We start from the raw sequence: 72,089 nt of genomic DNA on the forward strand, positions 1-72,089 counted from the left end.
AAGACACATTGTAAATATCTGGTAGATCCTGTCCTTTTACGTCCATCCTTAAATAATGAGAAACTATAAGGGTTATAAGGTATTATTTTAGCTTCTATGGATGCTATATTTATGACACTTAAGTCAATGGCTGAAGATGTAGTGAAAAAATAAACTAGCAAATATGTCATTAATTTTAAACACTTTCTTTTCCATCCATCCCACTAATGGCCCCATGCATTTTCATGCCAGCTCAGATTTCCTTCTTCTACTTCAGTTAATATTAAAATGCATCACCCAAAAGAAAGCACTCAACTTTATTTTTTAAATATATAATTATGGAAATATTGATAAATATAAAGTTCTGTAGTGAATGTGTCTAAAGGGAACTGTTAGGAAGTAATGGGTAAACTGATATGATTCTTCCTTAGGAACTCTAATGCATGTTGAAATTTAAGGATATCTTGGGAAATGAAATGTAAACATGACTCCCACATAGTCGTATAAAAATGTCAAAGGCCGCAAATAATATTGTACCACCTAAAATATAATGTTTATTTCACACTGAAACCTCATATTGCTTTTCTTCTCCTTTGGAGATGAACATATCTAAAAATGATATAGAAGCTTAGCTATAAACTGGAGATAATACATATGGACAAGGTTATAATTATCCTAAACCAACACTCATTTAAGTTAAGATTATTCAGATGAGAAAGGCATGATGGGTTTTTTTTACATTTTTGTTCATGATTACAGTTTATGTAAAAATAATAATTACCTACTTAGCACCTAGCTAAGGATTTTGAAAAACAAATTTCATATCAATTTAACTCCTCAACCAGGTTGATTTTTTTGTTTGTTTTTCAGTCACTCAGTCCTGCCCAACTCTTTTTGACCCCCATGGACTCTAGCACTCAGGCTTCTTTCTCCTTCACTATCTCCTGGAGTTTGTTCAAACTCATGTCAGTTGAGTCAATGATGTCATCCAACCATTTCATCCTCTGTTGCCCCTACTCCCCTTCAGTCTTTCCCAGGAACAGCGTCTTTTCCAATGAGTCAGTATTTCACATCAGGTGGCCAAAGTATTGGAGTTTTAGCTTTAGCATCAGTAATTCTATTGAATATTCAGGACTGATTCCCTTTAGGATTGACTGGTTTGATCACCTTGCAGTCCAAGAGACTCTCAAGTATCTTCCCCAACATACAATTCAAAGCATCAATTCTTTGGGGCTCAGCCTTCTTTATGATCCAACTATCACATCTGTACATGCCTACTGGAAAAAACATAGCTTTGACTTGACAGACCTTTGTTGGCAAAGTGATGTCTCTGCTTTACAATATACTGTCTAGATTGTCATAACTTTCCATCCAAGGAGCAAGCATCTTCTAATTTTGTGGCTGTAGTCACCATCCACTGGGGTGACATTTTGGACCCCAAGAAAATTTTTGACTTTATGCCTTAAATTTTCCTGTACCAATTCACTGGCCTCTCACCTGTTCATAATCTGAATAGGAATCCCTAAGCTTAGTACATAAGGTATGGAGTCTTTACTTTTAGTTTTGCTTTACCAGCCTAGTTGTGAACATTGGTAACAGTTATAATATACCATGGGTATCAACATCAGTTCCAAGTTCATCCCAATAAACAAAATAATAAGATAAGAGTTTTTATACATCCATGGCTCTAAATTATAAAGTGATCTACTTTCTACAAAGAATTTCACCAACCTGATATTTCCCTCACATGTAACATTTTCTTCACATTGGATAAATAAAAAAAAAAAAACAGTTTATGAGTCTTATGTAAAAGCAAATGTAAATAAAATACATCCTATTCAGGTTTTGATATTAATGCAAAATACAGGGCAATTAAGAGTAACTAACAGGTAGTCCCATCAAACAAACAGGAAATATGATTTTCTACCATTCTGTTTCTCTGACTTGAGATCAATCTCTGATAGTGGAGAGACATCATTTGTGAAGAACACTTCAGAAATGAAACCTCAGTGTGTTTATATAAAGAGAAATAATGAGTATGGAAAGCCAGTAGTTTCACTCTGAATAAAAAACCGTTTAGAAAATTTGCTGATGTTTCAAGTTTGTGAAAATGTACCTAATTATTATTTTAAACCTTGTTAAGATACATTTTATGACTGTTATTTTTAGTATGCATGCATTTAATAAAATTCTATCAATTAAAATAAAATCAATTAGAACAACAGAATAATGAAAAAATAAGGGGCTGGAAAGGATGGTAATTCTGTGGGTATAGGTAGAAGGATGTTGAGTGGTAGGAAAAAATACATGATTTTTATTTATTAAATTGAATTTAATTTAGTTTAAAATTAATTAAAATGAAATTAAAACAAAAGAAAGTTTTTTTGCATAAACATGATTTTTAATAAAATGTGGATATTTCGTACATGATACTGTATGAATAGGGTGCTGATGACACTAATCAGCGTTCCTATATTTTCTATTTGAAGCCAAATATCATCTGAAACATCATCTGCCTAGTACCACCCCCTACAATCACCATTATCATTTATTGAGCACCTACTATGTTCTTGCTAGTACATACAGAAGTGCTTTTTGTGTCTTGCATGCATTGTTTCATTTAATTCTTAGAACAATATGAAATCAATATAAAAATGAAGAGCATATTATTTGTACTTTAAGGAAATTAGAATTTAGTGAGATTAATAAAAATACCCAGGGTTATTTCCCTAGGCAGGTCACAGAGAATGGATATAAACTCAGGTGTGTCTCTGAAGCCTGTTCTCTGAGCCACTGTGCTTTGGTTTCTTCTCATAAACTTTACTTGTGACTATAATTTCATAATTGTTACTCTGAGTCGTGAGTCCATGAAGCAGGAAGATAAGATTAGGGTCCCTGTTTATGATAAGCAGATCAAGAGAATGAAGGTCAGAGAACTCAAGCAGCAACCCCAGCATTATGCAATATGAAGACATTGGAAAAACCGCTCTAACTGATTTCTATGAATCTCAGGTATAGAGCAGGGACTTCCCTGGTGGCTCAGATGGTAAAGCATCTACCTGCAATGCAAGAGACCAGGGTTTGATCTCTGGGTTGCGAAGATCCCATGCAGAAGGAAATGGCAACCCACTCCAGTACTCTTTCCCAGAAAATCCCATGGACGGAGGATGTCCTGGTAGGCTAAAGTCCATGGGGTTGCAAAGAGTAGGACACGACTTCACTTTCATTTTCAGGTACAGAGCTTTTCCCACTTGCTCCACCACTCCAGTCTCTTCTTGTACAGCATGCATCTCTCAAGATAAAAGCATCATTTCAGCAGTTTCTCATTTCCATCTACCATCCATCTCTCATTTAAAGACAAAACTCCATTTGCCAATAGTTTTCATTAAATACTATGAGAAATGCAATGATGAAAAGACACATTCCTTGTGCTGAAGTCAGACACATGAAGAATGAAGATAATAAAAATAATAAAATAAAAACTAGTAACTGCCATGTTGAGGGAGCACAAGACATGGCTGTAGAAACACAGAGAAAGGGACAATTAGGTCTCCAGATTGCAAGAGATGACATCTTTTATTCTCATAAACTACTTAACTTTTCTTTAGGGAGAAAGGAAGAAGAAGGAAATTTAAGCAAAGACAGATGAGTATGGTGTGACACTCTCCTGGATATGGTACATGTATAAAATAATAATTCATATAATTTTCCAGGAAAGAGTATAGGCATTTGGAGGAATCAAGAAAAAATATGAAACCCAGATATACATTGTATCAGGGAACCTGAATGATCGGCTTCTTGTTGTTGCTTCATTGAACAGAGGCCATAAAAAAAAAAAAAATTCTCTTGGATGAGAAAATATTCCAGAGTGTTCCAGAATTACAGTGGGATTAATTTTTATCTAAATTCAGGAATTTTGTGGAAATGAAAGGCAGCTAGTGCATAGTAAATTTTTCACTTTTTAGAATTTCAAAGAACTTGTGCCGGGTGCACTTGGTGAGCATAACCCATGAAGTATATGAAATATTTGTGTTAACAAAAATACTTATACACAATAAATAATTTTACCACAGTGATACAAATGTGTTGTATATTTTCATCTGACATTCAATCTATTAAAGCAAATGAACAAATAGGAGAAGTGAAAAAGAGAATGAAGGGACAGAAGTGAGAGAAAAATGTGAACTCAACAGAAGAGAAAGTATAAGATACAAAATAACAACAACAAAAAAAAATTATAATTATCTGTGACCTGGCCCCCTAAGACAGAACTGAAAAACTTCCCATGAAACATAATGTTTGCTTACCAACTGTGGTTGAAAATATGAGTGTCTTAAAAGAAAATGAAAATAGGCATTTTTCATTGCACACGCAAGAAATGTCAATAAAATTACAAATGGTGATGTGCCATTTAAGAGAAATTTCACATTTAAAAAAAGTGTTTCACTTAATACAATTAGACATTTTAAAAGTCTTATCAGCTACTACTATTACACTCTTTTCTACTGCAGAGATTACCTGTTATCATGGAAGTGTATGCGTGAGTGTACACAACGCACATGGGCGTGCATGAATGCAGAGTTTATTGCAGCTAGTTAGCAGTACTATTTAATTCAGAAGCATCACACACCGCTTAATAATTTACAGACAATGTGGAAGACGTTATCATATATTATTTATGATAGCAAATGCTCAGAGACATAACAGTACAGAATATATTTCTCAAGCTACATTTACTGCCTTTTGGGTCACTCCAGAGAGAAAAGTTTCTGAGCTGCTACTTAGGAAAGTCAGTATTCAAACATTGCTGAAAAAACATCACAGATTAATTGCACTCTCTGGAATGTAGTAAACAACAAAATTAATGCAGGAGGGTGAGAGGGCAGCCCGTGGCCTTCCTAGCACTATCCCAGAGTCATTCATGCCTGGAAATTGTCTTTAAACAGATTGAGCCTGAGGTATTAAAAAAGACATATTTCTAGATATCAAGAAACTATCCATCCCATGTCAGAAATATCTCTTCTATCTAGTTCACTAAAGCCTGTTAACCAGTTTTTGTTTGATTGTTTGTTTGTTTAATGAGCATACTGGATGCGGTGCTTACCATAGAGATGTCACTTCCCACCTCAGGACTGAGACACTCATTCTTCCAGTTTCAGGAAATGTTGGCTTGGTAAAATTTCAACTGAGTCTCTCTCTGGAAATTGCACTCTTCAGAAGAGTACTGACTTGCTTAAGGTTATACCTCTTTGATAAGGAACAGCCTACATTCAGTGATGAGTCAATGCAAAGATATAAAGACTTAGCTTCTAGGCTTTAAGTAAGCAACACTGTAAGTTTACCCCAACTCCAGAATTCTTCACAGGACCAGGCAAAGGCTTTGTGGTGACTACATGTCCCTCTGCCTAGTCTTGATTCCCTTACTCTTCTGCTGTTGATCCCAGAGGTACTCCTGAGATAGCTTTTGCCCACAAATCTCAGCTTCAGAATCTTTCTTGGGAAACCTGACCTCAGATGGTGCAAATAATTCCTGAGGAAGATTGATGTTAAGTTGGAAATTTGTAAGAGAATTAGCTACCAGCCAGGTGACAATGAGAATTTCATCATTGGTAGAATGTGGAACATTGTTAGTGCCTTGCATGTACTAGCATCTCAGTTGTTGAGATCTTAGCCTTGGAAAACCAAGACGGGATATCTCTCATGTGTTTAAGGAATTATGTGTAAGAATTAATCATTAGGATAGTGGAACTGAATGGTTCTTACTAGGGGCTATTGATGTATTAAATAAAGAAAATAAATTCAAGGTAGAGGTTGATTAATCACCAGTTGAAGGCTAAGAGTGAAAGCTAGAAGGTCTCCTTGGTAGTATATATACTAAAGTTTTCTTTTTTTTTTTTCCAACAGCTGAGAAACAAGAACAACAACAACAAAATGCTTGGGATCAAGCTTAGGATTTAAGTATAATAGAAGTAAAACTTAGATGAGATTGAACTCTTAAACTTAGAATATCTTTCTTACTAAGATCAGGTTCCTAATTAGGAAGGAGTGGGACACAGGAGTATATGATAGGGTTATCTGGATAAATTCACCCCAACATGTTAAATACTCAAATACTTCTGAAGACTTAGGGCTCATACGAGAGATTCACTATCCCCTGTTAAATGCAGGACCATGTAAAATCTCCATAATTGTAAGGCTGAGAAACCTTGCCATAAGTAGAAGGAAAATAGAATAAAAATAAATCAAAGATGACTCATGAAGAGATTGAGGGTAGTCATTCCCAAACAAGCCATAAATCCTGGATTAATTTCCAGATTAAGTCCAGTTTTCCATATCCAGAACACTCTGACTATAGGAAACATTGGGTGTTCCGGGGGAAAGCCATTGCAATGCAATAGGTAGGTAATATATATTTTGTGATGATTCTCCCAGTTATTTCTCAAATGTGTCTAAGGCTGTTTACTTAGCTAACTGTGTACTGGAAAAGGGGAATACACATCATTATGAAGATTACTGGACAGAGAAATAAAGCTGAACACTTTTATCCAGGGACCAAAAGAGTCATGACACTAATAGAAGCATATGAGAGGCCAGATAATAAATGAATTTTTGGCACAGTTGGGGTCTCACTGTGTCTGGTATTTCCACAGAATCAGTGAGTAATTATGCACCATGTTCCCACAGGTCTATTTGAAAAGAGCATATGAAGACGTTCAGTTCAGTTCACTTCAGTCGCTCAGTCGTGTCTGACTCTTTGCGACCCCATGAACCGCAGCATGCCAGGCCTCCCTGTCCATCATTATCTCCCGGAGTTCACTCAGACTCACGTCCATCGAGTCCGTGATGCCATCCAGCCATCTCATCCTCTGTCGTCCCCTTCTCCTCCTGCCCCCAATCCCTCCCAGCATCAGAGTTTTTCCAATGAGTCAACTCTTCACATGAGGTGGCCAAAGTACTGGAGCTTCAAAGCAGAACTCAAAAATTGGCTACATGGCCTGAGTGAGAGGTATTTATAAAGCGGAAGCATCTATAGCTACCTCTCTTCAAAGCCGTTCAAACAGTAAATCAGAAACAACATCCTATCCAAGAGAGAAAGGTAGAAATTATTTTCAAATTTAAAAGATAGATGGAGATTTTATCTAAGATGAAAGGCAATGGCACCCCACTCCAGTACTCTTGCCTGGAAAATCCCATGGACGGAGGAGCCTGATAGGCTGCAGTCCATGGGGTTGCTAAGAGTCGGACACGACTGAAGAGCAACTTCACTTTCACTTTTCACTTTCATGCATTGGAGAAGGCAATAGCAACCCACTCCCGTGTTCTTGCCTGGAGAATCCCAGGGATGGGGGAGCCTGGTAGGAGGCCATCTATGGGGTTGCACACAATCGGAAGTGACTCTGAAGTGATACACGCGACTGAAGTGATACAGCAGCAGCAGCAGCAGCAGCACGATACAAAGACAAAATGAGAAAATATATATATGAAACAATAATTTTCAAGTCAAGAGATATCAGGAAACAAATGGGCCATGTTCCGTTTGTACAGTGAACAAACAAGGAGATCCCTAACCTTGTCTAGATTCTCTGCTTTTAGAGTTTTCAGGTACAGGAAAAGAACATGGAACCCAGTAACAATGAAAATGGAAATGCAAATCCAGATAGAATCAGGAGGATAGCCTTGGATGAACAGTGCAAGAGAAAATAAATAGCAGCATAGAAAGAGAAATCTGGAGATCTGTAGAGATATCACTCGAGAGATACACAGAAGATTCCTCAATATTCAACAGAGTAGTGGTTACAAGAATGTGAGAAAAGTATCTGAAACCCAAGTAAAGAGCCTCCCGAAAGGATAAAGGACACAGTGTCAAATGCTAACATAGAATGGAGAAAATGGCCTACTCCCATTATCCAGAACTGTAAGCCTCATGATCCATGGTGCACCAAATAGACTATTCAGAAGGCTTAGCCTCAGTGGTCACACAACTCCGGCATCACCTAATATAAATTAAAAGTTAGACCCAAAAGAATTAATCATTTTTTAAATATCTTAGCAACACTTTAAAACAAACCTCAAGAATATTTATAGAAGCTAATCAAGAAGATATAGCAGTTATTAATACATATACATCTAGTATAGGAGCACCAAAACATACAAAGATATAAAATACATAATAAACCTAAAGGAAGAAATGGACTGCAACACAACAACTGGAGGGGACTTTAACTCTCCAGTTATGTCAATGGATAGATCATGCAGACAGAAAGTCAAGAAGGATACAAGCTTTAAATTAAACATTAGACCAGATGGATTTTATAGATTTGTACAAAACATTCCAGCCAAATGCAGCAGAACACATATTCTTCTCTAGGACACATGGAACTTTTTCAAGTATGCACCATATGTTAGGACACAAAACAAGTCTCAATAAATTTAAAAAGATTAAAATTATATCAAGTATCTTTTTCTATCACAATGATATAAAACTAGAAATCAACTACAAGAAGAAAGCTGGACAAAGATATGTGGAGATTGAATGGCACACTACTGAACAACTATTGGGCCAATGAAGAAATAAAAAGAATTAAAAACGTACACAAAGCCAAATGAAAATTAAAAAAATGATATGCCAAAGATACCAGATACAGAAAAATCAGTACTAAGAAGTTGATAGCAGTATAAGAAACAAACAAACAAAAAATCCTAAATAAATAACTTTTCACCTAAAGGAATTAGAAAAAGAAGAGCAAACAGAATCAAAAGTCAGCAGAAAATATTAATAATAATACAGATTAGAGTAGAAATAAATTAAATTAAGAATAAAAAGATAATAGACCAATGAAACTAAGAGCTGATTCTTTGAAAAGATAAACAAAATTGAAAACCATTTAGGGAGACTCACTAAGAAAAAAGAAGACTCTGATAAAAACAAAAGAGAAGAAACAAAAATAGGTATCACAGAAATACAAAGGATTAGAAGAGAATATTATGCTGTATACTAATGAATTGGGCAGCCTAGAAGAAATGTATAAACTCCAATGCAACTTTCCAAGACTAAATCATTATAAAACATTCTGAGTAGATTGATCACTAGTAAAGCAATTGACTCATTGGAAAAGACATTGATGCTGGGAAAGACAGGGCAGAAGGAGAAGGGACAACAGAGGATGAGATGGTTGGATGGCATTATCAACTTAATGGACATGAGTTTGAGCAAACTCTGAGAGATAGTGAATGACAGGGAAGCCTGGTGTGTTGCAGTTCATGGGGTTACAAAGAGTAGGACAAGACTGAAAGACCAAACAGTAACAAAGAGATTGATGAACCTCCAAAATAAATAAATAAAATTCTAGGACCAACTGGCTTCATTGATGAATTCTACCAAACATTCAAAGAAGAGATAATGCCCATTCTTCTCAAATCCTTCCAAACATTTGAAGAGAAGGGAATACTTCCTAACTCATTTTACAAAGCTAGTGTTACCCTAATCTGCAAACCAGAAAAAGACAATGCAAATATTAAAGACAAGAATGTTAAACAGACAAGAATGTTACAGGCTAATATTTCTGATGAAGACACACAAAAATCTTTGACAAAATATTAACAAATTTTTCTTTTGTTATTGAATATAGTGATACATTAAAGCATCATATACCATGAGTAAATGGGATTTATTCCAGAGATACAAGGATAGTTCAACAACTGCCAATCAATGTAATACACCAAATTAACAAAATGAAGGATAAAATCCACATGATTTTCTCAATATACACACAAAAAATTGATAAGAATCACCAATCATTTGTGATAAAAACTCTCTATAAAATAGATATGGAAGGAAGATTATCTTAAAAAAACAAAAGCCACATATGATGAATCTACTGATAACATAGTCAGTAATCAAAAACTGAAAGTTAGCCCTCTAAAAATCAGGAAAAAGACACTCTGCCCATTCTTGCCACTCTTATTCAATCTAGTATTGGAATACCTAGCCAGAATAGTTAGGCTATAAAAAGAAATGAAAATCATCCAAATTGGAAAAGAAGAAGAAAAACTGAAAATATTTGCAGATGAAAAGTTATTTTTTTATTTAGAAAACTCTAAAGATGCCATCAAAAACTATTAGAAATAATAAATGAAAGTAAAGCCAGAGGGTACAAAAACAACATAGAAAATTATGTCATGTTTCTATCATATCTGCTAACAATGAGACTGTGGAAAGAGAAAAAAAAAATCACACTTATAATTTCAACAAAAGGAATAAAATGCTTAGGAATGAATTTAACCAAGGAGGTGAAAGGCCTATACATTGAAAACTATAAGACACTGTTGAAACAAATTGGAGTGGACACAGATGGAAAGATTTAATTTTGTGCTCATGGTTTGAAAGAATTAACTATGTTAAAATGTCCATGCTACCTAAACCAGTTTACAAATTCAATGTCATCTCTGTCAAAATCCTGAGGAGATTTGTCAAAGAAATAGACAAAAAAAAAATAATAATAAAATAAAATCTATAAGGATGAATAAAAGACCATGATAGCCAAATCAATCCTGAGGGGGGGGGGGGGGTGGGTGGGGAGGAACAAAGCTGAAGATTATTATAATCCCTGAAATTCACCTCTTTGTCTACCCTAGAACTAACAATCGTTAACCAGACTAAGTCTTGGAGGTGATTCTCATCAAAGAACATGAAATTCTGCCTGAAATTATCCATATCTGTTGTTTTATCCAGGTTTGGACACATCTATATGAGAAAACAATTCACAAAATTGGGAAAATAGAGGAAGAAATAAATATCAATGATCTGTGTTTGGAGTCAGTTAAGTAACCAGTTTTGTATCAGTGTATATGGACTTTTCTCAATGCCAGAAGACTATAGCAATCTACATATGAGAAGCAGCCTGATAAGAAGAACTATGAGATCTTGGGGATATAATATACAAATTCTATTGTTGAGTTTTAAAAAGTAAGAATTTAACAATTTGATTTTCGTATTAGAAAAAAAGAAATACAGGGACTCATTGAAAGTGATACTCTTAGCAAAGGTTGGACAAAGTGAAAAACCATTTTTTTAATCCAGTTTACTCTCATCCTTACTTAGCAGAAGCATATTACAACAAGGCTCCCAACTTTCATTCATGCTGCGCATACCTGCATGTTGTCGCTTCAGTCATATTTGACTGTTTATTGTACCACCCCTTTAATACATTTTCTGTTTTCAATTGTTTTAAAATTTCGCCTTATATACATTTCTTAAATTATTCCCTCTCCTTGGAAGACATTCACTATCATCCCATTCCAATCCCATAATGATTGCTTGTTTCTCAGAGTTTCTTTTAGTGGAATTTAAGCAATTTATTTTTCTCCAAATGTGACCTTTAACTACATGTATCTCCATTTCTCTGGAGAGCTCACTGATATCAGGAAAAAATATGTTGTGCTACTATTACCTATTTAGTCTTCCCTATCTTAATCTGCTTCCTTACACTGGCTCACTTCTATATCCCTGAGCATATGAGATTTCTCTGTTTATTTTGAATTTTCTATTTATTCTATTCATTTCATTGACAGCTAAACTTTTTGAAAGGTGATCAAATCTGACTATTTTTATTTTCCTTATTCCCTTTCCCAAATCCTCTTGGTAAAAATTCCCCCAAACTGAAATTTTAAATGCAAATAAGTTTAAGTTTTTGGTCCAATGATATTGTTTCCTGGCTTTCTATGAATTCTCCCCATTTTGATTGTTTATTTTGCAGTTTACTTTCCTCAGCCCATAACCATTGAGATTCTTCTTCCTCCTGCTCTGCCTAAAATGAGTGAATTCCTGAATATAAATTATGGACAAGCATTTTGAATGTTTTATCACTGCATCATAACCCAGATTTCCTGACTGATACAGTAGCTATGAATATTTCATTATTACAAAGATTATAGGAGTTAACATCTATTACAGAAATCATGAGAGTATATCTAATAATTTAATGAAATAAAAAACATAAATTTTTAAACAAACTCCACTTGATTAAAAAGGGCATTGGCATATACAGAATGTAAAATTGCTTTAAGCAAATATTGCTCAATTATTGGAAAAATAGTTACCGTCAATTCTTTGCTATTGAGATATTTTAATATCAATGGGCTTGTGAGAATTTGAGACCCATAAATAATAATAAAATGATAATACTTTCATCTGCTATTTGGTGGCTGAGAAAATATTCAATGCGAATGTCCAATCTCCAGTGATATCCTCTCCATTTTACTGACAAATGAGGATGAAATTGCCTCCATGCAAAAATAAGAGGAATTTTACCCTGAAAGCAAAAATCTTAGAGAAAATAAGAAAGATGTCATTACACTTTAAAATCTTCAGGCATAAGGTAAATCATTTTCATCTTTAGGATTTTGTATAATCTAAGGGAATAATCAGTGTGATCACTCACCCAGAGGCAGACATCCTGGAATGTGAAGTCAAGTGGGCCTTAGGAAGCATCTCTATGAACAAAGCTAGTGGAAGTGATGGAATTCCACTTGAGCTATTTCAAATCATAAAAGATGATGCTGTGAAAGTGCTGCACTCAATGTGCCAGCAAGTTTGGAAAACTCAGCAGTGGCCACAGGACTGGAAAAGGTCAGTTTTCATTCCAATCCCAAAGAAAGGCAAGGCCTAAGAATGCTCAAACTAGTGCACAATTGCACTCATCTCACATGCTAGTAAAGTAATTCTCCAAGCCAGGCTTCACCAATACAAGAACTGTGAACTTCCAGATGTTCAAGCTGGTTTTAGAAAAGGCCAAGGAGCCAGAGATCAAATTGACAACATCTGCTGTGCCGGGAGCCAGCACAGGAGATCCCACCCATGACAAGGTCATGCAGAGAGACCTGATGAGGCAAGGCGAGTCAGGTCTCAAGGGGTCCTCTGCCTGAGCATCTACCCCGAAACCAAATTCTGTCTGTTTACTGTTTGTTATACTATACTCTTCTGACATTACAGGGGGCTATCCCCAGCCAGCTTTCTCTGGAAAAAGTTAACTTAGAGCTCCAACTGGTCTCCTGCATATGAAAGGAGTGTCTCAGCTCAAATCCCTCTGATGGCTCTTTAACTTGCCTGACATGTTCCCCTGGACTTTGACAACTACTATGCATGTGATTGTTTACAGCCCCCAACCACAAGAGGCATGAAGCTTAAAACATCTTAAAGATATAGAGCCTTTTATAGCTACGACTTAGTTTGGTGAACGGATTCATTGTTGAGTTAATCTTTGCTGCAAGGCCGCAATATCCTTTATCTTTTAGGCACCTGGGAGGATATTAATCAATGTAATAGGGATGCAGAAATAGGAATATAGTAGTTTTGATGTTAGCAATACTAGATTTTTGAGTTAATGAATTTTCTCTTTGTTATAAATAACTGTACTCCTCTTTCTTTATAAATTGTTGTGTCCTTGCTATGTAAGAATGTAACCTTAATTAGTGCTTTCTAAGAGTGGCACCAGACGTTAGTAAGAACAACACTTTTAAGGCAAATAAGTTTTCTGGTTGACGGACCCTTATCAGAAAAGGGCCATAAAATGCTAGCAGGCCTCCTGGCCAGAAGATGATGTAAATCACCTAAGACCTGTGTATACAGCTAAGTATGCAAAGAGAAAGCCTGGTCTCAATAAGGGTCAGGGCTGCTGACCCTGCATGACTTTGTATTATCCATTGATATTTATGTACAACTCAAAGTATAAAAGCTTTTCCTGGAAAATAAAGGACAGACCAGTTTCTCGGGCCAATTCCTGGAAAGACTGGTTCCCCTGTGTCTTCTTTTCTTTCTTACTCTATTTTCTGGCTGATTCCCACTGGGGTATAGAGGCTAGCCATGTCGGCTTATTTGCCCGGGCTTCTAAGACCCAAGCGAGAGGGAGCCCAAGGCGGGGCACCCTCTGCTATTCAAGCGGGCACCTGTGTCCCTACGTAGATGGTTCAAGTCCCTTCTCTCAGGGCTTTATTGGCTTTCTATGTAAACTAAGGAATACAGCCTCTTTCTCTCCTCTATTCTCTTAACTGCAAACTCTTTCCTTATCTCTCTCTAAATCTATATATTTCTTTCGCCATGCTGTCCCCGCTTTGAATTACCCTGGATCCACCAGGGCTGGACCCTGGCACAGGCTGGATCATGGAAAAAGCAAGAGAATTCCACAAAACCATCTATTTCTGCTTTATTGACTATGGCAAAGCCTTTAACAGTGTGAATCACAATAAACTGGAAAATTCTTAAAGAGATGGGAATACCAGACGACCTGACCTACCTCTTGAGAAATCTGTATGCAGGTCAGGAAGCAACAGTTAGAACTGGACATGGAACAACAGACTGGTTCCTAATCAGGAAAGGAGTACGTCAAGGCTGGATATTGTCATCCTGCTTATTTAACTCATATGCAGAGTACATCATGAGAAACGCTGGGCTGGAAGAAACACAAGCTGGAATCAAGATTGCCAGGAGAAATATCAATAACCTTAGACATGCAGATGACACCACCCTTATGCAGAAAGTGAAAACATAAAGAGCCTCTTGATGAAAGTGAAAGAGGAGAGTGAAAAAGTTGGCTTAAAGCTCAGCATTCAGAAAACGAAGATCATGGCATCTGGTCCCATCACTTCATGGGAAATAGATGGGGAAACAGTGAAAACAGTGGCAGACTTTCTTTTCGGGGGGCTCCAAAATCACTGCAGATGGTGACTGCAGCCATAAAATTAAAGGACACATATTCCTTGGAAGAAAATTTATGACCAACCTAAACAGCATATTTGAAAGCAGAGACATTACTTTTACCAAAAAAGTTCCATCTAGTCAAGGCTATGGTTTTTCCAGAAGTCATGTATGGGTGTGAGAGTTGGACTGTAAAGAAAGCTGAGTGCTGAAGAATTGATGGTTTTGAACTGTGGTGTTGGAGAAGACTCTTGAGAGTTCCTTGGACTGCAAGAGGATCCAATCAGTCCATCCTAAAGGAAATCAGTCCTGAGTGTTCGTTGGATAGACCAATGTTGAAGCTGAAACTCCAGTATTTTGGCCACCTGATGCGAAGAGTTGACTCATTTGAAAAGCCCCTGATGCTGGGAAAGATTGAGGGCAGGAGGAACAGGGGACGACAGAGAATGTGATGGTTGGATGGCTGGATGGCATCACCAATTCAATGGACATGAGTTTGAGTAAACTCTGGGAGCTGGTGATGGACAGGGAGCCCTGGTATGCTGTGGTCCATGGGGTTGCAAAGAGTTGGAATCGACTGAGAGACTGAAATGAACTGAAGGGAATAATCAAAAGCATGGTAGCTTCATGGGATAGATTTATTGTTAACACCTTAGAGAAAGTTATAAAGCATATTTATATGAACTAGCTAGGATTTTTTAAATTTTAAATTATTTATTGATTCTAAATTATTTATTGATGCATTATGATCCTGAGGTTAAGATTTAAGACTCTGAAATCAGATATCCTAGGTTTTACTTTCAGTTCCATTATTTCTCTGTAACACTGAGCAAGTATCTTGCCCTAAACTCAATTTTCTAATTTGCAAAATTAGACTTCATTTTAAATTTCATAGTTATTATAAAATAATACACGTATCAGTTCAGTTCAGTTTAGTTCATTTCAGTTGCTCAGTCGTGTCCGACTCTTTGCGAGCCCATGAATCACAGCATGCCAGGCATCCCTGTCCATCATCAACTCCCGGAGTTCACTCAGATTCATGTCCATCGAGTCAGTGATGCCATCCAGCCATCTCATCCTCGGCCGTCCCCTTCTCCTCCTGCCCCTCATCCCTCCCGGCATCAAAGTCTTTTCCAATGAGTCAACTCTTCGCATGAGGTGGCCAAAGTAGTGGAGTTTCAGCTTTAGCATCATTCCTTCCAAAGAAATCTCAGGGTTGATCTCCTTCAGAATGAAATTGTTGGATCTCCTTGCAGTCCAAGGGACTCTCAAGAATCTTCTCCAACACCACAGTTCAAATGCATCAATTCTTCAGTGCTCAGCCTTCTTCACAGTCCAACTCTCACATCCATACATGACCACTGGAAAAACCATAGCCTTGATTAGACAGACCTTAGTCGGCAAAGTAATGTCTCTGGTTTTGAATATGCTATCTAGGTTGGTCATAACTTTTCTTCCAAGGAGTAAGCGTCTTTTAATTTCATGGCTGCAGTCACCATCTGCAGTGATTTTGGAGCCCAGAAAAATAAAGTCTGACACTGTTTTCATTGTTTCCCCATCTATTTGCCATGAAGTGATGGGACCAGATGCCATGATCTTCATTTTTTTAATGTTGAGCTTTAAGCCAACTTTTTCACTCTCCTCTTTCACTTTCATTAAGAGGCTTTTTAGTTCCTCTTCACTTTCTGCCATAAGGGTGGTGGCATCTGCATATCTGAGGTTATTGATATTTCTCCTGGCAATCTTGATTCCAGCTTGTGTTTCTTCCAACCCAGCGTTTCTCATGAAGTTAAATAAGCAGGGTGACAATATACAGCCTTAATGCACTCCTTTTCCTATTTGGAACCAGTCTGTTGTTCCATGTCCAGTTCTAACTGTTGCTTCCTGACCTGCATACAGATTTCTCAAGCAACAGGTCAGGTGGTATGATATTCCCATCTCTCTCAGAATCTTCCACAGTTTATTGTGATCCACACAGTTAAAGGCTTTGGTATAGTCAATAAAGCAGAAATAGATGTTTTCCTGGAACTCTCTTCCTTTTTCCATGATCCAGAAGATGTTGGGAATTTGATTTCTGGTTCCTCTGCCTTTTCTAAAACCAGCTTGAACATCAGGAAGTTCACGGTTCATGTATTGCTGAAGTCTGGCTTGGAGAATTTTGAGCATTACTTTACTAGCATGTGAGATGAGTGCAATTGTGCAGTAGTTTGAGCATTCTTTGGCATTGCCTTTCTTTGGGTTTGGAATAAAAACTGACCTTTTCCAATCCTGTGGCCACTGCTGAGTTTTCCAAATTTGCTGGCATATTGAGTGCATCACTTTCACAGCATCATCTTTCAGGATTTGAAATAGCTCAACTGGAATTCCATCACCTTCACTAGCTTTGTTTGTAGTGATGCTTTCTAAGGCCCACTTGACTTCACATCCCAGGATGTCTGGCTCTAGATGAGTGATCACCCATCGTGATTATCCGGGTTGTGAAGATCTTTTACAGAACAGTATATATGCTGAAAGTATACAGTGTTTATGTCCATATATGCTTCTTGAAGAATATAATTTATTAATTGTAATGAAGTCTATGTTGTGAATCTTTTTCCTTTCAGCTTATGTTTTTTTGTGTCCTATTTCATGAAGATATCCTCTTACATGATCTTCTACAAGCTTTAGTCTTCAATATTTCACATTAATGACTAAGAGACATCTGGGAATTTTGTGTGTGGTGGGATTTGTTTGTTTCTGTGTGTGTGTGTGTGTGTGTGACTGTGTATGCTATAAAATGGTCAAGATTGCTACTTTTCTATAAGATAGTTCAATCAGCTAGCACTAAATGAAAGCTTCTCAGGAGGTTCCATGGTAAAGAATCTTCCTGCTCATGCAGGAGATGTAGGAGACATGGATTGGCAGGATTGTAGGATTCCTACAATTGTAGGATTCCGTGGATTGGCAGGATCCCCTAGAAGAGGAAATGGCAACCCACTCCAGTACTCTTGCCTGGAAAAGCCCATAGACAGAGGAGCCTGGAGGGCAACAGTCTATGGTTTCACAAAGAATTAGACACGACTGAGCATGAAAGCACATTAAATGAAAACATAGTTCCTCTACTATATTTCGGTGGCACTTTTCTCATAAATCAAGTGTGGATCATAAACGTATCATAAATATGTGTGTGGGTCTGTAGACTCTATTGTTTCATTTGAATTTAGTCTTTCCTCACACTAAAACCATATGCTTAATTAATAGCTTTAAAATAAGCCTTTATAGTTAGCAGTACAAATCCTTCAACTTTGTTCTCCTTTAAGATTGCTTACATTATTCTTGGCCCTTTGAATTTCAACCAGTCTGTCAAATCCTGCAAAAACACCTATCTGGATTTTGATTGGGGTTGAAATAAATCTATAGATCAATTTGGGGAGGATTTTACAATATTAAAGCTTCCAATCCATGAATATGGGGTCTCTTTCATTTATCTTAGATCATTTTTGTTCTCTTTGACCTAGTTATTTGATTTCACTGTGATATGTCCAAGTTTTTATTTGTATTTATTCTGCTTTTGATTTATTGCACAATTAGAATTTTAAAATGTCCTGTCCCACAGGTGGTGGTAAAGTTTGCATGAACATGTGAAATGACTGGAACACAAAAAAAGGAATAATTTTCTCTTATTAACCATAATTGGTTTATTTCCTCTCCCTTGGCTTTCCCATAGAAACATAAAGTTCTTAAAAGTAGAATCTGTCAATGGATTTGTCCTTGGGGATTAAGAAAAGTGGTAAGTAAATCTACCTTTAACTCTGCTATAACATTCTGCCTCCCCCAGAGGCAGAAAAGAAGCTGGAGATGAGATGCTATCTACCAAAAGAGAAGAAACCAAGTTGATTACATGTGCACTGGGATGAAACACAAAGAGATATTGGGAACCTATGTATAACTGAAAAAGGGACTAGATGTGGCATCTTAACAATGTCTAGGTGGTATTCTGTTGGACACTTGTCTGCTTCTAGTTCTAGAAATTCTTTACTATGGGGAGTCTATGAGATCTAAAAAAGTACTTAAACTGATGCATTCCATGATAACTGAAGTAGATTGGTCAAACTATAGCTCTATTTTTTTTTTTCATATTAACTTATCTATAATGAAGAAGAAAATGGTGGCCCACTCCAGTATTTTTGCCTGGAGAATTCCATGGACAGAGGAGCCTAGTAGGCTACAACCCATGAGGTCACAAAGAGTCAGATACAACTGAGTGACTAACACTGTATATTCTAAATCTTAGCCTTAAATATTTTAGTTAGCAAATGTTAAATATTCAGGATTAAACTGGGGTATTCCATTTAAAAATGCAAGTAACTGTCAGATCCTGTGAACTGTACATAATTCTAAAGCATTTCTGTCATATTTTTATATTATCAAATCAAAGTTTTGACTTTGGTATGCAATATTTGTGAAATAAAAAACTTGCATTTTTATGTTAATATACAGCTGGAAGAAAGTACATAGCAGTTATGTGATGACTAAAAGACCCAAAAGCATAATAGTGATATTTTGAACAATTTAATCCATTAAAAACTCAGTTAAGTGAATAAAGAATACTTTTAACATATGGTTGTAGTAAAAACAGGACTAGTAAACATTTTAGTATAAAGTGATATTTTTGAGCAGTTTTACTTTTTAAACTGATATTTTCAGAAAATGGAATGAAAGACTTCTTCATTATCAGAATTATAATTTTTGACAGCATTTCATCAACCCCTATTATATAGCTTTTCAAGTTTTCTCTAGCCTTGCTTCCTCTGACCTTTAAGCACATATTATCTCTTACTTTCTGAGTAAGTCATGTTTGTCCCTATCCTTCAGATCCAGAGGTCTCTGTTTCCTTTTCTTTCTCTGAAAATTGCTCCCTCGTTGCTTCTTTCCTCCTCAAGACCTGTTTATCTCTTGAAAGTCACTCCTTCTTTGTACTGGTGCATATTTATTAACTACTGTATTGCACATGCAACTTAATCTACATCTGGCTTTTGACTCATCAGTCCTTTATCAGGATTTATGGTTTGTCAAGATATTGCAAAGTAATGTGCAATAGATTTTCTCCCTCCTTCCCTCTTCAAATTGATTCTTTCTATTCTAATCAACTGCTTACATTCACTTCGTCTCTGCCTTATAAATTGCCCTATCTTTTGGATATCTTTAACTGACAACCATCACACTTGTCAGCTCATTTCACTTTTATGATTTTTACCTTGTTGGTCCTCTTCTTACATTTATAATCATTTTTTCTTTTCTTGATGATTCTTCTCTGGGGATTTTTTTTTTTTTTTAGCTTTGATCTCCAACCTGTGCATACCATTTCCATGTTTCCTTATATACAGATAGCACCATTTTTATAAATTAATAATTATTTCTAAGTCTATATATAATGGAAGAATTATCTCTGTTAGTAATGGTTGCCATTTCCTTCTCCAATGCATGAAAGTGAAAAGTGAAAGGGAAGTCACTCAGTCATGTCCAACTCTTAGCAACTCCATGGACTGCAGCCTACCAGGCTCCTCCATCCATGGAATTTTCCAGGCAAGAGTACTGGAGTGGGGTGCCATTGCCTTCTCCAGTATGTAATTACAATTTTAGACGTTTTCACAGGAATCATTTTCAAGTATCTTAAGCAAAAATCAGATGTGCCTGCCTGCTAAGTCACTTCAGTTCAGTCCAACTCTTTGTGACCCAATACACTGTAGACCACCAGGCTCCTCTGTCCATGGGATTCTCCAAGCAAGAATACTGGAGTGGTCGCCATGCCCTCCTCCATGGGATTTTCCTGACGCAGAGATCTAACCCATGTCTCCTGTGGCTCCTGAATGACAGGTGGATTTTTTACCTGTTTTGTATGTTTTGTTTTTCTTTGTTTCTATGATTCTCATGGTACCAGGTATAGAGGGTTATTTCTCGTATTTACAAATGAAAAGAAGAATGTTTAGTTGTAAACCGTACCCAGGAGTTATATGGCTGAAAAAGTTCTGCAAAAAGCAGCAAGGGCTGTGCTTTTAAAAAGAACTGGGGAAAACATATATATATATAGTGGCCATTATTTTGGGCTAACTTTATTTTTTTTTCCTATCTTTTTACATTTTTTCTTTTTTCTTTTTTTTAAATTTATTGTACTTTACAATACTGTATTGGTTTTGCCATACATTGACATGAATCCACCACGGGTGTATGCAAGCTCCCAATCCTGAATCCCCCTCCCACATCCCACCCCATATCATCTCTCTGGATCATCCCCATGCACCAGCCCCAAGCATCCTGTATCCTGCATCAAACATAGACTGGCACTTCATTTCTTACATGATAGTATACATGTTTCAGTGCCATTCTCCCAAATCATTCCACCCTCTCCCTCTCCCTCAGAGTCCAAAAGTCCGTTCTGTACATCTGTGTCTCTTTTGTTGTCTCACATACAGGGTTATCATTACCATCTTTCTAAATTCCATATATTTATGTTAATATACTGTATTGGTGTTTTTCTTTCTGGCTTACTTCACTCTGTATAATTGGCTCCAGTTTCATCCATCTCATTAGAACTGATTCACATGTATTTTTTTTAATGGTTGAGTAATACTCCATTGTGTATATGTACCACAGCTTTCTTATCCATTCATCTGCTGATGGACATCTAGGTTGCTTCCATGCCCTGACTATTATAAAGAGTGCTGCGATGAACATTGGGGTACATGTGTCTCTTTCAGTTCTGGTTTCCTAGGTGTGTATGCCCAGCAGTGGGATTGCTGGGTCATAAGGCAGTTCTATTTGCAATTTTTTAGGGAATCTCCACGCTGTTCTCCATAGTGGCTGTACTAGTTTGCATTCCCACCAACAGTGTAAGAGGGTTCCCTTTTCTCCACACCCTCTCCAGCATTTATTGCTTGCAGACTTTTGGATCGCAGCCATTCTGACTGATGTGAAATGGAACCGCATTGTGGTTTTGATTTGCATTTCTCTGATAATGAGTGATGTTGAGCATCTTTTCATGTGTTTGTTAGCCATCCATATGTCTTCTTTGGATAAATGTCTATTTAGTTCTTTGGCCCATTTTTTGGTTGGGTCGTTTATTTTTCTGGAATTGAGCTGCATATGTTGCTTGTATATTTTTGAGATTTGTTGTATGTCAGTTGCTTCATTTGCTATTATTTTCTCCCATTCTGAAGGCTTTCTTTTCACCTTGCTTATAGTTTCCTTTGTTGTGCAGAAGCTTTTAATTTTAATTAGATCCCATTTGTTTATTTTTGCTTTTAATTCCAGTATTCTGGGAGGTGGATCATAGAGGATCCTGCTGTGATTTATGTCAGAGAGTGTTTTGCCTATGTTCTCCTCTAGGAGTTTTATAGTTTCCGGTCTTATGTTTAGATCTTTAATCCATTTTGAGTTTATTTTTGTGTGTGGTGTTAGAAAGTGATCTAGTTTCATTCTTTTACAAATGGTTGACCAGTTTTCCCAGCACCACTTGTTAAAGAGATTGTCTTTACTCCATTGCATATTCTTGCCTCCTTTGTCAAAGATAAGGTGTCCATAGGTGTGTGGATTTATCTCTGGACTTTCTATTTTGTTCCATTGATCTATATTTCTGTCTTTGTGCCAGTGCCATACTATCTTGATGACTGTGGCTTTGTAGTAGAGCCTGAAGTCAGGCAAGTTGATTCCTCCAGTTCCATTCTTCTTTCTCAAGATTGCTTTGGCTATTCGAGGTTTTTTGTATTTCCATACAAATCTTGAAATTATTTGTTCTAGTTCTGTGAAAAATACCGCTGGTAGCTTGATAGGGATTGCATTGAATCTGTAGATTGCTTTGGGTAGTATACTCATTTTCACTATATTGATTCTTCTGATCCATGAACATGGTATATTTCTCCATCTATTAGTGTCCTCTTTGATTTCTTTCATCAGTGTTTTATAGTTTTCTATATATAGGTCTTTAGTTTCTTTAGGTAGATATATTACTAAGTATTTTATTCTTTTTGTTGCAATGGTGAATGGAATTGTTTCCTTAATTTCTTTTTCTACTTTCTCATTATTAGTGTATAGGAATGCAAGGGATTTCTGTGTGTTGATTTTATATCCTGAAACTTTACTATATTCATTGATTAGCTCTAGTAATTTTCTGGTGGAGTCTTTAGGGTTTTCTATGTAGAGGATCATATCATCTGCAAACAGTAAGAGTTTTACTTCTTCTTTTCCAATTTGGATTCCTTTTATTTCTTTTTCTGCTCTGATTGCTGTGGCCAAAACTTCCAGAACTATGTTGAATAGTAGCAGTGAAAGTGGGCACCCTTGTCTTGTTCCTGACTTTAGGGGAAATGCTTTCAATTTTTCACCATTGAGGACAATGTTTGCTGTGGGTTTGTCATATATAGCTTTTATTATATTGAGGTATGTTCCTTCTATTCCTGCTTTCTGGAGAGTTTTTATCATAAATGGATGTTGAATTTTGTCAAAGGCCTTCTCTGCATCTATTGAGATAATCATATGGCTTTTATTTTTCAATTTGTTAATGTGGTGAATTACATTGATTGATTTGCAGATATTGAAGAATCCTTGCATCCCTGGGATAAAGCCCACTTGGTCATGGTGTATGATCTTTTTAATGTGTTGTTGGATTCTGATTGCTAGAATTTTGTTGAGGATTTTTGCATCTATGTTCATCAGTGATATTGTCCTGTAGTTTTCTTTTTTTGTGGCATCCTTGTCAGGTTTTGTTATTAGGGTGATGGTGGCCTCATAGAATGAATTTGAAAGTTTACCTTCCTCTGCAATTTTCTGGAAGGGTTTGAGTAGGATAGGTGTTAGCTCTTCTCTAAATTTTTGGTAGAATTCAGCTGTGAAGCTGTCTGGACCTGGGCTTTTGTTTGCTGTAAGATTTCTGATTACAGTTTCAATAATTTGGGCTAACTTTAAAAAGTGTGTCAAAATAAATGGAATGTGGGCACTGAAATAAAACCAAAACTTTTAAAGCAGACTACTAAGTATGCTCTAAATATGAATTAAAATTGTGTTTCATGCTTCCTCCCTTCTTTATATAGCTTCTTTCCACAGACATCTTCACCCGCTGAAGTGTCCCATTTTTCAATATGTCCTATAAATATATTCTATATTAATTTTCCTTAAGTAATTATCTGATCACTTCTAAAGGCAAAAAGAAAATTCCACTTTGCCTCATCTCCAGTTCTACCTTCTACCGTTGTTAAAATCCTTGCATTTATTTATTTTCTTCAATATTCTCTATAAGCATCAATAAAAATATTGTGTTCATAGTATTTATTAATAGATCACATATTATTTGCTAGTTAACTTTTCTTAATTAGAAATTATACATGTTTCAATGCCATTCTCCCAGATTATCCCACCCTTGCCCTCTTCCACAGAGTCCAAAAGACTGTTCTATACATCTGTGTCTCTTTTACTGTCTCGCATATAGGGTTATCGTTACCATCTTTCTAAATTTTGTATATATGTGTTAGTAATAAATTTATATTAAAAACAAAGCAAATTACAATTGAGTCCAAAGCAAAGAAAAAAAAGTTATAATACTTACAATTATAAAGTAATAAAATTAGGATAAATGGAAAGTTAAAAAAAAGAAAAATATCTACCTATATCTATATAAAATAATATTTTTTTACAAAAAGAAAACCTGCTATATATTCAGTTTATGTTAAGGAAAATTTATTTTAAATTTTGAATTGTATTAATATACAATCAGATTCTGTTCTTGTATTGGGAAAATAGACATCACAGTAAATTAATGTGCATTTGATTTCAATTTCCAATCTTTGTCAGATATTATATTAATATTCAATAAATGATATTTGTAAACATTCTTCTTTTTGCAATTATTGTGATGCATTTTTATGTATTTTATGCTGGCATAAAATAAGAAATTTTCCTCTTTTGGTGGGTAAATAAAATTGAATTTATTAGTATCTCAATAGTTGAAAGTAACACCTATGAATCAATATGTCCCTGTTGCATATGAAGGATTCTTGTGTTTAGAAAATTCAAATTCTTCAAGGATATTTAATAGGTTTGAGTTTCTATCTCTTTTTAAGGCATAATTGATGATGTCATGTCACTTACTTTAAATCCCATTTCTTTATTTAAAAACTTTGACGTATTTTCTTCTGCTTATTTGTTATTTATAAAATAATATTTTTAAAATCAAATCACTAAAATCTCATCTATTTGTTCTTTTCTCTCTTTTTGTTTGGACCATCTCTTCATCGTAACTTCATTTTGGTTACAGAATAAAAAGAAACCAGGTTAACTTTCTTTAAATAGATGAAAAGTAGTTCTAAAGACATTACTGGAACAAGTCATCAAATTGTTCCTTCCTATTTAAGTCAGTCACTGCCAGAGAATGTTAAATAGATATATTGAAGGCAGGAAAGATTTTTCTTCCTAATATTGATAGTAGTGATTCTCATGCCCACAATTGAATTCAAGTTTGATGTTAATTTAAGATCACATTTAAGAAATAATAGTTGAAAGTAACTCACTTGTGAATCAATATGGGCCTGTTGCCTATGCAGGATTCCTATGTTGTTAATGTCTCTTTTGGACTTCATTCTTTAATTTGTTTTTATATTTATTTTATTTTTCTTGAAAATAATGTTTGAGTGGTAACCAAAAATGATCTCTGCTTGGATTAATGCAAAGATTAAAAAGAAGAAGAAGAAGAAAGAAAAATACAAGGTAAAGATTTGAAAATTATGTAAAGTTACTTTCATAGACAATATGGAGACTTATGAAAATGATTTTCTAAAGAAAGAAACTACATAGCAAAAACTTAAGCAGAAGTAAAAGCTTCTTATGAACGTGAAAACCTGTCACAGAGACACACGGATGCTGACACTGCCAACAGGGGTCCGATTAACCCCAGTGCTAGCCCTTCTGACATTTGCTCAAGTTGTGTTCTTTTTATTTTCCAAATAAAGTACCCTCTGAATATAACCATTCTTGAGGTTGTGACTGTTTGATTCTGAACTCATTAGGAAAGACTAACTCTATGAAAACTGAGTAGGTCTACACGTTTCAGACAAAATGAGAGAAACTCGAATTTACTATTATTACTATAGCAAATGTTTGAACAATTTACTGGGAAATATGAGGTATATGGTGCTTCCCCATGGTTCAACGGGTAAAGAATCCATCTGCAATGCAGGAGACATAGGAGACATGGGTTTGATCACTTGATCAAGGAAGATCACCTGGAGGTGGAAATGGCAAGCTGCTCCAGATTTCTTGCCTGGGAAATTCCATGAACAAAGGAGCCTGGCAGACTACAGTCCATGGCATCACAAAGAATTGAACAGGACTGAGCGATTAAGCACTCAAAAAAAAAAAAAAAAAAAAGAGGTATATGAATTAAACAAACTAAGTATTTTATTTAAATTTAATGGGGCAGTGGCCCTGAGGAGCCACCCCATGCCCGAGGCCAGAGGCTGTGGCCAGGAAGAGCCACCCCGTGCCCGAGGCCAGGGGCGGTGCCCGAGGCCAGGGATGGTGGCTGGGAGGAGCACCACACGTTGAAGGTCAGGAAGGGCAGTGGTAAGGAGATACCCCTTAAAAAAAAAAAAAAAAAAAAAAAAGGGAGATACCCCTTGTCGAAGGTAAGGAGCAGCGGCTGTGCTTTGCTGGACCAGCCGTGAAGAGATACCCTACGCCCAAGGTAAGAGAAACCCAAGTAAGATGGTAAGTGTTGCAAGAGGGCATCAGAGGACAACACACTGAAACCATACTCACAGAAAACTAGGCAATCTAATCACACTAGGTCCATAGCCTTGCCAACTAAATGAAACCAAGCCATGCCTGCGGGGCAACCCAAGATGGGCGGGTCATGGTGAAGAGGTCTGACAGAATGTGGTCCACTGGAGAAGGAAATGGCAAACCACTTCAATATTCTTGCCTTGAGAACCCCATGAACAGTATGAACAGGCAAAATGATAGGATACTGAAAGAGGAACTCCCAAGGTCAGTAGGTGCCCAAAATGCTACTGGATATCAATGGAGAAATAACTCCAGAAAGAATGAAGGGATGGAGCCAAAGCAAAAACAATACCCAGCTGTGGATGTGACTGGTGATAGAAGCAAGATCCGATGCTGTAAACAGCAATATTGCATAGGAACCTGGAATGTCAGGTCCATGAATCAAGGCAAATTGGAAGTGGTCAAACAAGAGATGGCAAGAGTGAATGTCAACATTCTAGGAACTAAAATGGACTTGAATGGGTGAATATAACTCAGATGACCATTATATCTACTACTGCGGGCAGGTATCCCTCAGAAGAAATGGAGTAGCCATCATGGTCAACAAAAGAGTCCAAAATGCAGTACTTGGATGCAATCTCAAAAATGACAGAATGATCTCTGTTCGCCTCCAAGGCAAAGCATTCAATATCACAGTTATCCAAATCTGTGCCCCAACCAGTAACACTGAAGAAGCTGAAGTTGAACGGTTTTATGAAGATCTACAAAACATTTTAGAACTAACACCCCAAAAAGATGTCCTTTTCATTATAGGGGAATGGAATGCAAAAGTAGGAAGTCAAGAAACACCTGGAGTAACAGGCAAATTTCGCCTTGGAATGTGGAATGAAGCAGGACAAAGATTAATAGAGTTTTGCCAAGAAAATGCACTGGCCATAGCACACACCCTCTTCCAACAACACAAGAGAAGACTCTACACATGGACATCACCAGATGGTCAACACCAAAATCAGATTGATCATATTCTTTGCAGCCAAAGAGGGAGAATCTCTATACAGTCAACAAAAACAAGACCAGGAGCTGACTGTGGCTCAGATCATGAACTCCTTATTGCCAAATTCAGACTTAAATGGAAGAAAGTAGGGAAAACCACTGACTATTCAGGTATGACCTAAATCATATCCCTTATGATTATACAGTGGAAGTGAGAAATAGATTTAAGGGCCTAGATCTGATAGATAAAGTGCCTGATGAACTATGGAATGAAGTTCGTGACATTGTACAGGAGACAGGGATCAAGACCATCCCCATGGAAAAAAATGCAAAAAAGTAAAATGGCTGTCAGGGGAACCTTACAAATAGCTGTGAAAAGAAGAGAGGTGAAAAGCAAAGGAGAAAAGGAAAAACATAAACATCTGAATGCAGAGTTCCAGAGAATAGCAAGAAGAGATAAGAAAGCCTTCTTCCACAATCAATGCAAAGAAATAGAGGAAAACAACAGAATGGGAAAGACTAGAGATGTCTTCAAGAAAATTAGAGATACCAAGGGAACATTTCATGCAAAGATGGGCTTGATAAAGGACAGAAATGGTCTGGACCTAACAGAAGCAGAAGATATTAAGAAGAAGTGGCGAGAATACACAGAAGAACTGTACAAAAAAGATCTTCATGACTCAGATAATCATGATGGTGTGATCACCTATCTAGAGCCAGACATCTTGGAATGTGAAGTCAAGTGGACCTTGGAAAGCATTGCTACGTACAAAGCTAGAGGAGGTGATGGAATTCCAAGTAAGCTGTTTCAAATCCTGAAAGATGATGCTGTGAAAGTGATGCACTCAATATGCCAGAAAATTTGGAAAACTCAGCAGTGGCCACAGGTCTGGAAAAGGTCAGTTTTCATTCCAATCCCAAAGAAAGGCAATGCCAAAGAATGCTCAAACTACCACACAATTGCACTCATCTCACATGCTAGTAAAGTAATGCTCAAAATTCTCCAAGCCAGGCTTCAGCAATACATGAACTGTAAACTTCCTGATGTTCAAGCTGGTTTTAGAAAAGGCAGAGGAACCAGAGATCAAATTGCCAACATCTGCTGGATCATGGAAAAAGCAAGAGAGTTCCAGAAAAACATCTATTTCTGCTTTATTGACTATGCCAAAGCCTTTGACTGTGTGGATCACAATTAACTGTGGAAAATTCTGAAAGAGTTGTGAATACCAGACAACCTGACCTGCCTCTTGAGAAATCTGTATGCAGGTCAGGAAGCAACAGTTAGAACTGGACATGGAACAACAGACTGGTTCCAAATAGGAAAAGGAATATGTCAAGGCTGTATATTGTCACCCTGCTTATTTAACTTATATGCAGAGTACATCATGAGAAATGCTGGGCTGGAAGAAACACAAGCTGGAATCCAGATTGCCGGGAGAAATATCAATAACCTCAGATATGCAGATGACACCACCCTTATGGCAGAAAGTGAAGAGGAGCTAAAAAGCCTCTTGATGAAAGTGAAAGAGGAGAGTGAAAAAGTTGGCTTAAAGCTCAACATTCAAAAAACGAAGATCATGGCATCTGGCCCCATCACTTCATGGGAAATAGATGAGGAAACAGTGAAAACAGTGTCAGGCTTTATTTTTTTGAGCTCCAAAGCCACTGCAGATGGTGATTGCGGCCATGAAATTAAAAGACACTTACTCCTTGGAAGAAAAGTTATGACCAACCTAGATAGCATATTCAAAAGCAGAGACGTTACTTTGCCGACTAAGGTCCATCTAGTCAAGGCTATGGTTTTCCTGTGGTCATGTATGGATGTGAGAGTTGGACTGTGAAGAAAGCTGAGCACTGAAGAATTGATGCGTTTGAACTGTGGTGCTGGAGAAGACTCTTGAGAGTCCCTTGGACTGCAAGGAGAGCCAACCAGTCCATTCTGAAGATCAGCCCTGGGATTTCTTTGGAAGGAATGATGCTAAAGCTGAAACTCCAGTACTTTGGCCACCTCATGCGAAGAGTTGACCCATTGGAAAAAACTGATGCTGAGAGGAATTGGGGGCAGGAGGAGAAGGGGATGACAGAGGATGAGATGGCTGGATGGCATCACTGACTCGATGGACGTGAGTCTGAGTGAACTCCAGGAGTTGGTGATGGACAGAGAGGCCTGGCGTGCTGCGATTCATGGGGTTGCAACCAGTCGGACACGACTGAGCGACTGAACTGAACTGAACTGAACTGAACTGAACTGAATTCACTTTTTGGCAAAGAGTTAGCATAACTACTTTGATGTCTATACTGGCCAGAATGACTTAAGTCTGTGCATGCACACTCAGTCATGTCTGAGTATTTGTGATCCCATGGACTGTATCTTGCCAGATTCTTCTGTCCGTGGGATTTTCCCAGGCAAGAATACTGGAGTGGGTTGCCATTTCCTACTCCAGGGGATCTTCCTGACCCAGAGATTGAATCCATGTCTCTTGTGCCTCCTGCATTGGCAGGTAGGTTATTTTCCAGCTGAGCTACCAGGGATTCATTTTAAATTATTAATCACTTTTTTCGTTATTGATCTATACTTCCTTATAAACTTTGTTGGTTTTAATTAATGATAAATATTTACTTAATATACAATTTTCATTTCTGGTGTTTTCTTCAGGATAATCTCTTAATATTTTTTAAATGCTATCCCAACCTTTTTTGAAATCATTCTTTCTTCATGAAGATATCTCAGACTCATTTGGATATTTTCAGTCCCAGTTTTGGAACACATGGATGAAATGTATTTTGTTAAGTGGAAGAATGCAGACTCAGAAGACTATATATTATATTTTTCTAATCATATAGCATTCTAAAAAACCAAAACTAAGAAATACAAAGCAAAAATGTTTGTCAGTGGTGGAGGAGGTGGGGCTAAATTATGAAAGGATCCACAGCAATTTTAACACAATGGAACTGTTTTGAATGGTACTAGAATCGTGGATACATGGCTTTATGCATTTATCAGAGCCCATAAAATTGCACATCACAAAGGATGAGTTGCAAAGTATGTAAATAAAAATGCCTCATGGACCTGGCATCCTAAAATGTAATACAGACTGGGATAGATGAATCTAACTGAATAAAAACTTTATTACATACCCTTACTGCAGGGAATGGAAAGCAAATAAGAACTTGATCCAATTAACACTGAAAGACAGTATTTAGACTGAAAACTTTAAAGTTAAAGAGAAATGTAACCATGATAAACACTGTTCTCTGGTTGGTAATTGTGCGCCATACTGAGATACAGTATAACAATTCTGAATCTGCTTTATGTCTATACAGGTTAACCAAGTATATAAGCAGATAGTGGATTGTGAGGTCAAATTTCGTACTGTGGGACAGGGTAATATAGAGAAACAAGAGAGAAACACTAGAATAAAATGGTACTGAAATGGAGTTGGAGACATCATTATGAACTTAGCTTTAGTTTAATATAGGTACAGATGGATAGATACAGAAATAATAGATATGTGTGTGTACATATGCTTATTGTTTTTGTTCAATCACTCAGTTGTGACTGACTCTTTGTGACCCCATGGACTACAGCAAGCCAGGCTTCCCTGTCCTTCACAATCTCCTGGAGCTTGCTCAAACTCACTTTACATGCATATACATCCTAGATAGTTTGGTAAGAGACTCTAGAAACAATAATAATCCAATAGCTAAGAGCACACCAGTACCTAGTTCTGTGGTTTTTAAATCTCATGGTGGCTCAGAGGTTAAAGCGTCTTCCTGGAATGAAGGAGACCGGGGTTTGATCCCTGGGCCAGGAAGATCCCCTGGAGAAGGAATGGCAACCCACTCCAGTACTCTTGCCTGGAGAACCCCATGGAGGAAGGAACCTGGTAGGCTACAGTCCATGGGGTCACAAAGAGTCGGACACGACTGAGTGACTTCACTTTCACTTAACGAAAAGAACAAGGGATCTTTATAGAAATGGCTAGTGGTAAGGCCAGATCAGGTAATGTACCCAATGAGGCTGGAGCACTTTTTAATTCCAGATAGCAAATAACTATTCCAAAAGCTAAGGGAGTGGATGTGTCAAAAGAATATAGAAGCCAAACTGAAAGAGCTACTCATGGTCAAAGCTGTAAAACTTTTAGCAATAAATTTCATAGTGTGATACTGGATTAAAACCAATGTATAAAACAAATAAAAATGAGTCCATACAAATGAATGATTGAACAAGTAAATCAATAGGGGAGAAGGGACAAATCCTCTTCATGGAAGAATTAAATAAAATGTAAGTAAATACTGCCCTCTCCAGGAGATGGAGCTGAAATCCATGATTATTCATGATAAATGCTTAGAAAATTTGATTAAAAGGAAAGTTCCTTTATCTGAATGAGTATATTCAAAAATCTACAAATATTTTATTTAATTGTTCATATTAATTCTTTCTACTTGTGAATAGGAATGGGACACAGGAATTCTCCCTAGTGCCACAAACAAGGAAAAAATTACATGAATGTACAATAGAAAAGAAGGAAAAAACATTCCATTTTAAAATAGATTATATGTTGTGTACATGGACGCTCCAAAATAATTGGTTGAAAATTCTTAAAGATTTCTAGATTCAAGACCTGTACACAAAAAACATATATTTACATACATTAGTGATAATAGAATGTGAAAGCTTATATAATATCATTTATAATAACATCAAAATGTGCCAAATACAGAAAAATGAGGAGAAGGGGATGACCAGGGATGAGATGGCTGGATGGCATCACTGACTCGATGGATGTGAGTCTGAGTGAACTCTGGGAGTTGGTGATGGACAGGGAGGCCTGGTGTGCTGCGATTCATGGGGTCGCAAAGAGTCGGACACGACTGAGTGACTGAACTGAACTGAACTGAGACCTCTTGTCCAGGTTATGTTTTTAAGAGCCCTCATTAACTTGTTTCCTAATTATTCTGTGATACATGTTTTACTTTCTTCTTTTACCTCTTAGTTAGAAGGCAAACACGTGTGAGAAGAGTTTTCCTATGTTTCTAGCTTTTGCAGTATGTCGAGGCCAGCTTGACAAGCAGGGTTTCCTAAAGCGTGATACGGTGAGAAAATGAGAAACGAGACACAAGAATTCAGAGAAAAGGGAGGCTCAGAGGACCAACACCGCCCCAAGGTGAAGGTGCTGAAACTGAATCCAAGCCAGCTTTATTATACTTTCAGCTGTGAATGAAAGAGTATGTGGGGAGTTAAAGTATAATTCATGTGGCCTTCAGGGCCAAAGAGCAAAATGGTCACTAACCTTTGAGTAATTAGGAAACAGTAATCAATAACAAATCAGTAACTAAGACTAGTATTCTCATCTATAGATTTTCCACCAGATACGTAAAACATTTGACTCTGAGATGCCAGTTGAGAAACAGTCTGGAATTGGTTTTCTTACCCCAGGATCATACCTGGTTTTCAAGATTATGAACTGTTCCCTCTGGATTTGTTTCAAGAGTCTCATGCCTTATAGCATCCAGTTTATCAATAATTAGAAATTTATTTTGTGGCTCTTGATGGGGCCTGCTTTTCTTTTATTCTTCCTGTTTCCTACAGCAGTATAATGATTTCTCTACTTATTGTATTCTAGATTTTATAAATTGAGTCCTGAGAATTTGGTCTTTAATATTATTCCATTTTAAATTATCATTGTTTTGCTTATAGCCCTTTCCTGTAAATACTCAACTGCTTCAGATTACTTTATGCTCTTTTCATTACAGTTTGCTTAAGAACTTCCACCAGATCTTCTCTTAATTGGTTCCCTGATACTCTGAAAGGATGAGGTTTCTGAAACATTGCAGTATCTTCTGGTATTTGAATCTGTCTTGTCACAGTTTTCATTTGAAGGAATTGAACTGTGAGTTCCTTTTTTTCTGTATGCAAATCTTCATTGCTCGTCTTCCATCTAGTTTTCTGGTTGACTGTTTTCTCAGAGACTTTCACTGAGAAACTGAAAAGATGATATTGTAATGTATCAAGTTCAAACTCATCACCCACTGTGTTTACACAGAGCTAGTTAATTTTTTGGTTGTAACAGATTCTGGGTCTCTTCAGTTCAGTTCAGTCGCTCAGTCGTGTCCGACTCTTTGCAACCCCATGAATCGCAGCATGCCAGGCTTTCCTGTCCATCACCAACTCCCAGAGGTCACTCAGACTCTCGTCTATCGAGTCAGTGATGCCATCCAGCCATCTCATCCCCGGTCGTCCCCTTCTTCTCATGCCCCCAATCCCTCCCAGCATCAAAGTCTTTTCCAGTGAGTCAACTCTTTGCATGAGGTGGCCAAAGTACTGGAGTTTCAGCTTTAGCATCATTCCTTCCAAAGAAATCCCAGGATTGATCTCCTTCAGAATGGACTAGTTGGATCTCCTTGCAGTCCAAGGGACTTTCAAGAGTCTTCTCCAACACCACAGTTCAAACGCATCAATTCTTCGGTGCTCAGCCTTCTTCACAGGCCAACTCTCACATCCATACATGACTACTGGAAAAACCATAGCCTTGACTAGACGGACCTTTGTTGGAAAAGTAATGTCTCTGATTTTGAATATGCTATCTAGGTTGTTCATAACTTTTCTTCCAAGGAGTAAGCATCTTTTAATTTTGTGGCTGCAGTTACCATCTGCAGTGATTTTGCAGCCCACCAAAATAAAGTCTGACACTGTTTCCACTGTTTCTCCATCTATTTCCCATGGAGTGATGGGACTAGATGCCATGATCTTCACTTTCTGAATGTTGAGCTTTAAGCCAACTTTTTCACTCTCCTCTTTTACTTTCATCTGGGTCTCTTAGGGAGAAGAAAACATAGGTAGAGTGGTACACGAAGTCTCTGATAGTATCTGTTTGTGAGACCAAGCTTGAGGCTAACCTCAGGAGGTGGCTGAGCAAATCAGCCATAATTATACATAAATCACCTCCCTCTTGAACCTTTCTCCCCTCCTCCAAACCACCCCTCTAGGTTACAATAGAAAGTTTTAAGAACACAAACTTTGCATCATGTGCAACCCACAGAGTTATGAAAGGATACTATGATGAGGAAGTATGAGAAATTAAATGTGGCTATATCGTGACACAGGAATAACCTGAAGGGTACATGGAGCCACATCACGAAAGAGTGTAAATGCCCAGAGTTGAAAGTGTAGATATGCTACAGTTAATGGGAAGTTTTCAAAGAGGAAAGAGATGTGATGGCATTTGTTATTGTTATAGACAAATCAGGCAACACTGTACAAGACTCACTAATTTTGGAGATGTTTAAAAGATTTTAAAATGTCAATGACTAAAGTGTGTTCATTCAATATAAGTCTTGATAAGGCAAAATTCTGTAAAGTGTATGGATTTGAGCCTTGTCTCATTTTATGAGAAGTGCTGTAGGATAAATGTATAGCTTGGTAAGCTTAGCTGCAAATTCTAACTCTAGAACATGCCAGTTGTGAGACCTTAAGCCAATTACTTCCCTTCTTATTTTTCATTCAAGTAAAAGGGTAATTGGAGAAGGAAATGGCAACCCACTCCAGTATTCTTGCCTGCAGAATTTCATGGACAGAGGATCCTGGTGGGCTACAACCCATGGGATCACAAAGAGTCGGACACAGCTGAGTGACTAACGCAAAAAGGGTAATAACAGTAGTTTCGTAAAGTTTTGCAAAAATTGTAGGAAATAGTACATGTTAAGCTTCTGAAGTAAAGTCAGTGACAAAAATAGATGCATAATAACTTATGCTTAAAACTTTTAATTAAGGGCATTTCTAAAGATTAGTTTCTAAGCAGTGTTTTAATTCTACATATAATCAGCAGAAGTCATTGGCCTACTTCGCTTAACAAAGATTGATATTTTTCCCCATAAATACAATTTTAATGTCATATGTCTGGATTATTTCTGTTCCTCAAGTTCTCTTTACTTTACAAATTTATATCTACTCTGGCAACAGCAGAGTGGAAGAAAACTTTAAATCACATTGAGAGAAACCTACTTGGGACTCAAGATAGAAATTGGCCCTCCTTGGCTCGACATAATACTCCCTGTGTATCATTTTTACCATGTCTGATAGAAGTAACTCACTCAATGTTCAATACCAAATGGACCACCATAAGATGTCACAATAAGGCAGCTGAAGATATAAGATTCTACATCATGATTATGGCTGTGGAATGGATTTGAATGTTTATGTTGACATCTCAATGATCTTGTTGAATAGGGAAGTTGAAGTGGCAAAAGAAATAAATCAATTCTCAGGCTTCTGGCCTGTTAGTTTGGATGCATTTTTAATATTTTGTAAATGAGAAATCATCTATCTCTTTATTTACTATTTGTGGTCACTTTCTCCTAGCAACTATTTGAACACATAATTTACCATTTCTTAAAATTACCATTAAAAGATACACTTTTGTGTAATCATTATTGAGAAAGGTAGGATTTCTTGAAGACCAAGGAGAGATACTCTCAGATGTCTCAATGGTAAAGAATCCACCTGTCAAGCAGGAGACACAGGAAATGTGAGTCTGATCCCTGGATCAGGAAGATATGCTGGAGAAGAAAATGGCAACCCACTCCAGTATTTTTGCCTGGAAAATCCCATGGACAGAGAAGCCTGGTGGGCTACCGTCCATAGAGTCACAAATGTGTCAGACATGACTTAAATGACTAAACACAACAAAGAAGGTATTAGGTCACATACTGCTAGTTAGGGAAAAAACAAACAAACAAAAAACCTCTCTAAAGTTATTTAATAGAATGAACCATGATTTATTTCATTTTCCCTATGATTCTTGCTCTCATAAAATGCCTAATCTTTTTTCCCCTCCGTATTTCCACTAGACATATATAACGACTCTCTATTTGAATGTGTTCAACTCTACTCCTAGCTTCCATTTTCAGATTCACATATTAAATTCTGAAGGTGTTCTGAATGAAATCTCCCTTTTCCTATGGTACATTTGATATGGTTTATTAAAATAGCACTATCTCAATAATGAGTCATTCAAGGAAGAATAATTGAAGCTTTTAAAATATTTTATTATATTTATAATATTAGCCATGAGAGAGAAAATAGTTTGGGAAATAAATGCTAATATTCCAAGATATTATTCCACATAAATTAATCAACAAATGTCTGATAACATGCTGGGTATATAAAAATAAACAGGATCAGAAAATGTTACCTACTCTTTAAGATTAATGCTATGTTGTGCTCTGATTAGTCACTCAGTCGCATCTGACTCTTTGTGACCCCGTGGACTGTAGCCCACCAGATTCCTCTGTCCATGGGGATTCTCTAGGCAAGAACATTGGAGTGGGTTGCATCCCTCCTCTAGAGGATTTTCCCAACCCAGGGATCAAGCTGAGGTCTCCTGCATTATAGGCAGATTCTTTACCATCTGAACCATCAGGGAAGCCTTTAGGTTCAGCAATGATGCCAAAAGACAACATATGCAATTTCCATCCTCTTTAAGGGAGAGCTGGTGATCGAGACTTAGTTGCTTCCAAAGAAAAAAGATGCATGAAAGGGGAAAAGAAAAATAGTCACTTTATATAGGGTAAACCTGGCAGACACTACCTTAACCAAGTGATCAAGACTAACATCTTTGGGAACAAAGTACATTAATGTCATATACCTACTGACATGAGGTCAGAAGAAGGAAACTTTTTCTTTGTGATATCCTTCTTGAAAATTCATCAGCACAGTCTAAGAATGAGAAAACATCAGAAAAAAAGTCAAATTGAGAGACATAAAAATATGACCAGTGTTCTTGAAAAGTATCAAAGTTATTAAAAATAAATATTGAGAAAATGTCACAGATTAGAAGAGACAAAGGAGACAATAACTAAAAGCAATATTTCCTTTTTTGTTGTTGTTGTTAGACCCTGAAAACACAGGGGAAAAAATACTTAGGAGTGAAATCCAATAAAGTTTTTAATTTAGTTGCCAATATTGTGCCAATTTAAGTCTCTTAGTTTTAATAAAATATTATGGTCATATATTAGTAGAAAGGGAAGCTAGGTAAAAGGTAAACAGGTACTAAAATCTACATAAATTAAAAATCTCTTAACTACAATGTTGGTAAGTTCTAATTTAAGTAAAGAGAAAGCTGCTCTTGAGAATACATATGACAATTATCTAGAATAGAGGTGAGCAAAATATACTCTGCTAGTCAATTTCTGTCCTGACCAATTTTAGGATGGTCTGAAAGCTAAGAACATTTTTAATATTTAGAAGAATTGCAAGCAATGTAAAACAACAACAAAAAATATGTGACAAAAGTCATACATGGTCTGCAAAATTAAATATTTACTATTGGCCTTTTACAGCAAAATGTTGTTGTCCAGTTGATAGAATCCAGACAGAACAATTGGAAGGAGAAAATTTTAAACCAAAAACTGTGAAGCAGGGAGGAATCAACCTAAGGAAGAAGAATATAAACAGGATGAAAGAGTGATGTATAGCAAAATCAATACAATATTGTAAAGTAATTAGCTTCCAATTAAAATAAATAAATTTATATTTTTAAAAAAGAAAGAAGTAATTCACCCAAAAGTAAAAAAATAAAAATAAAATGCAAGGATGTTCTTCTGTCAAAGAAGGACAAATGTGAAGGCAGATGAGATGATAGTCTTTTTGAAAACTTGGAGTGGACATAATAGTCATGTGACTGGAATGCTTGATGAGGCAGAAGACAAATGAGCACTGGTGAGTTAAACAGAGACTAGAGCTTCAAAACCCAGTGTGCCATGTGAGTGTATTTAGAATTTATGTTTTTCATGATGTTTTCTATAACTTTTGACATTTTCAGTAGTAACAGTTTTTAAAATGGAAAGATTATCATGGAAGTAAGATTTTACCATAAAATTTTATACATTTCAAACTATGTCAAAAACAAGCATATACTGTGGTTTTAGAATGGAGATTTAAAAATGTTGAGCCAATTATACAGAGTGAAGGAGGCCAGAAAGAAAAACACCAATATAGTATACTGATACATATATACGGAATTTAGAAAGATGGTAATGACGACCCTGTAAGCAAGACAGCAAAAGAGACATAGATGTATAGAACGGACTTTTGGACTCTGAGGGAGAGGGAGAGGGTGGGATGATTTGGGAGAATGGCATTGATACATGTATACTATCATGTAAAAAGTGAAGTGCCAGTCTATGTTTGATACAGGATACAGGATGCTTGGGGCTGGTGCATGGGGATGATCCAGAGAGATGATATGGGGTGGGAGGTGGGAGGAGGATTCAGGATTGGGAGCTTGCATACACCCGTGCTGGATTCATGTCAATGTATGGCAAAACCAATACAGTATTGTAAAGTAAAATAAAGTAAAAATAAAATTTAAAATAAATAAATAAATAAAAGAGGAAAAATAAATAAATAAAAGTGTTATCTAGCCTAGAAAAATCAGGCAATTTATAGTTGTTGCATTGTTTTATTTTATTGCTTTATTTTACACTTAAAATCTAAAAGCTGCTTTGTGTGTAAGACTAATTAAATCAAGAAACATGATCCACCTAGAATCTTTTTTACCCCCCATATTAAAGATGAGCCTCAAAAAAATATTAATATGAAAGAACTGTACAAAAAAGATCTTCATGACTCAGATAATCATGATGGTGTGATCACTAATCTAGAGCCAGACATCTTGGAATGTGAAGTCAAGTGGGTCTTAGAAAGCATCACTACGAACAAAGCTAGTGGAGGTGATGGAATTCCAGTTGAGCTCTTTCAAATCCTGAAAGATGATGCTGTGAAAGTGCTGCACTCAATATGCCAGCAAGTTTGGAAAACTCAGCAGTGGCCACAGGTCTGGAAAAGGTCAGTTTTCATTCCAATTCCAAAGAAAGGCAATGCCAAAGAATGCTCGAACCACCACACAATTGCACTCATCTCACATGCTAGTAAAGTAATGCTCAAAATTCTCCAAGTCAGGCTTCAGCAATACGTGAACCATGAACTCCCTGATGTTCAGGCTGGTTTTAGAAAAGGCAGAGGAACCAGAGGTCAAATTGCCAACATCTGCTGGATCATGGAAAAACCAAGAGAGTTTCAGAAAAACATCTATTTCTGCTTTATTGACTATACCAAAGCCTTTGACTGTGTGGACCACAAGAAACTGTGGACAATTCTGAAAGAGATGGGAATACCAGAGCACCTAACCTACCTCTTGAGAAATCTGTATGCAGGTCAGGAAGCAACAGTTAGAACTGGACATGGAACAACAGACTGGTTCCAAATAGGAAAAGGAGTACGTCAAGGCTGTATATTGTCACCCTGCTTATTTAACTTATATGCAGAGTATATCATGAGAAATGCTGGACTGGAAGAAACACAAGCTGGAATCAAGATTGCCAGGAGAAATATCAATAACCTCAGATATGCAGATGACACCATCCTTATGGCAGAAAGTGAAGAGGAGCTAAAAAGCCTCTTGATGAAAGTGAAAGTGGAGAGTGAAAAAGTTGGCTTAAAGGTCAGCATTCAAAAAATGAAGATCATGGCATCTGGTCCCATCACTTCATGGGAAATAGATGGGGAAACAGTAGAAACAATGTCAGACTTTATTTATTTGGGCTCCAAAATCACTGCAGATGGTGACTGCAGCCATGAAATTAAAAGACGCTTACTCCTCGGAAGAAAAGTTATGACCAATCTAGATAGTATATTCAAAACCAGAGACATTACTTTGCCGACTAAGGTCCATTTATTCAAGGCTATGGTTTTTCCTGTGGTCGTGTATGGATGTGAGAGTTGGACTGTCAAGAAGGCTGAGCACCGAAGAACTGATGCGTTTGAACTCTGGTGTTGGAGAAAACTCTTGAGGGTCCCTTGGACTGCAAGGAGATCCAACCAATCCATTCTGAAGGAGATCAACCCTGGGATTTCTTTGGAAGGAACGATGCCAAAGCTGAAGCTCCAGTACTTTGGCCACCTCATGCGAAGAGTTGACTCATTGGAAAAGACTCTGATGCTGGGAGGGATTGGGGTCAGGAGGGGAAGGGGACGACCCAGGATGAGATGGCTGGATGGCATCACTGACTCGATGGATGTGAGTCTGAGTGAACTCCGAGAAATGGTGATGGACAGGAAGGTCTGGTGTGCTGCGATTCATGGGGTTGCAAAGAGTTGGACACAACTGAGCAACTGAACTGAACTGAACTGGATAGCTATAAGCTGGTGAGTGACATGACCTGATGTGTGTTTCTAAAACAGGTCATTCTGGCTTAACTGTGGAAAAGAGAATTTGAGAGGAATAAGACTAGAGACCAAAAGACCATTTAGGTATTTGGAGTGCCAATGAAAAAATGATGAAGCCTGCTATATCAGTAAATAAAGGATGTTACTGTCATCAAGTCATCACATTACAACTCCCTCAGTGATGCGCCCTGAGAGAACTCAGGACAGAAATAGGATGCCTGCCATCAAATAATCAACCTCTGCAGCGACTCCCAGTGGTGCATCCTGAAGAGACTCAGGATGTGAAAACACAGAATAGTGGCCCCAGATAGCTAAAGTCATATCAAAATAATGATTTCAGTGAGCCCAGACCTTTGCATCTTCTATACATATAAAAGTGATAAATTCCTTAACTTGAGATATCTAATTTTCTTTAATTAACAATAATCTTTTGATGCTCTGACTAAATAGTCTTTGTTGCAAAAATCCGTTTGTATCTTGGCTTCTTCCTTAGCTTTTCTGAGCAGTCTTTCAAGGGTGAGAGGTTGCATCCTGGGCTTAAGTCCTCAGTTTTGTGTAACAAATAAAGCATAATTCTCAGCTTTTAACTTGTGCATTTTTTTTTTTGCAGTTGAATTTAGTATTCCATTAACAAATCATGTTGGCTATTCTGAAATAATGAGCATAAGGTAAAGAGAATTGAAGAAATTTGAGTTTGATTTATGCAGTAGAATTTTGAATATTGGGTGTAGAGAGAGCAAGAGAAAGATTACAAAAATTACAGCACTTGCTGGTGAGACTCACTGTAATGGGGAAATGTTAATTCTGACTCCATACTGTATCTGCTTCTGTGATGTTAACTCTTGTTTTGCCACCTTTGTTATATTAGGCATACATAATGGCCTGCCTCAGGGAACTCTGCTCCCCTCCTCCTGACCCTTAAATTAAAGTGCCTTTTTTTAGCTCACAAGGAGATATTCCATTTCACACCACCTGTGAAATATTTGTAAGGAAATTAAACTAACACAGCCACCCCACCCCCACCTTATATGTGCCATTCTAGGAGATATCTGCAAGAATAAAATGGTCTTTTTACTTTGTTACCTCACCTCACCCATCTCTGATCCACAAAAGAACCTGGTATCCAGGCCCCAGCAATACAGTCTTTTTGAGACATTAGTCTGCCATCTTCTCAGTCATCTGGCTTTCAAAATAAAGTCTTGTTTCTTGTTTCAACATCTTGTCTCTCAGATTTATTGGCCAGCCTATGGTGCAGTGAGCAGAGTGAGGTTGGACTTGGTAACAAGAGAAATATCACAGAAATTACAGCAAATTTTGTTGAGACCCACCAATATTGTGAACAGATGTGGATAGGCAGGTTTTAGAGGAAGAAGTCTGACATGATTCTGGAGCATCCAGTACTGATAACAGTCTGCATCCCAAGGTTTATATTTTTAGTTATATGGATATTAAAGCTTCAATTGTAAAGCTAGCTAATTGTAACCAAAATTATCAATTTATAAAACCTAAGGATGTCTTATAACTTTAAAGAATACCTAGTCAATCTCTAATTATAGCCTGAATATATTCTATAGACTTTTCTGCAAGAATGTCATCATCTTGGTCTGAAATAATTCCTCAAGTAAACAATGCTCCCTGAAGACATTGACCTGAAAATGAAAGTGCAACATGGTGGAAAATCTAATAAGCAAAGATTTCTAATTGTTCTATTGTTGTAAAATTCTGCAGCAGGAAAGAATTATTGAGAGTAGGCTTCCTGCTGGCTCTGCCTCTATGCTAACCCTGAAAGTGGCAGCTGCTGTAGGAGGCACACTACTGGGTTTACTGTTTTGGTTTTCCCTGCTTCAAAGTGATATTTTAGATATAGGTAATGACTATTTCCCAGGGGAGCTATTCCATGGTCTTCATTTGTTACTCTGGGCAACTGTTCCCTCCAAGCTGAAACTACCAGTCAAGAATTTACTGGAAAGTGTAAAAGAATTGTCAGTAAAGTTTAACTTCACACAGTTTTTAGTTATGTTGTTCATGTATTCTTTAGTGAAATGCGTTATAATACGCAAGAAAACTCAAGATATATATTGCATTGTCAGTTCAGTTCAGTCACTCAGTCGTGTCCGACTCTTTGCGACCCCCTGATTTGCAGCATGCCAGGCCTCCCTGTCCATCACCAACTCCCGGAGTTCACTCAGACTCATGTCCATCGAGTCCGTGATGCCATCCAGCCATCTCATCCTCTGTCGTCCCCTTCTCCTCCTGCCCCCAATCCCTCCCAGCATCAGAGTCTTTTCCAATGAGTCAACTCTTCACATGAGGTGGCCAGAGTACTGGAGTTTCAGCTTCAGCATCATTACCTCCAAAGAAATCCCAGGGCCAATCTCCTTCAGAATGGACTGGTTGGATCTCCTTGCAGTCCAAGGGACTCTCAAGATTCTTCTCCAACACCACAGTCCAAAAGCATTAATTCTTTGGCGCTCAGCTTTCTTCACAGTCCAACTCTCACATCCATACATGACCACAGGAAAAGCCATAGCCTTGACTAGACAGACCTTTGTTGGAAAAGTAATGTCTCTGATTTTGAATATGCTATCTAGGTTGGTCATAACTTTTCTTCCAAGGAGTAAGCGTCTTTTAATTTCATAGCTGCAGTCACCATCTGCAGTGATTTTGGAGCCCCCCAAAATAAAGTCTGATATTGTTTCCACTGTTTGTAAGAAGTGTTAAAAAGTATTAGTTCAAAGAGTTTCCTACAACTCCAACTAGACTATTAATTGACATATGTAATTTTTTAAAATTTATTTTGTTTTAGACTGCTTTTCTAAACTATTTAGTGAAAAGCATGGTTTATTTAACTCAACTACTCAACTATGAAAAGCTTCACTCTTTGACATTAAAAATAATAAACAAATTGCTAACACTCACTTGGTGACTTTTATCCAGAACATCAAAGTCTAATGATATAAAGACTCAATAGACAGGAAAAGAAAAAAACTAAAAATGTGAGAATGAGACTTTCAACCTCAAACTTTAAAAAGGAAAACTACCATTAAAATAATTTTGATGGAAATTCATGCACATGAAGTACTATTTTTAAAATGTCTTTTACTAGAGATAAATAGAAATGTTTAATGTGAAATGTTAAATAATTTGCCTTGATAATTCAATTTATAAAGACTGCTCTGCAGTTGTCCTGGATTTTCACACTTCAAAACAGATTATATGTGTGTGTGTGCATGTCATTATCATCAATAAGAATAATGATAAGATAATGGTTTGTCCAAATGCCTAGGGAATCCAGGTAGGCAGAAGACTGGATTATCTGGGGAGTCAAAAATGATTGTAAAACATCAAGCTTTATTATAGAAAATCTTCATATAATAATGCCTAATGCCATGGGATCAGATTAATGGCTCCACTGCAATGAAATTCTTTATTGAACCAAGATCCTACTAGTTTGTGGTGCCATCATTCTGAATACTAATTAATATTAACACACAGCTGGATATGTACCCAGTAGACTTCTATGATATTATTCTTAGTAAGTCAAGAATCTCTCAGACCAAATCCCCCAATTTGGATTAGTTTCAATTCATTAATGATATTTATCAAACACATTGTTGTTGTTGTTGTTTAGTTGCTAAGTACTATATAACTCTTTGTGACCCCATGGGCTGTAGCCTGCCATGATCCTCTGTCCATGGGATTTCCCAGGAAAGAATACTGGAGCAAGTAGCCATTTCCTTCTCCAGGGGATCTTCCTAACCCAGGTATCAAACTTGCAGCTCCTGAACTGCACATGGATTTTTTAATCATTGAACCATGAGGGAAGCCTTATCAAACATGTAGAATTTTCTAAAAGTTCCACCACTGAAAGAATAAAAAGTAGTTTGAATAATTTGATTGATCCAGATAATTTCTAATAATATTGTTTTGTTTATATAAAAATTTCTGATATATTTAATCACTTGAAACCATAAGAGGAAAATAAATTGTAGACAAGAATGATGTATTTTATGACATAGGTGTAATTGGACTGTTTTGGAGTATTGGTTATAAAGGAAAGAAATGCTAAGCATAACTTGAGAGTTCTCATAAACTTCTCTGGAAAAAGAATTTTTCTGTATAAAGTATAATCTTGATCTGATGACCAGAAACTTTAGACAAAAATATATTTCAAAATGAATTGACACCTCAAAAATAAAATTCTAGTCACATAACTTTGAATAACATAAAAGAGAAAATTAAATAATAATTAACTAAAATACATCATGTGTACTTAGTCACTCAGTCATGTCCAACTCTTTATGACCCCATGGACTGTATCCCACCAAGTTCCTCTCTCCATGGGGATTCTCCAGGCAAGAATACTGGAGTGGGTTGCCATGCTCTTCTCAAAATGCATCATAAGCAAGCCCAAAGACCTTTTGTAAGATGTTATATGTTCTTCCTTCTTCCTTTCCATATATCCTTCCTTCTTTTCTCCCTTTCTTTTTTTTTTATTTTTAAAATAATTTCTTGTTTAATTGTAAGAGATTAGAAGAGGCACACATAATCAAGGAAGAATATAAGAGTGTGACAAAAATTTAGAAAAAGCATATCAGGAAGACTGAGCTCAAAATGAGCTGTGACTTGTAAATATGTTTAATACAAGAAAAGTGAGACTTCAGGGAATGTTCATAGAGAAAGGTAAATGAGCAAGAGAGGTCAAACTGTTTGAGGCAGGTGCCATTATGTCAAAGAAGTCAAAAAAAGAGTCTCCTTTACTATAATTTTTCTTCTATTTCCATCGTTAAGTAGATGCTCTTCAAACTTAAGAGTAGGATAAATGTGGAAAAGAAAGAATTATTCCTTAAATCGGGTATTGCAGTTTAATGCCTATAAACACCAGAGAGATAACGAATTAGAGAGACATGCAGAGTGTTAAAAAAATATGAGAATAATGTGGTACTGTAAAGAACTGGAAAGCTCATCTTTATCTAAAAGGATTCACACTCCATTGTAAAAAATAAAAATATATTCTATTTGGAAAATGCTGCCCAACAATTCTTCCTTTTCTGCTGTCCTTTATATCAAATATCTTAGAAATTCTTTTCTGGACTTCCAATTCTATTATTCCTGCTAGGGAAATCCCATGGACAGAGGAGCCTGGTGGGCATAGTTCCTGGAGTCACAAAGAGTGAGACGTAACTGAGCACACACCCATATGTGCCCTAGAATAGATCTGTAATTTGCATTTATCTTCTCTGATAAATTGATACCTCTTGATAAATATTAACTTGGAAAAACACATGAAAAGTGATACTTAATTAAACAAATGATATGAAGTAATAGAATAAAGATGTTGGAAAAAGAGACAAATATTTATTTGTCTGACATTGAGACCACTGTGGGAAGAATGAACAGTTTAATAAATGCTGCTAGAGTAATCATACAAAAGGATTGAACCTTTACCTCACATCGTTTAGACAGTTCAATTATAGATGAATTAAATACTAGCTAAGACAAGGAACCATGAAACTTTTAGAATAAAACATGCAGATATATTGAAAACTTCTGGAAAGAAAAGGATTCCTTGACACAAAGTAAATTATCTCCCCTTCCTCCCCAGCCTGGTCTAGCCCATGCCCCTCCCCACTGGCTCCCTGAGTCCCAGGTGGGTCTGGCTTTGGGTAGCTGGGTGCCGATGGCTGGACATATAGATGCAGGCAAGGATGGATAGAGGTATACACTGAGGGCCAAGGGCATCCACTGTCAAGGGCATTGCTTAAGGTCCACCCCATCAGATGGAGGGATACACAGAGGGCCAAGTGCATCAACTTTAAAGGGCATTGCCCAAGGTCAACCCTGGTGGGCTGGGGCCAAGTTCAGTATTTGTAATTGACTGCTACCTTAAAATACAGGTCCTAAAAATGCCAGATTGTTTGGATTTAGAAGATGATCTATATAAATGATAAAAATTAAGGGGGAAAAAAACTTTTTTTTTTTTTTGTATTGTCCACCTGGAATATGGTGGACATATGCTTCTGGTATCTTAGGCAGTAAAGAATCTGCCTGGAAGGCAGGAGATCTGGGTTCAATTGCTAGATTGGGAAGATCCTCTGGAGATGGGAATGGCAAACCACTCCAGTATTCTTTCTGGGAGAATTCCATGGACAGAGTATGGGATTGCAAATAGTCAGACACAGCTGAGCAACTAACACACACACATGCTTCTGGAATAATATTCACCATGATTTTGGACAACCTTCCAAATTTAGAAGACATACTATAAATAAGTCTGAGCATGGAAAAATCGATGCTTTTGAACTGTGGTGCTGGAGAAAACTCTTGAGAATCCCTTGGACAGCAAGGATATAAAACCAGACCATCCTAAAAGAAATAAACTCTGAATAATCATTAGAAGGACTGATGCTGAAGTTGAAGCTCCAATATTTGGCCACCCTATGTGAAAGACTGACTTACTGGAAAAGACCCTGGTGTTGGGAAAGACTGAACACAGGAGGAGAAGGGGACAACAGAGGGTGAGATGGTTGAATGGCATCATTGGCTCAATAGACATGAATTTAAGCAAACTCCAGAAGATAGTGAAGGACTGGCATGCCACGGTCCATGGGGTCACAAAGAGCAGGACACCACTTAGCCACTGAAGAACAGTAACATTTTTCCTTTTTCTCATTAACAGTGGATGACTCAGAGGTGGATTTTTTGGCCTTCAAAGGAAACAGAGATGATAAAGACTTCAAATGGAACTTGGACACAATATTGGAGAATACACTCAATTTATTACACATGGAATCCAGCAAGCTAAAGGTATGGAAAGGTAGAGCCATGGAACACCCTACATGTGGCATTCAATATCTGGGAAACAGAAGAGAGGCTATGGATCCTGATTCAGAGCAACAACCAGCGTCTTCAGGATCTGGGAATTCTCTTCGTTCAGATGGAAGGAAAAGCTGCTATCAACCTGGCTTTGTCTCAGAACCAAAGCCAAGATGTGAGAAATAAAGGATCCATGGGAGCGGAAATTAAATTACGATGGAGATAGGATTTCCCATGAAAGGTGCTCCATGATAAAAAGGATGGCCAACACTGCAACTCTTATGCTATCTCAGGGTGGAAACATGCCATATTCCATGATGGCATCAGGCCCCAATTCAGAAATGCAGCCCAGGACTCCTCGTCCTGCTTCTAGTCAGACACAACCTATCCACTCTTCTCTGGGCTCCATATACAGCAGTGAAGTCATCACTCAGGATCTTTAGTTCCTCTGCACCACCCAATACAGCCTGTCCCAGTGAACAGACAAATAAACCCAGCTAATTTTTCCCCAGAAGCAGCAGCAGCAATAGATGCAGGCAAGAACCCTACAGCAACATCAGCAGCAACAGCCACAGGGGATTCAACTCCAGTTTACTGCCCCAAATCAAGTTCCTGTTCCTCTAGGCTGGAACAAGCTGCCTTCTCGAGTTGTTCAGCTTCCTCCAGCCTAGAGTTCTCTGGCACAATGACTGCAAATCAAGGGTAGAAAATGCTCCCCCACCTGGCCCAATGTGACAGAAAATCCAGGCAGATCATCCTTAACCACCATACAGACAACTTCCTGCTCTCCTCCTCCATATATCTTTGGCAGTAGCAAGCTTCAGGAGCCCAGAGAAACTTTCCTCAGATGAACAACCCAGGTCATTTAACAGCTCCTCAGATGAACTTGCAAGGAGGGCCTTTTAAGGTCCCAACCCCCCTATACAGACCCACCTCAAGAGTAAGTCTGCATCCTCATACTCCCCCTTCCAATAGGGATATGACTTGTAACCTCTCCAATAGTTAACCAAACTCAGCAGCATATGGGAACAAGGACACCTCAAAATAATCTGCTTAGCCAGGGATTTCAGCAGTCTATCAGCTTTCCAGGTCAGAATCCCATGGTTCAACATGGAAACATGTTAAATAAATGCCTTCATCCTAGAAAAAAATTAAATAAATAATGATGCAAGTATTAACAGAGTTCCAAAGAATAGCAAGGAGTGATAAGTAAGCCTTCCTCAGTGATCAATTCAAATAAATAGAGGAAAACAATAGAGTGGGAAAGACTCAAGATCTCTTCAAGTTAACTAGAGATACCAAGGGACCATTTCATGCAAAGATGGGTACAATAAAGGACAGGAAGGGTATGGACCTAACAGAAGCAGAAGATATTAAGAAGAATGGCAAGAATGCACAGAAAAACTATACAAAAAAGATCTTTATGACCCAGGTAACCATGATAGTGTGATCACTCACCTAGAACCAGACACCCTGGAATGCAAAGTCAAGTAGGCCTTAGGAAGCCTCACTACAAATAAAGCTAGTGGAGGTGAAGGAACTCCAGTTGAGCTATTTCAAATCCTTAAAGATGATGCTTAAAAAGTGCTGCACTCAATATGCCAACAAATTTGGAAAACTCAATAGTGGCCACAGGACTGGAAAAGGTCAGTTTTCATTCCAATCCCAAAGATGGGCAATGCTAAAGAATATTCAAACTACAACAAATTGCACTCATCTCACATGCTAGCAAAGTAATGCTCAAAATTCTTGAAATCAGGCTTCAACAGGATGTGAACAGTGAACTAACTTCCAGATGTTCAAACTGGATTTAGAAAAGGCAGAGGAACCAGAGATCAAATTGCCAACATCCGTTGGATCATCAAAAAAGCAAGAGAGTTCTAGAAAAAACATCTATTTCTGCTTTATTGACTATGCCAAAGCCTTTCATTGTGTGGATCACAACAAACTGTGGAAAATTCTTAAAGACATGGAAATACCCAAACACCTGTCCTGCCTCCTGAGAAATCTGTGTACAGGTCAAGAAGCAACAGTTAGAACTGGATGTGGAACAACAGACTGATTTCAAATCAGGAAAGGAGTAGGTCAAGGCTGTATATTGTCACCCTGCTTATTTAACTTATATGCAGAGTACATCATGCGAAATGCTGGACTGGATGAAGCACAACCTGGAATCTAGAATGCCGGGAAAAATATCAATAGCCTCAGATACACAAATGACACAACTGTTATGGGAGAAAGTTAAGAGTAACTAAAGAGTCTCTTGATGAAAGTGAAGAGGAGAGTGAAAAAACTGTCTTAAAACTCAATATTCTAAAAACTAAGATCATGGCATCTGGTCCCATCACTTTATGGCAAATAGATGTGGAAACACTGGAAACAGTGAGAGACTTTATTTTCTTGGGATCCAAATCACTACAGATGGTGACTTTGGCCGTGAAATTAAAAGATGCTTATTCCTTGGAAGAAAAGCTATGACCAACTTAGACAGTGTATTAAAAATCAGAGACATTTCCAACTAAGGTCCATCTTGTCAGAGCTATGGTTTCTTCCAGTAGTCATATATGGATATAAGAGTTGGACTATAAAGAAAGTTGAGTGCTGAAGAATTGATGCTTTTGAAGTGTGGTGTTGGAGAAGACTCTTGAGAGTACCTTGGACTGCAAGGGGCTCCAACCAGTACATCCTAAAGGAAATTGTCCTGAATATTCATTGGAAGGACTGATGCTAAAGCTGAAACTACAATATTTGGCGACCTGATATGAAGAACTGATTCATTGGAGAAGACCCTGATGCTGGGAAAGATTGAAGGCAGAAGAAGAGGATGGCAGAGGGCAAGATGGCTGGATGGCATCTTTGACTTGATGGATTTGAGTTTGAGCAAGCTCCAGGAGTTGATGATGGACAGGGGAGTCTGGCGTCACAAACAGTCAGACACAACTGAGCGACTGAACTAAACTGAAGTATTAGCAGTTTGACTGTGTTTAAAATAAAAATGTATTTAACTGCAACTAGAAAAATTAAAATATAACTATATCCCATGAAAATATAGTTATAATACACTTAATCATGTTTTATCAATATAAAATTTAATCTGAATTATATGTTAATTAAAATTAAAAGCAATGGCATACAGATTAAAAATGTATAAAAAAATATGTGCAAAAGAAAACACTCCACAAAAGAGGATAACTGAAATTCCTATAAATATTGGTAAAGATGGTCACTTTGACTATTTAACAGACAGTTGTCAAAAAGGAAACATAAAAATCTTTTAATACCCATCAAATATTTTTTAAGTTACAAAAACAAGAGGTGCCAAAGGTAAATTATGACACACAGCTATATGATACTAGAGGAAATCTAAAGTGATATACTCAGACAGTAAAGAATCTGCCTGTAATGTGGGAGAGCTGGTCTTATATTGGGAAGATCCTTTGGAAAAGGAAATGGCAGCCCACTCCAGTATTCTTGCCTAGAGAACCCCAGGGATGGAGGAGCCTGGTGGGCTGCCGTCTATGGGGTCACACAGAGTCGGACATAACTGAATTGACTTAGCAGCAGCAGCAGCAGCCAGTATTCTTGCCTGGAGAATTCCATGGACAGAGGTGACTGACACTTTCACTTTGACTTCCCTGATGTCTCAGGGGTAAAGAATCCACCTGCAATTCAAGAAACACAGGAGATGCAGGTTCAATCCCTGGGTCAGGAAGATCCCCTGGAGTAGGAAAATAGCAGCCCACTCCAGTATTCTTGCCTGAAAAATCCCATGGGCAGAGGAGACTGGCAAGTTACAGTCCAAAGGGTAGCAAAGAGTTGGACACAACTGAGTGACTAAGCATGCATCATCAAAATAGTTTACAATTGAGAAGAAATTGTAAATGTGAAAATGTGTAGCAAATAATAGCAGATATCAAAATTGAACCCAGTAATCCAAATATATAGCCATACATGTGCACAAACTGACATTTACAAAAATCATCTTTCCTAATATCAAAAAAATAAGAAAAGACAAAAATATCAGTCAACAAAAGAATTGATAAAAACTGTCATGCCTTTACACGGTCACGATTAACACTAATAAACTATAGCCACACATGTCAGCTTTGGTACACTTCATATACATGCAAATTGAATATATTTGAATGAAAATAATTCACAATAATTCATGCAACATATTTGCTTTGCACACAGTTTAAAAGTATACATAAATAGTCTGTTTTTTATATTACATGTGTCACAAAATTATAAACCAAAGGAAAGGAAGAGTTATGATAGAATTATACCTATTAATAGTATCCAAGAAAGGGAAAATGAAAACAATAAAGAATATTAAGGAGTTCTATTAAATTTTAATACTTATTAAATTAGGTTAACTACTTTAGTATACTGGAGAAGGAAATGGCAACCCACTCCAGTACTCTTGCCTGGAGAATCCCTTGGACAAAGAAGCTGGTGGGCTACAGTCCATAGGGTTGCAGAGTCGGACATGACTGAGTAACTGACACACACGTATTGGTATATGTTGTATAATTTACAAGTATTTATTTTTAATAGAGATTACAATGCATACAATTTTCATTAAAAATAAGTACATGGAAATTATATACAGGGCTTCCCTAGTAGCTCAGACAGTAAAGAATCTGCCTGCATTTCAGGAGACCCAGGCTCAATCCCTGGGTCAGAGAAGATCCCCTGGAGAAGGGAATGGCTTCCTATTCCAGTATTCTTGCATGGAGAATCCCATGGACAGAGGAGCCTGGCTGGCTACAGTACTTGGCGTCACAAAGAGTCAGAATCAACTGAGCGACTAACACTTTCACTTTTCATAATATGTACATAGTTAAAAAAAGAGATATAAAAAATTTCCACTTTTATCATAATCTGTTTAGTTTCCATCTTTATATTGAAATTACATTCAAGGTTCAAATGTTCTTTAAATTTGTAAATCAAAACCCAATATGAGTCCTCATCTTAACTTTCTTGGTAGTTTTGCACATGATTGCTGACTCCCTTCCTGTTTGTTATATAAAAAGTTCATTTAAGTTTGAAACACTATTATTTCATGAAAAAGGATGTGCACGTGTGATTTTTTTCAATATGAATTTTCTTCCTTTCCATCTTCTTTTTTTTTTTTTTCTGCTAGAATTCCAGGTATAAGTGTATTAGACAACTTATCACTGAAGTTCTGTTTCTTACTTCCCCCTTCCCCATGCTGAACTGTTTTTACTTCTTTAACATTTCAGTTTGTTTTTTTTTCCCCCTGTGTCTTCAAGAGCAGTAATCTTCATTTTCACGTCAAAACTAAAGATAAGTGTCAAATCTGCAGATATAAGCCCATTCTGTGAACTGGCTTCACTTTAGTTTTTGCATTGTTTTTAGATCTAGATACTACTTTAGGTTCTTCTTAATATTTCCATTTCTTTCTATATTATGTTCATATTTTTATATAAATCCTTAAACACATTTCATAGTTCTTTTTTTGCATGGCTCTTCTAAAGTTACCACTGAATGTTACAGATGTTTAATAGCATGTTTATTCTCAGGTTGACAAAATAATGTATCCATATTGCACTCATCAAGCAAACTTCTGCTTTTTTAAGTTTCAAAATAACAAATGTTATTAAAGATGTACAACAACATGACTGTTATATACTCTCAGAGGAAATATAAATTAGTGAGTCCTAAAAATTGGTCAGTTTACAGCTCTCTAGTAGTAGTTATTTCCCTGGTAATTGTTATTTGCTTGTCCCTGGGGAGTTAACCCTAAATACGTATACCTTAGAATTTAACCAATGCCTCAAGAGGAACTCTAAGCAGATTTCCAAAGCCCTCATAATTTACCCTGTAAAATCTACCCACTTCAACTTTCCTCAGCACTATTACTTGTTCCCTCAACTCAACAAGACTTCTGTACTTGCTTCTCCATGGTCTTGAAAGCAAGATAAATCCAGAAACCAGTGTGATAACAGGGCATAAATAATTTGCAGTCTTTTTAAGGAACCAAAGGATATGCTGCCAGTTATATATTGTCTGAAAAAAATCATTTTATATATTTCAAAGTTGGTTAGAGTAGGAGGAAATTTCAAATACCATTTACTCCATCATGGCTGCTCATTTCTTTTAAAATAAATAGCCTAATATCATTTAAACACCTATTTAATAAAAATAATGCAATCCAAAGGACACAGACATTTTAGAATTGACTTAGCATTTAATGCAAGTTATATATCTATCCCCAATTGCATAGAAACCATAAAACTGCAGAAGCACCTCAAAGGAATTTATAGGTAATTAGAAAGGATTAAATAATATAAAGTATGTTTTGTAAATTGTATAATCCTCAAGTAAAGTCACATTAAATCATATGTGTGAATATGTTTGTTGACCTAGATTTTCTTAATTAAAGAAAGGCTGCACTGTCTGCTGTTTATGAATCAAATTAATTTGTAAACCTCTTGAGTAAGAGTTTCAGTTGATTTTCATCTAAGTTGGTTTCACATTTGCCAGAGTCATAATAAACTCCTGATCTTCATGAGATTCAGCTAAAAGAGTGCTGATACTTTTGAGAAATTCCATATAATTTTAATAATCAGTATGAATATGAAGCCTATATTGAATTTAAACAGTTCAAGAATAAATACCTTTTTAAATGAAATCTCCAAAATTTGATTTGAAATGCTGGCTTTTGATTTTAATTCTTTGATATTACTAATTTAATCAGATAAGACTTATAGACTAGTGATCTGCAAGAAAGAAGTATAGACTCAAAACTGGAATCAAGGTACAAATATACTTTACTATCATGATGACAACAATCACAAGTAATGTTTGTTAAGTGCTTAGATATGAATACCAGGGGCTCTTCTGAGTTATTCATGCATTTTTAATCCTTGTAATCTACTTTTGGAGTAATCTTTATATCTTATCCCTTTTTATTGATGAAATAACAGAGACTCAAAAGTAAATGTATTTGCCAAAAGACTTTTCTACTTTGACAAAAAAACTAGGCAAGATCAGAATTCATGCTCCAATAGGATGATTTCAGATGACATCTTGTGAATAAGTTAGATTAATTTCTCAATCTGCCATGAATACATGGTGTTCTGTGCCCATAGACTTTTTTGCTGTTGTTCAGTTGCTCAGTTCAGTTCAGTCACTCAGTCGTGTCTGACTCTTTGCGACCCCATGAATCGCAGCACGCCAGGCCTCCCTGTCCATCACCAACTCCCGGCGTTCACTCAGACTCACGTCCTCTGAGTCAGTGATGCCATCCAGCCATCTCATCCTCTGTCGTCCCCTTCTCCTCCTGCCCCCAATCCCTCCCAGCATCAGAGTCTTTTCCAATGAGTCAATTCTTCGCATGAGGTGGCCAAAGTACTGGAGTTTCAGCTTTAGCATCATTCCTTCCAAAGAAGTCATGCCCAACTCCTAGGGCCCCCATGGACTGCAGTACACCAGGCTTCTCTGCCCATCAGCATCTCCCAGAGTTTGTTCGAACTCATGTCCTTTGAGTTGGTGATGCCATCCAACCATCTCATCCTCTGTTGCCTGCTTCTCCTCCTGCCTTCGGTGTTTCCCAGCATTAGGGTCTTTTCCAATGAGTCATTCCTTTGCATTAGGTGGCCGAAGTATTGGAGCTTCATACTCAGCATCAGTCCTTTAAATGAATGTTCAGGACTGACTTTCTTTAGGATTGCCTGTTTGATCTCCTTGCAGTCCAAGGAAATTTCAAAAGTCTTTATGAGAAAGAAAGGATTATGGTAAACAGGACATTTAATCTTTTCAAAATAAATGTGCAACTCACTCTTATTTTCTTTCCTTTTTCCCTTGATTTCAAAGATAAAACCTTACTCTTCAGCTTGGACTGTTTTTAGGAATTTGTACCAACTCTCCAGTGTATGGGGCTTCCCAGGTGGCTCAGTGGGTAAAAAATCCGCCTGTGAAGCAGGAGACACAGGATTGATCCTTTGGTTGGGAAGATCCCATGGAGGAGGGCGTGGCAAACCACTCCAATATTCTTGCTAGGAAAATAACATTTACAGGGGAGCCTGGCAGGCTGTCGTCCATGGAGTCCCGTAGAGTCGGACAAGACTGAAGTGACTGAGTATGCATGTGCTCCAGTGTATGTGGGATTTTTTTCCACAATATAGTTATTTGAATATATATTTTTTCTTTTTACAGATGACAATTTGGTTAATGTAGGTTATTAACAAATAAACTTAATCTTTCCATCTATAAACTTTTTAAATAAAACATGCTCTTCATCTGTAAACATGTTTAAAAGAAACATAGTTTTTATCCTTTGAAAAGAAAACAATATTGGTAAAGTAGATAAGCAAATTTCAACAATGATAGTGCCTATTTAGATTTGTGGGTACATCACAATCAATTAATTGCAGTATTTATTGATAAATATTAGAGATCATTTAATATGCTAATGTTATCCATGTTTTTTTTGCCAATTAGTAGATGTTCTGTACAGCAATCAAACCCACAGTTTTTGAAGTCTGGTACTTTAATATTTGTTTTAGGTGAATTAATATTGGCAGAGGTCATCAAGAACGATTGACCTCAATTGACCTGCAAACTTGACTTGGCTGATCAGAGGCTCTGGAAACTGGCCATGGCTACTACAGGAGCAGTTGTGAGCTGGACTGGCCCTTGGCCAAGCTGAATGAGAATTCTGGCCATAACTGTGACTGACTTTCAGGGTCGTCCCTAGTATGACTGCCTGCAAGGCCTGGCCACAGTTATTATGGTAATGATGGTGGGCAGTGCTGGCCACCTGGCTGATTTTCAAGGGAACTCCTGCTGGCAAGGCCACCCATTGGGTGGAACATGGCAAGCCCCTAGAAAGAAAGTTAGAGGGTTACCTGTGCCAGTTGGGACAGCCCACCAGTTAAGTTGCTCTTTTTTATCTAAATTTTAATGTGGAAATTTTGGTAATTAAGACTTTTATTTATGCTAATATAGTTCTTTATGGATAAAAAATTTCCCAAAAAACATTGCTATATTTTGCTCTCAAATTTTTTATAGGTTTTGGTGCTATTTTTTTAATTCAGTTCATAATGGATTTTAATTTCCCTATTGGTTTTTGCTTTTGTTCAGTTGTTTTTTAGGAGTATGTTATTTAGTTTCTAAACATTCCTGATTTTTCAAAAGGTCTTTTTACTATTATTTTCTAATTTAATTCCACTGTAATCAGAAAAGATTCTCTTTAGAGCTTTCATTTTTTGAATCTATTGAGGATTATTTTTATGGTTCACAGTGTTGTCTTTTATGCCTTACTGATTTTTGATCTGCTTGTATCAATGCTCAAATAATAATGTTCAAATAAAACTACAGATTTTTTATATTTCTTTAATTTTTAATTCAATTAAATTTTGCTTCATGTATTTCTAAGTGCTATTGTTAGACACATAAACACTAAGGTTGTTATCTTTTTGATGAATCAATTATATTAGCATTGATAAATGTTCCTCTTCATCCTTGGTAATATTTTCTGCTATGAAATTTCATTTGATATATAAATAAGTGCACTATTTTTTTTAATTAGTGTTAGTATGGTATATCTTTTCCAATCTTTTAAATTATCTAACTTTAATGCTATATTTAAAGTCATTTTTTTTCTCTAGTAAATTTCTGATATTGAATTGGAGTGCTTAAGCGATATTGATTTAAGGTTCCTATTGATATAGTTGAGTTTAAATACAGTATATTACTATTTATTTCATTTCATTTTACTTCATCCCCAGTTCTTCCTTTCTGTCATGTATTGTGTATATCTCAATAATTCTATTTGAACTTCTTAGTTAATTTATATAGGCTTCTCTGATAGCTCAGTGGGTAAAGAACTCGACAGCAATGCAGGGGAGTTCAATTCCTGGGTCAGGAAAATCAGCTAGAGAAAGGATAGGCTACCCACTCCAATATTCTTGCTAGCTATAATTCTTTTCTATAATATTACAGTCAACCTTCAACTGATGACATACTATTTCATGTAAAATATAACCACCTCTTATCTGTACATTTCGATTTTCTCCTCCAAGCATTTGTTATGTTATTGTCATACCCTCTATTTAACTTAAAGTTGTGTTATTATTGTTTTTGCCTTAAGCAATATCTGTAAAGAGATTTCAAAATTATGATAAAAACTTTTTTTCTTATTTGCCCACCTATTTAGCTTTCTGGGGGTGTGTGTTCATAATTCACTGAACTAGATATAGATTTCCATCTGATATTATTTTTATTCTGTTTCAAAGAATTGCTTTAAAAATTTCCATGTAGAATTATGCTGGTAACAATTATTTTAGCTTTACTATATTTAAAAAGGTCTTTATTTTTCTTTCAAAAATATAAGTATAAATATATTCTTGCTGTTTACTTTGTTCTGTTAATATTTCAAAGATACTGCTTTAACTTCTCTTATTTTGTCAATTGAACTCTGCTGTAATTCTAATATTTGTTCTACTGTGTGAAAAATCTCTTTTGTTTCCTCCAGCTGATTCTATATTTGCTTTTTTTTCTGGATTCAATGAAATCAATATCATGTAACTTTTCTGTAATTTTCTTCTACAAGAGTTTTCTTAGGATTCTTTGAACTTCTTGGATCTCTGCATTTGTAGTGTTAATCAAATTTGGGAAAGGTTTTATTCATTGTTACTCTAAAATTTTATCTGACCTACATTGCTCTTCTCCACTTCAGTGACTGCTATTATACATATATTAGGTTCCTGAGATTGTTCAACATTTCACTGATGCCCCATTCAGCATTTTAATGTCTTATTTTCTTAATATGTTTTATTTTGGTTACTTCTACACTGTGTTTTCATGTTCATTAACCTACTAATTTTCCCAGGGGCTTCCAAGGTGGCACAGTGTAAAGAATCCACCTGTCAATGCAGGAGACACAAGAGATGCTGGTTCAATCCCTGGGTTGGGAATATACACGGGAGTAGGAAATGGCAACCCATTCTAGTACTCTTGCCTGGAACACTCCATGGGCAGAAGAAGTGTGGTGGGCACAGTCAATAGGGTTGCAACTAGTTGAACATGAGTGGTCAACTGAACACATAACATTCTCATCTGCTATTCATATGATCAAGTATATTTTTCATGTCAGAAATCATAGTTTTAATACAATGTGAGGCTCATTTTAAATTTCTTCTACATCCTACTTAATAAGGTTACTTTTCCCTCCACCTGCTTGAACATATGGAATGAAGTTATAACTGGTTTAGGTTCCTTATGTGGATTTTAGCTGTGGCATTCCTGTGTCATTTTGTAAAGATGTGTTTATCCCCTCACCAAGGATCACATTCTCTGCCTCTTTTCACACTGGTAATTTTTGATAGTTCAGTTCAGTTGAGTCGCTCAGCCATGTCCAACTCTTTGCATCTTCATAGACTGCAGCACACCCAACTTCCCTGTCCATGACCAACTCCGGAGCCTACTCAGACTCATGTCAATTGAGTTGGTGATGCCATCCAACCATCTCCTTCTCTGTCGTCCCCTTCTCCTCCCGCCTTCTATCTTTCCCAACATCAGGGTATTTTCCAATGAGTCAGTTCTTGGCATCAGGTGACCAAAGTATTGGACTTTCAGCTTCAGCATCAGTCCTTCCAATGAATATTCAGGACTGGTTTCCTTTAGGATGGGCTGGTTGGATCTCCTTGGAGTCTCAAGAGTCTTCTCCAACACCACAGTTTAAAAGCATCAATTCTTCAGCACTCAGCTTTCTTTATAGTACAACTCTCACATCCATACATGATTATTGGAATGATCATAGCTTTGACTAGATGGACCTTTGTTGGCAAAGTAGTGTCTCTGCTTTTTAACATGATGTCTAGGTTGGTCATAACTTTTCTTCCAAGGAGTAAGTGTCTTTTAATTTCATGGTTGCAGTCATCATTTGCAGTGACTTAGGAGCACCAAAAAATAAAGTCTGTCACTGTTTCCAATCTTTCTACATCTATTTGCCATGAAGTGATGGGACCACATACCATGATCTTAGTTTTCTGAATGTTGAGCTTTAAGCCAACTTCTTCACTCTCTTCTTTCACTTTCATCAAGAGGCTCTTTAGTTCTTCTTCACTTTCTGCCATAAGAGTGATGTCATCTGCATATGTGAGGCTATTAATATTTCTCCCGGCAATCTTGATTCCAGCTTGTGATTCATGCAGCCCAATGTTTCTCATAATGTACTCTGCAAAGAAGTTAAATAAGCAGGATGACAATGTACAGCCTTGACATATTCCTTTCCCTATTTGGAACCAGTCTGTTCCACGTCCAGTTCTAACTGTTGCTTCCTGACCTGAATAGATTTCTCAAGAGACAGGTCAGGTGGTCTGGTATTCCCAACTCTTTCAGAATTTTCCAGGTTGTTGTCATCCACCCAGTCAAAGCCTTTGGCATAGTCAATAAAACAGAAGTAGATGTTTTTCTGGCACTCTTTTGCTTTTTCAATGATCCAGCAGATGTTGGCAGTTTGATCTCTGGTTCCTCTGCATTTTCTATAAAGGTCACAGATATTGTGAATTTTTGTATTTGAGTTTTATTTTCATATTTCTGTAGAATTAATTTTGTTTGTGTTACAGTTACTTAGGATCAGTTTACTTTTTTCCAGGATTTTCCTTTAAACTTACAGGCTAGTTAATCTATAGCTGCCTTTGTCCTACTACTGTGGGAGTTTCCTTATAATCATTAGTCCAAGGCCCAATGGGTTATTTCCATGAAATAATCCCAGTGCTGTGTTATCTTTGAGAATTGTTTTATCTGCTCCTTTTGGATAGTTTGAATAAGACAATGGCAAACCGCTCCAGTATCCTTGCTTGGAAAATCCCATGGACTGAAGAGCCTGGTGGTCTGCAGTCAATGGGATCACAAAGAGTCAGGCATGACTGAAAGACCAACTGCTGGCGACGGAATGAAACACCAACACTGCAGAGTGGTTTGAATCTTTATATTTTAACACTTGCTTCTTACAGCTGCTTTATTTTATATCCCTTGAACAACAACCTACAGGGCAAGTTGCCAAGCACTATGATTCAGAGACTATACAGTGCGCAGGTGCAGGGTGAGATAACCTTTACCTTGACATATTTACTGCAGCTAAGACTTTGTTTTGGGGAACTTCCTTATCAACTTAGAATCCGTTTTGTCCCTGGGTCTGTTCCTTTTGAGGAATCAGAGAAACATCCTTGTGTGCAAGAAATGTTATTTTCCCACGGGAACAAACAGAGGATTCTTGACTGAACATCTCGTTTGCAAGAATGTTCAGCCCTGGTTGAGAGTCTCGTTTGCAAGCACTTCTCAACCTTCCTTATACCTTGTTCCCTACACCAACACTTTTGGGTAGCTATTTTCCAGACCTTGAATAGTTTCCTAACATACATGTGTTGATCATTGCTTAGCATCAGCATCAAGTGAAATGTTTAGCAAGTATCAAAAGCCCCTACTCTTTCTTTAATGTTCCCTCTTCTTCATTAACTGGCTCTCAATACTTTGATCTGCTGGGACTCCCAGATCTGTCTTCTCGATTTAGGGAGTCTGCCAGACTTCAAAGATTTCCACGTAGAAGAAAGGAAGTAGAGACTAATCCAGACATGGTGAAATCAAAGCAGGATAGATGTGGGAATAGGAATGGTAACAAGTATGTGGCTAACAAAACTAAAGTTGTAGTAGAGCAACCATATTAGGTCAAAGCAGCAGATGAAGCTTGACATGATTTGCTTCATTTTATGTGGATGTGGGCTAAAAGGCAGAAAACCAAAAACCATGAAATCAGATTATTCTGATTTCAACTCCTTAAGGATCTGAAACTAGATTAATTAGTACATTTTAAAGCAATAATAAGCATTTATCCCAAGTGGGAAACAAATCTGAATGATGTTATTATATGCTTCTTTTTAGCAAGTTGGATTTCAAATACTTCAAAATGTCACTGAATCTAAGATGGTTGTTTTTTCTTATTTATTTATTTTTAACAAAAAATCAAAGTAATTATAAAATAATTGGGCAAAGCTAAGTCTTCCATAAAACATATAATTTGATGAAATAATTTATTAAAAAAGAAAAGACTAGAAATAAAATTAATTAGAGCTTAACAAGAGCAAATAAAACCTGTAATTGTGACACATTTCACATTCTACCTTTCACATGTTTGATTTACAGGAAGTTCAACATAATTATTTGCACTCTGTCATAAACAGACTTGAAATTCCTTTACTGTTAATATTTTATAGGCAAAAGTACACATGGACACAAATACAAACATACAACACATACAAGTAATTAAATGTTGTGATTATAAAAACAACTACATTCTTCAGTTTATTCTTTTCCCATTCTAATAACTTTCACATTTATTTCCTAAATCTGATGTGCTGTGAAAAAAAAAAAAAGCTTTTTAATTCAAATAAGCACAAGGCAGATTGATTCAACTGGTAATTTAGTAGCTCTAGTAATTTAATCCTTCCAATAGTAACCTACCATTTCTCTAATAAAAGAGAAATAACTAAACTTCACCTTCAATATATTCTGACCATATTTTACCCACCCCTCCAATGCCCAAACGAAATATTTCTCTTTTAAATCAATCTATACCTATTTGTTGTTGTTGTTTAGTCACTAACTTGTGTCTACCTCTTTGCCACACCATGGACTGTAGCCCAACTAGCTCCTCTGTCTATGGGATTTCCCAGGCAAGAATACCTGCATGGGTCATGATTTCCTTCTCCAGGGGATCTTCCCCACTCAGAAATCCAACCTGCATCTCCTGTGTTGCCTGGCAGATTCTTGACCACTGAGCCACCAATCTATACCTATATTCTGAAGTTATTTTTTCTTATTTCTTGTCTCCCACTCTCCTGGATATGAAAATAATATCTATCCTTAAAAGTTCAGTTTAATCTAACACTCTTTCATGAAAGACTCAAATTCTCCACACATTTTCCTCCCTTCTCAACCCCTACTACAATGTTAGTGGTAAAGAACCCACTTGCCAATGCAAACGTAGGAGACATGGGTTAGACCCTGGGGTTGGTTAGAGATCCCCTGGAAGAGGGCTGGGCAAGCACTCTAATATTCCTGTCTGGAGAGTCTAATGGACAGAGGAGCCTGGCAGTCTACAGCCATGGGGTTACAAAGAGTTGGACACAACTGAGTGACTTTGTACACAAGCACTACAATATTAGACCACACAGTAAATCATTCATTTTTTACTTTTCTCTATTTTTCTCATGTTTTAAAAATGTTTAAATCTCCAAATAGCTTTTAATTTTTAAAACAATCATCAAGTTTACCATTCTTCCCTACTTTCCAAAGTATATAATGCAAGAATAAGCTAAATCAAAGTATCCCAAATGTACTAACTATTCTATTGACTGATTTTTGATTGCAATATGGTACACGGTGTCAGCTCAGCAACATAGAACATGACATGCCTGGAAAGGTTTTTCCTGGAATAATTACATCTCAATTTTTTCTACTGAGATTTCTGAGGGGACCCATAAGTCACAAAGAAGCCTCTATATGGCTGAATATTCTAAGCTTTCGATCCAACGCACTGGCAAAATTTGTACTTGGCTCTTGGTTTTCTCTCCAGAATATGCTTACCTGAGACAATGTATCTCTTAATTTCAACATCTTTTGCAGTCTTGGTAGGCTGATACTTTTCCAAATCACCAAATCTTTGTTCCTATTGCTTAGTAGTTATTCCCTAAATTTATGTACTGTAAGTAGAAACCTGAAAGCAGGCTGTGCCTTCTTAAGAATTCTTAGCTAGGGAATATCTTCAGCTAAATATTCAAGACCTTTGCTTCAAGTTGTGTTTTCCATGTAGCCACAATTTCACTAAGTTTCTGCCTTAAACCAACAGGTATTTTTTTTCCTCCATGTTTCAATAACATATTCTTTACTTCCTTCTTAATCTTCACAAACAGTGCATTTAAGGTCCATATTTCTACCAACTGTCTCTTTGTGATGAGTTAAGTATTATCAGGACAATATAGGTTTTTCTCTACTTTGCTTCTAACTCTTTGAAATTATCACTAGCAGAATCAATAACATTCATATTTCTACTAACACTCTGCTTAAGGCAAACAGAGCAGTTTCAGTTATGCTGTCAAAATCCTTTCAGCCTCTAGCCATTACTGTATTCTGGTGCTATTTTCACATGTTTAGATATGTGTTGTACAAGTATTCCTCTTCTAGGTGTGAAAACCCATACTAATCTCTGATTGCGGTTTTAACAAATTACCTACAAAATCAGTGGCGTATAACAATACAGATTTGTGGCACAATGGTAAAGTATCCGCCTGCCAATGCGTGGGATGCAAGAGACGTCAGTTCAATCTCTGGATTGGGGACATCGCCTGAAGCAGGAAATGACAACCCACTCCAATATGCTTGCCTGGGAAATCCCATGGACAGATGAACCTGGTGGGCTACAGTCCATGGGGTCACAAAGAGTTAAACATGGCTGAGTGCACACATACAAACATGGAAATCAGAAGCCCAAAAAGGGCTGGCAAGACGGCTCCTTCTGGAAGTTCTAGGAGAGAGTCCATTTACTTGCATTTTTCACTTTGTAGAGACTGAGAGTATTCATTGTCTCATGGTCCATTTTACTTTAATTTCTGCTTCTAGCTTCATATTGTCTCCTCTGACTCTGATCATGCTCTTTCATTACTGTACTTTATTAGAAGGACTATGCCAAAGCCTTTGACTGTGTGGATCACAATAAACTGTGGAAAATTATGAAAGAGATGGGATTACCAGACCACCTGACCTGCCTCTTGAGAAACCTATATGCAGGTCAGGAAGCAACAGTTAGAACTGGACATGGAACAACAGACTGGTTCCAAATAGGAAAAGGAGTAAGTCAAGGCTGTATATTGTCACCCTGCTTATTTAAGTTATATGCAGAGTACATCATGAGAAACGCTGAGCTGGAATAAACACAAGCTGAAATCAAGATTGCCAGAAGAAATGTCAGTAACCTTAGATATGCAGATGACACCACACTTATGGCAGAAAGTGAAGAGGAACTAAAAAGCCTCTTGATGAAAGTGAAAGAGGAGAGTGAAAAAGTTGGCTTAAAGCTCAACATTCAGAAAACGAAGATCATGGCATCTGGTCCCATCACTTCATGGGAAATAGATGGAGAAATTGTGGAAACAATGTCAGACTTTATTTTTTGAGGCTCCAAAATCACTGCAGATGGTGACTGCAGCCATGAAATTAAAAGACACTTACTCCTTGGATGGAAAGTTATGACCAAACTAGATAGAATATTAAAAAGCAGAGACATTACTTTGCCAACAAAGGTCCATCTAGTCAAGGCTATGGTTTTTCCAGTGGTCATGTATGGATGTGACAGTTGGACTGTGAAGAAAGCTGAGCACCAAAGAACTGATGCTTTTGAACTGTGGTGTTGAAGAAGACTCTTGAGAGTCCCTTGGACTGCAAGGAGATCCAACCAGTCCATCCTAAAGGAGATCAGCCCTGGGATTTCTTTGGAAGGAATGATGCTGAAGCTGAAACTTCAGTACTTTGGCCATTTCATGTGAGGAGTTGACTCACTGGAAAAGACTCTGATGCTGGGAGGGGTTGGGGGTAGGAGGAGAAGGGGATGACAGAGGATGAGATGGTTGGATGGCATCACCGACTCAATGGACGTGAGTCTGAGTGAACTCCGGGAGATGGTGATGAACAAGGAGGCCTGGTGTGCTGTGATTCAGGGGGTCGCAAAGACTCGGACATGACTGAGCCACTGAACTGAACTGAACTGAACTGAACTGAACTGAACTGAACTGAAAAGAACCTTCATGATTATATTGAAACCACTCAGAAAATCCAGAGCAATAGTAAGATCCTTAATTTAATCTCACATGCAAAGTCCCTTTTGCCACATAAAGTAACACAATTATAGGTTCCAGGAACAGGAATATAGTATGTCAGTGGAGGCCTGTTATTTTAGCCCACCACTAAGTTCTAAAAACATTTAATTTATTATCCATTAAATTACTTCAAGAATTAAAATGAATTAAAAGGTCTGAAGCACGTAAAAGCTCCTGATTTGTCATACATGCTCTATAATATAACATGTTTGTATGAGCAAGCTATTTGCAGAAAAATAACCTGAAAAACCAATATATACATAACAGGTCATATTGTATACATACTTATATATTCACAGTATTGACTAGCATGTCGGGAAACTAGCAAGCTGACATGCTACCTGTGGAATGTAAGATGATTCCAATTTTCTGGGAGTGGGGTAGTGATATAGCACTATACAATGCTTCTAATTATACAGCAGTATATGTGTGGATGATGCTGAGTTTGTGAGTTCGAGCCTCACCTGTAGCATGTTTTCTTCCTTTGGGCTTCCCTTGTGATTCAGCTGGTAAAGAATCTACCTGCAAAGAGGGAGACCTGTGTTTGATCCCCGGGTTGGGAACACCTCCCAGAGAAGGGAAAGGCTTCCCACTACACTATTCTGGCCTGGAGATTTACAGGCCAGGGACAGGAAAGGCAGGCATGCTGCAGTCCATGGGGCTGCAAAGAGTTGGCCACAATTGAGTGAATTTCACTTCACTTGATGTAAACATTTCATACTTAGGTGTTATGAAAATGATTCATTTTCAGTGACAACCTGATTAATGCTATGCTTTCAGTAAATAAAAAAAATGAAAACATGCCTCAATTTCCATCTATTATGGATTGGTAAACAGATTGTAATAGTTTTATATGAGCAGTTTCTCTGTACTCATTAAGTATTTTCTTGGAAAGTATTTAATGATAGAGGGAAATGCTCAAGATACACAGTTGAAAAAGGATAATCATCAAAGAAAACATGAAGATTGCTCTCACTGCAGAATCCCACATTTTTTTTTTTGCATTTTTCCTAGATTTTCTAGAATATACATCTAATATTTTCATGATAAAAATGAGTCAATAAAAATACATAAACTATCCAGAATAGAAAAATAAATAAATATGAGTTCAAAATATATTCCAAAAATACACAAGACAGACATTCAGTTCAGTTCAGTTCAGTTCAGTTCAGTTCAGTTGCTAAGTCATGTCCGACTCTTTGCGACCCCATGAATCGCAGCACACCAGGCCTCCCTGTCCGTCACCAAGTCCCAGAGTTCACTCAGACTCGTGTTCATCGAGCCAATGATGCCATTCAGCTATCTCATCCTCTGTCATCCCCTTCTCCTCCTGCCCCCAATCCCTCCCAGCATCAGAGTCTTTTCCAATGAGTCAACTCTTCGCATGAGGTGGCCAAAGCTTTAGCCACTGGAGCTTTAGCCAACTGGAGCTTCAGCTTTAGCATCATTCCTGCCAAAGAAATCCCAGGGCTGATCTCCTTCAGAATGGACTGGGTGGATCTCCTTGCAGTCCAAGGGACTCTCAAGAGTCTTCTCCAACACCACACTTCAAAAGCATCAATTCTTCGGCGCTCAGTCTTCTTCACAGTCCAACTCTCACATCCATACATGACTACTGGAAAAACCATAACCTTGACTAGACGGACCTTAGTCGGCAAAGTAATGTCTCTGCTTTTGAATATGCCATCTAGGTTGATCACAACTTTTCTTCCAAGGAGTAAGTGTCTTTTAATTTCATGGCTGCAGTCACCATCTGCAGTGATTTTGGAGCCCAAAAAAATAAAGTCTGACATTGTTTCCACTGTTTCTCCATCTATTTCCCATGGAGTGATGGGACCAGATGCCATGATCTTCGTTTTCTGAATGTTGAGCTTTAAGCCAACTTTTTCACTCTCCACTTTCACTTTCATCAAGAGGCTTTTTAGTTCCTCTTCACTTTCTGCCATAAGTGTGATGTCATCTGCATATCTGAAGTTATATATGCAATAATCATTGGTAGCATGGATTTTCGAACAAAAACACAGATTAAATCTCAGTTTTGTAAAGGTCTAGAATTGGATGAATTAATATTCCTCTTTAAACATATTTTCCTTATCTTTAAATTTGATGGGGTAGCAGTGTGTCTCACAGATTTTTTGTGAATATTGTATAAACCAACTCATGCATTTTAGCAATGTTCTCACACAAACAAGTTTAAAAGAAAGTTTAATTATTACCATCATTATCATTACCAAGTGAAACTTTCACTTTCATAATTCTAATATCAGTGAATATAAATAATCTTGAAATGATATAGGATTCACTCAAGAAATAAGAATTTTTCAGACAAATAAAGTAGGTTAATTTGCCTATCTTTATCCCTTCTTTTTGAAATTTGGATTTCATATTTCCTATTTTATTTTCTTTTTTTCTATATGCGTGAAAACATTGCCTTTTAACATATTGGATAATTTATTTTGTACAATAAATGTTTATTATCTGTTATAAGATTTTCTTAGGCAGGGTCTTTAGTTCCTTTTGTTCATTGCTATACTCTAGTTTCTAGAACAGTGCCTGACACATAGTAGGCCCACAGTAAATATTTGCTGAGTAAATGACTAAGCAAATGGGTTTAATCATGGTTTACTCCTGCAAAATTCATATATCTTAAATTTTTATACAACAATGACCCTTCAAATTCAGACCTTACAAAGGACTGCTTCAAATACTAGATATATACTTAAGGATCAGATTTATATAGACTGTTGTTGTTCATCTGCTCAGTCAAGTTGAACTCTTTGTGACCCCATGAACTGCAGCACTTCCAGACTTTCCTGTCCCCCACCATCTCCTGAAGTTTGCTTAAAATCATGTCCATTGGGTCAGTGATACATCCAAGCATCTGTACTCTGTTTTCCCCTTCTCCTCCTGCCTTTAATCTTTCCCAGCATCAGGGTCTTTCTTAATGAGTTGTTTCTTCACATCAGGTCTTCAGAGTATTGGAGCTTCAGCTTAAGCATCAGACCTTCCAGTGAATATTCAGAACTGATTTCCTTTAGGATGGACTGGTTTGACCTCCTTGCTGTCCAAGGGACTCTCAAGAGTCTTCTCCAACACCACAGTTCAAAAGCATCAATTCTTCAGTGCTCAGCATTCTCTATAGTCCAACTCTCACATCCATACAGGAATATTGGAAAAACCGTAGATTTGAGTATACGGACTTTGCAGGCAAAGTGATGTCTCTGTTTTTTAATATGCTTGTCTAGGTTGGTCATAAATTTTCTTCCAAGGAGCAAACATCTTTTAATTTCATGGCTGCAGTCACCATCTGCAGTGATTTTGGAGCCCAAGAAATGACCTGCATGTAGGTTTCTCAGGAGCAGGTAGGGTGGTTTGGTATTCCCATCTCTTTAAAAATTTTCCATAGCTTGTTGTGATCCCCACAATCAAAGGCTTTAGTGTAGTCAAGGAAGCAGGAGCAGATTTTTTTTCTGGAATTCTTTTGCTTTTGATAGATCCAATGGATGTTGGCAATTTGATCTCTGGTTCCTCTGCTTTTTTTTAAATCTAGCTATTTCTATAGCCTCCTCAGATGACTGCTTTGACATTTCTTTTTCTTGGGGATGGTTTTGATCATCACCTCCTGTACAATGTTATGAACCTCCACCAGATCTAATCCCTCAAATCTATTTGTCACTTCCACTGTATAAGGGATTAGATTTAGGTCACACCTGAACGGCCTAGTGGTTTTACCTACTTTCTTCAACTTAAGTCTGAAATTTGCAATAAGGAGTTCATGACCTGAGCTGCAATCAAGTCCTGGTCTTGTTTTTTTGTTGACTCTATAGAGCTTATCCATCTTCAGCTACAAAGAATATAATCAATCTGTTTTTGGTATTGATCTCTGGTGATGTACATGTGTAGAATCATCTCTTGTGTTGTTGGAAGAGGGTGTTACTTACAGTAAGGTCACATATCTTGTGTCATATTTTTTCAGAACTTAGTTATCTGTAATAATTCCAAAGTCCTTGGACTTCCCAGGTGGCGCTGGTGGTTAAAAAAAAAAAAAAAAAAAAACTGGGCCAGGAAGATCCCCTGGACAAAGGCACAACAACCCACTTCAGTATTCTTGCCTGCAGAATCTCATGGACAGAGGCGTCTGGCTGGCTGTGGCCCACAGGATCTCAAAAAGTCTGACATGACTGAGAAGAATTAGCATGCATGCATGCCTTAGAAATAAGTTAATCTATTCATAATTTCAAATCAAGGGACAACTATTGGCTGCCATATTTTTCTCTCTTAGGACTGAGGATGAGATTATCTGGACAGAGAAATATTTAGCTTATTTGCTTGCTAGAAACAGTAGGGTATGAGTGGCATGATATATAATCTGAGTGATTAAATGCAGAAATTTTGGGAGATTGGGTAGGCTAATAATTTAAATGTGCAAAAGGCTGAAATATTAATTATGGTATTTTTACCTTTATTTTTAATGTAGCACAACTGTATCTCACCCTCACCTTTTATCCTCTTCAATCAAGAAAATGTTATTTTCTTCATTTTTGAATTAAGTTTATTAGAATTCCAGCTGGTACTAAAAGAATCTCTCAGTTTGGCTATTGAAAAATTTTTTCTTTATAATTATTAGCATCCTCATTACCATTTCTTGTATTTTGTTTTCATTTTTAAATGTGGCTTATTTGTTTGGAAGGATATTTTAAATTTAAGGAGCACTGAAAACAGTGAAGAGCCCTAAAGACAACTGAGGTTTTATGCTGAAAGCATTTCACTGAACACCTGTGAACTATTGAATTTAATTGGGCTACAGCTGGAACAGGCAGTAGAGAGGAGGAAGCAAGATGGCATTTCTAAGCAAGCATACATTAAAATCACCCTTACTTTCCCCTAACAAGCTGGAGGGCAGAATGGTCATGAATGACTCAGGCTAGACTAGGACATTCACACTCTCTTCTCTACCCTTTATCTGCATCTGTTTCCAAGATAAGGTCAGGGAAAAGTTTAAATGACTGGCAGTGTTTAATAGATTAACCCTCCCAATGGTATTGACATTATTATACACACTGTCCTACACTGAATTAACAAGAAAGAAACTGTGGAATTCCAGTAAGCAGTGTAGAGGGGTAAGGAAGTCTTGATAGGTAGCTACAAAATATACTCAGAACAGATGCCTGGGATGTAGGAAATGCTCAGTAATTATGAACTATTTTTCTGCATGACAGTCCAGTTTTACAGGAGAGGTGGATTTTTCCAATACTACTAGAACTACTGAAAAATTGATTCCATGTGATACCTGGCAAAGGAGAAAAAGAATGAGCATAAAGATCAAGGGCATTAGATAATAGGATCAAATTTATAGACAATAAAAACCTCCAGAAAATGTTCAAGAATGGGCATTGTCATGAAAATATATTTTTGGGGGGAAGCAGGGAAAAGTAGTGAAAAAAGGGGAGTCATTACTTGAAAATCCTTCCAAAAGGTTGCCAACCTGGTAAATTATTTCATCTGTCACCTTTTTCCTCTTGTTATCAATCTTTCCCAGCATCAGTGTCTTGTTCCATGAGCCAATTCCATGAGGCGACCCAAATGTTGGAGCTTTAGCCTCAGCATCAGTCCTTTCAAGAATTTTAGGAAAAAAAAAAAAAAGAATTTTAGGGTTAATTTCCTTTAGAATTGACTGATTTGATTTCCTTGCTGTCCAAGGGACTCTCAAGAGTCTTCTCCAGCACCACAATTCAAAACCATCAATTATTCAGTACTCAGACTTCTTTATGGTTCAACTCACAACTATACATGACTACTGGAGAAACCATAGCTTTGACTATATGGACCATTGTCAGCAAAGTGACGTTTCTGCTTTTTTTGCTATGCTTTCTAGGTTTTCCAGAGCTTTCTTTCCAAAGAGCAAGCATCTTTTAATTTCATGGCTGCATTCACAATCCACAGTGATTTTGGAGCCCAAGAAAACAAAATCTGTCTCTGTTTCCACTATTTACCCCTTAAAGTGATGGGACCAGATGCCATAATTTCAATTTTTTTTTAATGTGGAGTTTCAAGCCAGTTTTTTCACTCTCCTCTTTCACCCTCATCATGAGAGTTTGTAGCATATCTTTGCTTCCTGCCATTAGAGTGGTATCATCTGCGTATCTGAGCTTGTTGGTATTTCTCCTGGCAATCTTGGTTCCAGCTTGTGATTTATCCAGCACAGCAAATTGCAGTTTGCTTTTAAAGTCAAATAAAAAAAGGTGATGCTGAAACTGAAACTCCAATACTATGGCCACCTGATGCGAAGAACTGACTCATTGGAAAAGACCCTGATGTTGGGAAAGATTGAAGGCAAGAGGACAAGGGGACAACAGAGGATGAGATGGTTGGATGGCATCACCGACTCCATAGACATGAGTTTTAGCAAGCTCTGGGAGTTGGTGATGGACAGGGAAGCCTGGCATGTTGCAGTCCATGGCATTGCAAAGAGTCAGACATAACTGAGCAACTGAACTGACTGACTGAAGCAGAGTGACAAAATACAGCCTTGTCATACTATTTTCCTAATTTGGAACCAGTCCATTGTTCCATGTCTGGTTCTAATTGTTGCCTTTTGACTTGCATACAGATTTCTCAGGAGATAGGTAAGGTCGTCTGTTACTCCCATCTCTTTAAGAATTTTCCACAGTTTGTCTTGATTCACAAAGTCAAAGGCTTTAGCATAGTCAATAAAGCAAAAGTAGATAAA

The 72,089-nt window shown here is 37.1% G+C and overlaps 1 pseudogene; it reads left to right on the forward strand.

Annotated features, from left to right (window-relative positions):
* Positions 1 to 25,342: 25,342 nt before the first annotated feature.
* On the forward strand, positions 25,343 to 48,619 carry LOC120852268 (annotated as a pseudogene).
* Positions 48,620 to 72,089: the final 23,470 nt, after the last annotated feature.

The sequence above is a fragment of the Oryx dammah genome, unplaced genomic scaffold, assembly GCF_014754425.2.
Source record: "Oryx dammah isolate SB20612 unplaced genomic scaffold, SCBI_Odam_1.1 HiC_scaffold_25, whole genome shotgun sequence".
NCBI classification, from domain to species: domain Eukaryota; kingdom Metazoa; phylum Chordata; class Mammalia; order Artiodactyla; family Bovidae; genus Oryx; species Oryx dammah.